This window comes from Lactuca sativa, chromosome 5, assembly GCF_002870075.4.
Source record: "Lactuca sativa cultivar Salinas chromosome 5, Lsat_Salinas_v11, whole genome shotgun sequence".
NCBI lineage: Eukaryota > Viridiplantae > Streptophyta > Magnoliopsida > Asterales > Asteraceae > Lactuca > Lactuca sativa.
This window is the reverse complement of record NC_056627.2, coordinates 282,011,350-282,082,261: the sequence shown is the minus strand read 5'-3', so window position 1 is coordinate 282,082,261 and position 70,912 is coordinate 282,011,350. Positions and strand designations below refer to the sequence as shown.

At 36.3% G+C, this 70,912-nt stretch overlaps 3 protein-coding genes and 1 non-coding gene across 4 annotated transcripts; 3 read left to right on the top strand and 1 right to left on the bottom strand.

Moving 5' to 3' along the window:
• Positions 1–26,876: 26,876 nt before the first annotated feature.
• Positions 26,877–28,129, top strand: LOC111910158 (protein FAR-RED ELONGATED HYPOCOTYL 3-like). Its single transcript, XM_023905934.1, has 2 exons — positions 26,877–27,338; positions 27,575–28,129. The coding sequence occupies exons 1-2, from the start codon at positions 26,877–26,879 to the stop codon at positions 28,127–28,129; spliced, it is 1,017 nt and encodes a 338-aa protein (XP_023761702.1).
• A 16,255-nt stretch (positions 28,130–44,384) lies between these two features.
• LOC111910157 (uncharacterized) lies at positions 44,385–44,954 on the top strand. Its single transcript, XM_023905933.1, has one exon. It carries the CDS (start codon positions 44,385–44,387, stop codon positions 44,952–44,954), a length of 570 nt encoding a protein of 189 aa, XP_023761701.1.
• A 2-nt stretch (positions 44,955–44,956) lies between these two features.
• Positions 44,957–47,110, bottom strand: LOC111910177 (protein RICE SALT SENSITIVE 3). Its single transcript, XM_023905952.3, has 7 exons — positions 46,691–47,110; positions 46,547–46,597; positions 46,310–46,441; positions 46,061–46,166; positions 45,860–45,901; positions 45,716–45,772; positions 44,957–45,629 (listed from the first exon to the last, which is right to left on the bottom strand). Exons 1-7 carry the CDS (start codon positions 46,819–46,821, stop codon positions 45,123–45,125), a joined length of 1,026 nt encoding a protein of 341 aa, XP_023761720.1. The 5' UTR covers positions 46,822–47,110; the 3' UTR covers positions 44,957–45,122.
• Positions 47,111–65,551: 18,441 nt separating this feature from the next.
• LOC111910420 (small nucleolar RNA R71) lies at positions 65,552–65,658 on the top strand. Its single transcript, XR_002856530.1, has one exon. It is a non-coding gene; the product is annotated as a small nucleolar RNA R71 (small nucleolar RNA).
• Positions 65,659–70,912: the final 5,254 nt, after the last annotated feature.

Below are 70,912 nucleotides of genomic sequence, written 5' to 3'. Positions count from 1 at the left end.
TTTTGATGGTTCTATACCTAATATTAGGTACATAACAGCCACATATTCCCTAAGCCCATATATATATATATATATATATATATATATATATATATATATATGGTTGAGATCGGTTGAGAACTCATAGTTTCCCGAGAACCCGAGAACTAAAAGTGGAGCGTTGGATCAAAAGTAATTCATTAAGGACATGATTGTCATCTTATCAATCTCATATAAATGTCTAAAAATTTACATCATAAATCAAATTTATATATATATATATATATATATATATATATATATATATATATATATATATATATATATATTTAAAATAGTATTTTTCATTTTTTTTAAATGCATATTTTTTTTTATTTTTTTATAAAAAACATAAATTTTTGAAAAAATATTTAAAAAATATTTTTTTTAAAAAAATGCAATTTTTTCAAAAAATGCAGTTTTTTTTAAAAGAAAACAGCAGTTTTTTCAAATAAAAAAACTGCAGTTTTTTCAAAAAAAAAACATCAGTTTTTTTTAAAAAAACTGTAATTAAAAAAAAAAACTGCATTCTTAAATAAAAAAGCTGCAATTTTCTTTAAAAAAGTTGTAAGTTTTTTAAAGAAAGTTCTAGTTTTTTAAAAAAAAAAAAACTATATTTAAAAAAAAAAACTGCAATTTTTAAAAAAAAAAGGTAAAATTTTAGGTATATATATGCATATTTTTTCAAATGCACATATGTATATGTTTATATTATAATATGTAACGACCCAATTTTTACCGAGAAATTTTTCATTTTTAATTAATCAAACAAATCGCATAATCCATAGATTTCCAAACCATTTGTTTTCCAATTCGCAATTATTACAATAGCATTGTACTTTTTGAAAACATCAGAGAGTCCCAACACACACACAAGAGAGGTATAGTGCACGCCACGTCATCACGCCTTGCCTTTGCCCTTAGGCTCTGAAGTGCCTGAAACAATCAACAATCTGTAACCGAAATGCTTAGTGAGTTTCCCAGAGTATACCACACACACAATCTACATATCACATATCCTGTTAGCTATAAAAGCTACACACATATCACATAAGCCATGTATACATGAAACCTGAGAGAATGCCATGGGACCACATTGTCTTCACCTAGGACTGCCATGGGCTACTCCACATGGTCTTACATCCAATGTCGTGGGCTTCCCCCGGGGTCTTCATACAAAACATGCAATCACATAACAAAACACAAAATGTCTATAACATATATCATGATCACATAATGGGCCGACCTTGGTGCCTTAGACCCATAGGTATGGTGAAAAGACTCACCTGACACGAATGCTGAACTGACACTTTGCGACCAAATATACCCCACGAGCTGCTCCACTCAACTGCCTAAAAAGTGCCACAAAATATCCAGTCATTTCCCCAAAGTCAATCCTGGACAACTACAGCCAAGATCAAGTCAACAGTCCACGTTGACCGTAACTCGCCGAGTACAACTAATGACTCGCCGAGTTTCCCGGGATAACGTCTACTCGCCGAGTCATCGAGGTGACTCGTCGAGTTCACATGGTCTTGATTGAAAATCTAAGGTCATTCGTCGAGTTTCCTTGCTTGCCACTCGACACGTCTACGAACATCCAATAGCTGGGGGAATCTTACTCGACTCGCCGAGTTGTTCCTTCAACTCGTCGACTTCTAGGTAATCTTCATCCGACTCGCCGAGTTGTTCATCCAACTCGTCGAGTCTATAACAATATTCATCGGGCTCACCGAGTCGTTCATCCAACTCGCCGAGTCCATGCCTGCCTTCATATGACTCACCGAGTCACCCCCTGCGACTCGTGGAGTCCTATCAGATCTTAAGCCATACAGACTCTTTTGAGCCATGCAATGCTTCCAAATTACAGATCTAAGCTTCTGAGGCATGCTTTCCACGTAAAGTTGCAAACTTTACGTGCATGCAAGGCTCTAAGGCCCTAAAATAGCAAATCTAAACTTGGAATGGAGTCCTACACTAGAGGGGAGGCACAAGCTAAGAACAACTGATAACTTTATGCCCCTAAAGGCCAAAAGGAGTCCAGATCTGAAGTTACAACTTCAGATCTTGGCTTAAACACAAAAACCCTTTCTTAGAATCCATGCACAAGAGGGTTTTGGGTGGAAATGAGCCAAGGAACGGCTTAATACCTTCAGAAAGTGCTCCACAAAAGTAGATCTTGAATCCCCACGAGTCCTTTGCTTCCTCTGGCTTGCTTCCTCAAGTATTTCCTTCACCAAATCCTTCCTTCAAGCTTAAAATCACCAAGAACACACTCACACTCGAATCAGGGTTTTTGGGAGGTAAAGAGTTGTAAAGGGGAGGCTAATGACCCTTTAAACAGGGTGCAAGGCACCGAAATCTAGGGTTTCATCTGCCAGCATCTACTCGTCGAGTCCCATATTGGACTCGGCGAGTAGGTCATTAAACTTCGCGGACAAACCCGCTACTACTCGACGAGTAGGGAGGCCAACTTGCCGAGTAGGTTCTTCAAAAAATTCCAAACCAAAATATCGTTATTAATACCTGAGGATCAGGGTGTTACAACTCTCCCCCACTTGAACTAGGCTTCGTCCTCGAAGTCTGCTGGTCCAAACAACTCCGGATAGAAACCTCGCATTTCATCTTTCGATTCCCAGGTCCATTCGGAACCCTTCCAGTGCTGCCATTATACCTTTACCAACTTCACTTCTTTATTACGGAGCTTCTTTGTCTTCCTGTCTAGGATCGCAATTGGTCTCTCGACATAATTCAGGCCCCCATCCAACTGAATGTCGTCCAAGGCTATGACTGAAGACTCGTCGGCAACACACTTCCGGAGTTGAGACACATGGAAGGTGTTGTGAATCCGACTATGCTCCTCTGGGAGCTCTAAACGATATGCCACCTTGCCCACCCGGGCTATGATCCTGAACGAACCTATGAACCGAGGCCCCAATTTTCCCCTCTTGCAGAACTGGATAATCCCTTTCCAGGGTGACACCTTCAGTAAGACAAAGTCTCCTTCCTGATATTCGAGGTCTGATCGCCGTCGGTCCGCATAACTCTTCTGATGACTCTGCGCGACTCGCAATCGGTCGCGCACCTGCTGAATCAGTCTGGTGGTCTCGAGCACCACCTCCGTGCTCCCCAAAACCCGATGCCTAACTTCATCCCATCACACTGGGGTCCTGCACCTCCGTCCATATAACATCTCAAATGGTGCTCAGTCAATACTGGCATGATAACTGTTATTGTACGAAAACTCTGCCAGTGGGAGGTACGTATCCTAACTCCCTCCGAAATCCAGCACACATGCCCGCAGCATATCCTCCAGTGTTTGGATCGTCCTCTCACATTGTACATCATCCTAATTTCGTCTACTTTGATTTCTCGTAAGCCTTAGCGAACGAAGAGAAGAGGAGCACTATGTCCCAATACTATCGTAAGTACCTAAGGCTGTCGGGGATGCGAAAGACACGATGGCCCAACTCGCATTTGATTACTTTGACCTTACTAGCCTTACTAATGGGTCACTAGGGTCCATTAGCACATAAGAGCTATTGAAAGTCCTTTTACACGTAATTGGGTCATAAGAGGCCCAATAACACATAAGCGTTATCCCTTTGGGCCCAAAGATCATTTTGATGGACTTGCAAGATCCATCAAGCATGATTTGAAACTCTCAAGCCCAAAGTTTGAAGATTTACTCATTGTAGTTATCGCGTATCTATTGAAGTGTTTTGATTTAACGATTGTTGTCTTGTATTGATTCGAGACCGAATCAATTCGTTTATAACGATATTTGGTGTTGAAAGTGTATTTGTTTTCCATTTTGTCGGTAGTCGTGGATTTTGTATTTTGACTTAATGAATTAATTTGTTTAAAAGTAGAAGTTTGACCTTTTCACTACCTTTCTTTTTATAAAAATAACAATTTTAGTCCTTTATATAAAAGAATTTCATTTTTAGTCCTTAAAACATTTTCTTGACACTTTTGCATCATAAACTTGTTGAAAAGACAGTTTTAACCCAAAATTTATTTTGTTAATAGATTCAGCCCTTCCAGAATGGTATTTCTCGGTTAAAACCCCATTTTTCGCAACTTTTACAGTTTTGGCCCAAAATCTAAAAACTTTACATTTTTGGTCCTTTTTGATAGTGAAAAGCATTTTTGACCCTTGAAATAGCTTTATTATGCTATTTATCCCCTTTTTTTACAGAAAGTTTCATTTCAGCCCCTTAAATTTGTCATTTTTCGCAATTTGAGGCTTATTGGGCCAAAAAGCCCAAAATTAGTCATTTAAGCTAAAAATTCACATTTTAAGTCCTTTGAAAATTGTATTATTCAGAAAAACAATTATGGAAACTGTTTTGACTATTTTGGCCCTTAAGAAACCGTGACTTGGCCATTTTTAACCCTAGTTTTGTATATTTGACATTTTAAGCCCAAAAATGGGTTTTTATGTTGAAATATGTTTATTATAATCTTATAAATTATTATTCATGACTTGATTAGTGTAGAATAACCTAGATTATGTTTGTTTCTCTTCTCATACCATAGATCTCGAGATTCACCCTTTTTTTGTTACATATTTATCACAAAAACACATAATTATACACATACATGCATAAAATCACACATAACATACATATACACATAGATCTACACATTTTCTTGTATTCTCCCCCATAAAACACATGAAAACCAAAAAGATAGAGGTATGAAGCTCACCTTGAGTTGTGGTTTCGGTTTTGAAGAGAGGAATGAAGAAAATTTCGATCCTAGTAAGCTTTCTTGGATGATCTCGAATTTAGAGGCTTCTAAGATGCAAGATCACAAGATTGAATGGATTTAGAAGAAATTTTTGATGAAATGAAGTAGCTAGATTATGGATCCAAGCAATATCTTATCTTAGATGATGAATTTTGTGGGTTAAATCTCCTTGAAGGCTTCGTTAATCTTGAAAATTTGATGAATGAGTGTAAGTGTTCTTGAAAGGATTTGGAGAGAGTGGAGATGAATATTGTGAGTGTTTGTGTGTGTCTTGTTTTGGCCGAGAGCAAAAGAGAGATCTTTGAGTTGACTTGCATGAAAACATGAGATGGATGTATGGAAAACCTATGGATAAATGTGAGGTGGCATAGGAAAAGTCAACTCTCTTTCTTTTGTAGGTTGGGCCGAAAAGGGAGAGGGGAAAAGAGAAAATTTGGGCCTTATATGCTTAAGCCCATTTTATGGTTAAGTTAGATGATTTTTGGCCCAACAAAAATCAAAGAATGATTTTTATGACCTATTGGAGCTAAATTAATTTGGTTGTGACCCAATAAGGCCCATTAAAGTTAACCTAGTTTATTTTGGGTTTGTAAGGCCCAAAATATTAAGTTTCATGTATATGGGTCCAATTAGGGCCCATTTGAGAGCTCTATGTTCAAGATGGTTAAATTGGAAGCCTATTGGTCCATTAGGTCCAACAAGGAAATCCTAGTCCAAAATGGATTTAAACCGGGATTTCAAGGGTTTCCAATTCTGTGTTGACTATTTGTAGTGCTTGAATGAAGTATTTGATGAAGTTTTGTTGTTATTGAATAAGCATCATACATGCTTTCATATTGTTGATTCATAATTGATATAAGTGTTGTCGTTACAAGGCCTCAAAATTCCTAGTTGTGACATCATCCCCCTGTTAGAGGGAATTTCGTCCCGAAATTCTTTTGAAAGCTAGACTTGAGAATGCGAGAATAGATGAGGGTACTTCTATTTCATTTGATCTTCGCGTTCCCATGTGAATTCTGGTCTGCGTCTCGCGTTCCATCGAACTTTCATGATCAGAATGCGGCTCTGCTCGGATAAGCACTTCTTCAAGTTGGAGACGTGGAACACAGGGTGTACACTGCTGAGCTTGGCGGGTAGTTGCAGTCTATAAGCCACTGGACCGATTTGGGCAAGAATCTCGAAGGGTCCAATGTATTGAGGGTTCAGTTTGCCCCGCTTCCCAAAACGAATCACTCCTTTCCAAGGAGAGACTTTTAGTAGCACCCTATCTCCGACTTGAAACTCCAAGGGCTTTCTTCGTTTATCGGCGTAGCTTTTTTTATCTGTCTCGGGACGATTGCAGTCGGGCCCTGACCTGGATTATCTTCTCAGTCGTCTCATGTATGATTTCCGGTCCCATTAGGGCATTGTTTGGAGTCTGCCCTCCCGCTAGTTGGGTGTCTCCTACCTCAGCCCAACACAACGGTGATCTACATTTACGCCCATATAATGCTTCGAAAGGAGCAACTTTGATACTCGAGTGATAACTGTTGTTGTGTGAGAACTCGATCAAAGGCAAGTGGGTATCCCACGATTTTCCAAAGTCTATTACACACGCGCGAAACATATCTTCTAGTGTTTGGATGGTTCGCTTGCTTTGGCCATCCGTTTGTGGGTAGTAGGCAGTGCTCATGTCAAGTTGTGTTCCCATAGCTTTTTGAAGCGATTGCCAAAAGCGGGATGTAAATCTACTATCTCTATCTGAGATGATAGATACAGGTACTTCGTGGAGTCTCACGATTTCCTTGATGTAGATTCTTGTCAGGAGCTCCATCTTGTATGATTCTTTTATTGGTAGGAAATGGGCGGATTTTGTTAGTCTATCAATTATTACCCAGATCGTGTCCAAACCATCCGTCGACTTGGGTAGTTTGGTCACAAAATCCATGGTAATCCTTTCCCATTTCCACTCTGGAATTACTGGTTGCTGTAGTAATCCGAAGGGCTTCTGATATTCCACCTTTACTTTAGCACAAGTAAGGCATTTGCTAACGTAAGTGGCAATCTATGCCTTCGTATTAGGCCACCAATAATGTTGCTTAACATCCAAGTACATTTTGTCTGAACCTGGATGGATGGAGTATCGCGTCTTGTGGGTTCCGTTCATGACTACCTCTCTGAATCCCCCAAGTTTAGGGACCCATATGCGGTTCATGAAGTAATATGTTCCATCTTCCTTCACCTCCAAGTTCTTATCCATTCCACGCAGTGCTTCACTCGTTTTGTTTTCCGCCTTCATGGCATCTAACTGGGTTGTTCTGACTTGCGAGGTCAGGTGGGATTGGATGGTTATCGAGAGAGTTTTCACACGCCAATTTGAGTATTCTTTTTTACTCAAGGCGTCGGCTACCACGTTAGCCTTTCTTGGGTGGTACTTGATTTCGCACTCGTAGTCGTTTAGCAGTTCGACCCATCTTCGTTGCCTCATGTTTAGCTCTTTTTGATTCAAGATGTGCTGGAGACTCTTGTGGTCGGTGAAGATGGTGCACTTGGTACCGTAAAGGTAGTGCCTCCAAATCTTCAGGGCGAAGACTACTGCTCCCAACTCCAGATCGTGGGTCGTGTAATTCACTTCGTGAGTCTTTAGTTGCCGGGACGCGTAAGCTATCACCTTTCCACGCTGCATGAGTACACAACCTAAACCCTGATTTGACGCATCGCAGTAGACTATAAAGTCTTCCGTTCCTTCGGGTAGCGATAGCACCGACGCATTGTAGAGTGCTTGTTTCAGAGATCAAAATGCGGCTTCCTGCTTGTCCGTCCATACGAAGGGTATGCCCTTTTATGTAAGCATGGTAAGCGGTTTGACCATTTAAGAGAAGTTCTGGATGAATCTCCTGTAATAGCCTGCAAGACCCAGAAATTGGCGAATTTCTGTGGGTGTTGTTGGAATTGCCCATCCTTCGATGGCTTGGATTTTAGAAGGATCCACATGAATTCCTTCCTGACTAACAACATGTCCCAAAAAGTTCACGCTTCGGAGCCAAAACTCGCACTTGGAGAGTTTTGTGTATAACTTTTCAGTTCGCAGGGTTTCCAGGATTTGTCGAAGATGTTGGCCGTGTTCCTCTTCGTTTCGGAAATATACGAGGATATCATCGATGAAAACGATAACGAACTTATCAAGAAAAGGTCGGCAGATTCGATTCATTAGGTCCATGTATGCGGCAGGAGCATTCGTTAGACCGAAGGGCATTGCGATAAATTCATAATGTTTGTAACGAGTTCGGAAGGCGGTTTTTGGAATATCCTCCTCCCGAACCTTGAGTTGGTGGTATCCAGATCGCAGATCTATCTTTGAGAAGTGACTAGCTCTTTGGAGCCGGTCAAATAGGTCGTCGATTCGTGGAAGTGGATATCGGTTCTTGACAGTGAGCTTGTTAAGTTCTCTATAGTCGATACACATCCTGAAGGTACCGTCTTTCTTCTTGAGAATGAGAACTGGAGCTCCCCAAGGTGAGAAACTGGGCCGGATAAATCCTTTATCCAAAAGCTCACTAAGTTGGCTGGACAACTCTTGCATCTCCGCAAGAGCCAATCTGTAGGGCGATTTGGCGATGGGGGTAGCTCCTGGTACAAGGTTAATTCGAAACTCGCCTTGTCTTTCTAGGGGTATCCCCGGAAGATCATCAGGGAAGACATCTGGGAACTCACAAGCTACTGGAATGTCTTGAATGTTGACCTCTTTCTTGGATTTGTCTACTATGTGAGCCAGGAATGTCAAGTCCTTCTTTCGTGGTTACTTTTACGCTTTAATGCATGAGATAAGACGAAGGTTCGTGCTGGGGTTGTCCCCGTAAACAACTAGGGTTTTGTGATTTGGGAGATGAAGGCGAACGACCTTCTCGTGACACATAATTTCAGCATGGTGGGGGCTTAACCAATCCATGCCGATAATCACATCAAAACTCCTAATGGAAACAGGCATTAAGTTTATTTGAAAGACGTGATGATTTAAGGCTAGGGTACATCCGATATAGATTTCCCCAGCGGATTCTGTCTTCCCATTAGCCATTTCCACCGTGAAGGTTTCATTAAGCTTCTGGGGTTGTTGATTTAACAAGCGTTTTAATTTATTGCTCACAAAACTTCGTTCTGCCCCGGTATGAAATAGGATGCATGTATAAGTGTGGTTTAGGAGAAACGTACCAGTAACAACAGCAGGATCCTGAACCGCTTCTCCCTGACCCATAGCTAGCACCCTTCCTGTTCCTACGTTCCCAGGGTTGTTGGTGTTGGGGCAGTTCCGACGGATATGCCCTGTCCTTCCACATCCGTAGCAAGTGGGGCTTGATCCTGTGTTATTGCTGTTGTTGTTGGTTTTGTTGTTATTGTTGTTGCGGTTGCTGTTGCTGTTGTTGTTTCCTTGTGGTTGACTTTGGAGAGGATAGGTCCTGCAATACTTTGTCGTGTGACCCTTCCGATTGCAACTAGTGCATTGCATTTCCTTGCATTCTCCATTATGATGGTAGTTGCACCTGTTGCACTTTGGGAGATTCCCAGAATACTGTTTGGGAGTGCTTGGATTAGTTGAGGCTGGAGCATGTGGTGTGAAGGGTACTTGAGTGGTCGCAACATTGACCGTCACTATTTGTTGCTTCTTCGCTGATTCCGAGCCTTGTCGCCCTTTTCTCTTGTTGTTCTTTCCTTTCTTGTTGTCATCCTCTTTCTTGCCTTCAATTTCCGTTGGCTTCTCGCCCTTTTTGTTGTTGTGGTCGTATAGTTTCTTGGCCAAACTCTTGGCACTGTCGAAAGTCTCAGGTTTTGCAGCGATCACATTTCCTTGAATTGGGGAGGTCAATCTCCAGATGAATCGTTCGATTTTCTTCCCTTCAGACGTAATCATGCCAGGGCACAATAATGACAGCTCGCTAAAATTTGATATGTATGCATCTATATTAGAGTTTCGGATGGTGAGATCCCACAACTCTTGCTCCATCTTCTGGATTTCGCCACGAGGGCATTACTCAGACATCAACATTTCCTTCAGATCCGTCCATGGCATAGAGTTGGCTACAAGGAGAGTCATGGCCTCTATATGTCCATTCCACCAGGTGAGAGCCTGGTCGACAAAGGTGCACACGGCAAACTTCACTTTCACTTCCTCGGTGCATTCACATATTTCGAACACTGATTCCACCTTCTCAATCCACCTTTTCAGGGCTATCACTCCACCCGTGCCATTAAAGGTTCGCGGCTTGGCATTGGTGAAATCTTTGTATGAGCATGTTTTGGTAGGTCCTTGATTGATCCCGTTGTTCGAACTTCCTGTCCCTTGTCCGTTGAATCCTCCATTGTTCCCTTTGGTGAATTTGTGCCATTGCTGCGGTGACCGCAGCAGACACAGCTGCTTGGAATGCAGCTAAGTCAACTTCTGGAGGGGTTTGCCCAGGGTTACCGCGAGTTGGTCGTTGAGGCATCTTTCTGTCATGGAACGGAAAGATGTTGAGTGCCTATGGTTTTGTGAGATTGTGATCCTATAAACTAGGTGTGTGGCATGAACTTAAGCAATTTCACAAATTAGCATATGCTCATGGATATATAACACATAGCATATTACAACATCACAGTAGAACACATAAAACTTTTCGTTAATATTATCCGCGTTTTTGATACATGAAAATTTTGCTCAAAAGAGCATACATAAGTGGTGCAAATTTGGCAGCATAACGGCTCTATGAGTAGTGTAATCACTTAAACATAGATTCGGTGGTACATAGCATATATCCTAGTACTAGTAGGGTAAGTCTACTCCTAACACTCGATGGAGCGTCCTACGACTACTGCGAGGTCATATGCCGAAGTGTTGTGCCAACAACTGGGCCATCTCAGTCATATCTCCAATGACTTCATCCCTCTCATGCTCAGCTCGCACTGCTCGTGCTTCCATGGCGAATAACTGTTGCCGCAGGGTGGCAATCTTAGCTTCTGGGGAGCGGTTCTCCCTTGCGGGATTTACTGGTGGGGCGGGATGGTCCTGCTGCGCCTCGCTGACCGGTGTCGTGGCAGAGTCCTCGCCGGTGTCTTGTTCTTCCTCCATGTCATCCTCAGCCTCATCAAACTCGTAGTCAGTGTCCGTATACTCATAAGGTCCCACGTCGTGTGCTCCCCCCCTGATCTCCATCCGGCTCATCTTCGATCATCCCGTGGGCTACTAGGACCTGGTGAAACAGAAGGCCCTGGTGTTCTCCTTCCATGTCGACTGAGAAAAGGCATGCGAATAATTAACATTACTCCAATGACACCTCAATTATTGTATAGATGGAGTTGCTGTTCTCTTTTTGGTGATAAAGGGGTATGTTTTTAGGTCTTCCTACCATCACGATTTCCTTGGGACACGTGATAGTTGTACCTTGGAGGAAATGTAGTTGATCAGGCTACATCCTCTCCTTGATACAACCATGAACAGTCCCGGCTTAACCGAGATGATAGCATTATCTTGTTTTTGGTATTATATTCAGTTTCCTAATTCACACAAGCAAAGAGGTTTTACCGTTGTGTTTTATTTGTTTTGTTTTGTTCATAGTTGTGTTAGTCCCTCTTTGGTTTATAGTTGCATATCAATGTGTGGTTAGATATGCTAGTTCACTATAAACAGAACTCTGATACCAACTTGTCACACCCCCGAACCAGACGGTGGAAACGTCCGAGGGCTCGCATGAATTTAATTGAATATCATCACAATGAATATACATGAATCATAACATAAACATCACCATGCATCAATATATTACAACTGGAATTGTTCACATCAAGTACATTGTTTTAACATTACACATTCATAACATAAATTGTTTGAGTATTTTCAACAACATAACATTCTAACATTACTTCATATTACCCTTCTACTTACCTGTTACCTAAGAATACAAGTTATTTTGGAAAAATGTCAACATATGAAATGTTGGTGAGTTCATAAGCAATGTTGAGATAAAATGACTTGTATAGTTTGTAAAACCCAGAAAATCCGATATTTTCTGAAAAAAAACTTTTGTTTATCAAAGTGTGAAGATCCATAAGTTGTTGCATGAATGATTTCAAAAACATATATATGAAGGGTATTTTGTATTATAGTTATAAACATTTCGAGCGAGTAGTATTGAATTCCCCGGAAAACCCGATGTTTTCCGATACTGACAGGTATCCGTGATTACTGATTTTTGTATTGTCTTAGCGAAGGAATATTGATTACTCCACATTGTACATCGTCCTAATTTTGTCTACTTTAATTTCTCGTAAGCCTTAGCGAACGAAGAGAAGATGAGCACTATGTCCCACTACTATAATATTACCTAAGGCTGTCGGGGATGCGAAAGACACGATGGCCCAACTCGCATGTGATTACTTTTACCTTACTAGCCTTACTAATGGGTCACTAGGGCCCATTAGCACATAAGAGCTATTGAAAGTCCTTTTACACGTAATTGGGTCATAGGAGGCCCAATAACACATAAGCGTTATCCCTTTGGGCCCAAAAATCATTTTGATGAACTTGCAAGATCCATCAAGCATGATTTGAAACTCTCAAGCCCAAAGTTTGAAGATTTACTCATTGTAGTTATCGCGTATCTATTGAAGTGTTTTGATTTAACGATTGTTGTCTTGTATTGATTCGAGACCGAATCAATTCGTTTATAACGATATTTGGTGTTAAAAGTGTATTCGTTTTCCATTTTGTTGGTAGTCATGGATTTTGTATTTTGATTTAATGAATTAATTTGTTTAAAAGTAGAAGTTTGACCTTTTCACTACCTTTCTTTTTATAAAAATAACAATTTTAGTCCTTTATATAAAAGAATTTCAGTTTTAGTCCTTAAAACATTTTCTTGACACTTTTGCATCATAAACTTGTTGAAAAGACAGTTTTAACCCAAAATTTATTTTGTTAATAGATTCAGCCCTTCCAGAATGGTATCTCTCGGTTAAAACCCCATTTTTCGCAACTTTTACAGTTTTGGCCCAAAATCTAAAAACTTTACATTTTTGGTCCTTTTTGATAGTGAAAAGCATTTTTGACCCTTGAAATAGCTTTATTATGCTATTTATCCCCTTTTTTACAAAAATATTCATTTCAGCCCCTTAAATTTGTCATTTTTCGCAATTTGAGGCTTATTGGGCCAAAAGGCCCAAAATTAGCCCATTAAGCTAAAAATTCACATTTTAAGTCCTTTGAAAATTTATTATTCAGAAAAACAACTATGGAAACTGTTTTGACTATTTTGGCCCTTAAGAAACTGTGACTTGGCCATTTTTAACCCTAGTTTTGTATATTTGACATTTTAAGCCAAAAAATGGGTTTTTATGTTGGAATATGTTTATCATAATCTTATAAATTATTATTCTTGGCTTGATTAGTGTAGAATAACTTAGATTATGTTTGTTTCTATTCTCATACCATAGATCTCGAGATTCACCCTTTTTTTGTTACATATTGATCACAAAAACACATAACTATACACATACATGCATAAAATCACACATAGCATACATTTACACATAGATCTACACATTTTCTTGTATTCTCCCCCATAAAACACATGAAAACTGAAAAGAGAGGGGTATGAAGCTCACCTTGAGTTGTGGTTTCGGTTTTGAAGAGAGGAATGAAGAAAATTTCGATCCTAGTAAGCTTTCTTGGATGATCTCGAATTTAGAGGCTTCTAAGATGCAAGATCACAAGATTGAATGGATTTAGAAGAGATTTTTGATGAAATGAAGTAGCTAGATTATGGATCCAAGCAATATCTTACCTTAGATGATGAATTTTGTGGGTTAAATTGTTGGAAGTGTGTCCAAGATCATTAACTAGTTGGTGATATTTCTAATAATAGCAGGGTCCTCTTGGGTTGCCCTCAAGACTCAAAATTGAGTAGAATATATAATAGGAGTAATTAGTTTTATTAATTATTATGGTTTAATAATTAATTAGAAACTAATTGGAAAACAATTTGGGAATTAATTAACAGTTTAATTAATAGAAGGGTTGAATGTGAATTAATCAATAGTTGATTGATCAGGGAACATTCCAGAACCCTAGAAGGAAGGGGATTGGACAAAAATTCCCTTTAGATAAAGGGAATTTCGTTCATAGCATATCCCATCCTACATGGGTGGAAGGATAAAACCCTAGGAGGTATCCAAGGCTATAAATAGGGCCTTAGGGATTCATTCCTCCGTGCTCATTTTCTGACTTGAGTATTCGCCACCTTCTTTCTCCCTCATTGTGGAAGAACTTTTCGTGAGTTCATCCCTCCTAGTTTATATTTGTTTCTACTCTTTTGAGTTCATCGGGTGTGAACCAAGAGAGGGATTCTAGCTTAGATCCTCATCATCCAAACAAGGTGGCACGCACAAGGAGTCAAGCTCGAAGATCATTGGTTGCTAAAGAGGTTAGTATTCTTCTTATATTTTCGGTTTTTCTAGGGTAGAAGTAATAGTATGAAGCCATAGATCCATAGGGTGCATGTACACTTAGGTAAATAGTTTTGTTGTTTCGATTATTCTGCTGCCTAGTTATAGAGTGTATTTGATGCATATGTTTCCCAACAGTGGTATCAGAGCCATTGGTTCATGGTTACTATCACCCTACATCCATGTATTCTGAAAATATTGCTTTGGAACTGAATGATGAAAGTTTAATTGAAAAATTCGTAATTTGATAAAAACCCTAAGTTCACGACGTGAGAAGAGTAGTTCACGACGTGAACATTGGCAGATCAAAACTATCGGTTTTGATCTTGCTTATTTTTCAAATTAAGACTTTATCTTGCATGGATAATTACCTAATTGGATTAGATCTGAAAAATTCGAAATGTATGAAACCTTAATCGCAGCTCACGACGTGAGAGCTATAAGCTCACGACGTGAGCTCAGCAGATTCGGGATTTTTGTTCCATTTTAAATTTGAAATTTTGTTTAATATGGATAAATGTCAAATTTCAATTGTGTAAATCTGATAATAGATAAATATTATTTAAATAATGATTTTAAATATTTTAATATTGTTTGTAATATAGTTTTATGAATTTGAATATTAATCCCTCATGTTTTATTAATTGTTATATTGCGTCCTTGTAATTAATTTGAATTAATAATAGACAACTAGATTTAAAGAGTTTTAAATTTGCCCCTTTATATATATGTAAGATCCATATATTGTATAAAAGAATTGCAATATGCGTCCTCGCATATTTTAAATATTGACATTGTCGGTCTTACCTCGACTAGGCTCACCCGTTCTAATGTAAGGGTTTAAGGAGGTCTCTATGATTCCTAATGAGGTCAGTTTTTAAAATGCTTCGCGCTTACCACCCTCACCGCCCCATTGCATTTTGTGAATGGAGTTACCGAAAGGGTTTGATAGTGATAATGGTCAATCTAAAAGTATTTTAAGTACAAGTATAAAACAAAATCCCGTTTTATTTAAATAAAGTGAATCTTATGTTGTCCGTAAAAATTGCACATTCTCCTTATAACTTGTTGATGGAGCTCGTGTGGTTAACCGGCACATCAATTAGAGAGTATAAGTAGAGAATGATGTGAAACTCACGAATCTCAAGCGTAACTTGAGCCGGGGACCACGCAAATTTGTATGGGTTATTCACCATATATTCAATGATCCGCGACATCCCCGTCATTGAATTTGAGATGAACATAATCCGAGATGAACATGCCATTGATAGTCAATGAATCTTAAAGATATAGGAATTTCATGGTGATTGAAATTGACAAAGAGCTTTGTCTACCTAAATAACTTTGTGGTGTGTTTACAGCATCCCTTTACGCATCACGAAGCCAAACATGGATCCTAGCCTTAATCCAATAATTCATTTAGGGTAATTATTAATTAAGGACTTATATCAAACTAATTGGGGTCTTATCTTTTGTAGATGTCGAACCAAGCAAATAACAACAACAACAACTTGCCTCCTCCTCCTCCACCTCCTCCTCCAATTCAAAACTCAAGCTTCTCTCTCATGCCGGTTCTTAATAGGGAGAAACTCAAGGAGGATGGATCCAACTATATTGATTGGATAAGAACCTTGGGGATCACGTTAAGATATGAGAACAAGGAGTATGTTCTCGACGAAGATGTCCCAGTGCTTGGAGAAAACCCTACCCCAGAAGAAGTCACTGCCTACAACAAGCATTACGATGAATCGACCAAAGTGGCTCGCCTTATGTTAGCAACCATGGGTTCTGGTCTCCAAAAGAACTTTGGGACATGGGGTGCTTTTGATATCAACCAGCAGCTCGAGGAAATGTTTCAAGAGCAAGCAAGGCAAGAACGATTCGAGATCGTTAAATCCCTCATGGCATGTAAGCTACAAGAGGGAGCTTCTGTGTGTGCGCACGTCCAAAAGATGAAGTCGTACATAGACAGACTTGGGAATCTAGGTGTTGAGCTGCGTAAGGAGTTGTCCATTTACATGGTCTTGAACTCGCTTACTAGTTCATATTCTCAGTTCATCATGAACTTCAATATGAATGGCCTCGACAAGACCTTGATGGAGTTACATTGCATGCTTAAAACTGCTGAAGTAAGCATGAAGAAGCCTAATAACTCTAACCCTACTGCTCCCATGCCGGCTATTGACCGTGGTTCTGCCAAAAGGAAAAGGGCGCCTCAACCCAAAGAGAAGGGTAAGGGTAAGGTCGGACAGTCTGGTCCTCCTCCCAAGAAAAAGGCCCAAGGTGAAATAGCTCTTTCTTCAGATCCAAGTGAGGCCATTTGTTTTTACTGCCAGCAAAAGGGACACTGGAAGTGTAGTTGCCCTAAATACCTCGAGGACCTTAAGAAGGGCAAAGTCAAGGTGGCTAGCACCTCAGGTATGTTCATGATAGAACTCCATAACACATTTACTTCTAACTCTTGGATTCTTGATACAGGATGTGGTACTCACATTTGCTCTGATATGCAGGGACTAAGACAAAGTAGGAAGTTGAAGCATTGTGAGCTCAACCTAATCATGGGAAACAGGCACAAGTCAGCTGTTACAAGGATTGGGAAGTATGAGCTAATGCTTAGTGGTGGTGTTTGTCTTAGTTTATTAAATTGTTGCTACTCGCCTGATATGGCACGAAACATTATTTCTTTTCATGCACTTTATAAGGATGGTTGTTGATTTTCTTTTGATAATGATAATGGTGACATTTTGGTTTATAAGAATGGTTGTTTTATTTTCAAAGCTAGTCCTTGTAAAGGTGTGTATGAAAGTATTGTTTGTGATGGTGATATTGATAAACTAATTATGAATGTTGGTTCATCTAATAGTGAATTATATAAATCGTGTTTGTGGCATTGTCAACTTGGCCATATAAATAGGAAACGCATTGCCAAGCTGCAATCTGATGGGATCTTGGAATCATTTGACCTCAAATCGGATGATGTATGCGAATCTTGTTTACTTGGCAAGATGACAAAGACGCCATTCACAGGCCACTGTGAAAGAGGCAAGGATTTGTTAGATCTCATCCACACAGATGTTTGTGGACCCTTCAAATCTGCCACAAGACATGGAGAAAGATACTTCGTGACTTTACCGACGATTTTAGTAGATATGGATATATCTATCTAATCAAGCATAAGTCGGAAACCTTTGAGGTTTTTAAGGAGTTTCAAAACGAAGTAGAAAACCAATTGGGTAGAAAGATCAAGATGCTCCGATCCGATAAGGGTGGAGAATATTTAAGTCTTGAATTCTACGATCATCTTAAGAATTGTGGTATACTTTCACAATTGTCTCCTCCTAGAACACCGCAGTTGAATGGTGTAGCTGAAAGGAGAAAGCGAACATTGTTAGACATGGTTCGATCTATGATGAGTCGAGCTACACTTCCGATATCTTTTTGGGGGTATGCCTTAGAGACAGCCGCCCATATCCTAAACCTCGTACCTACTAAGAAGGTTACTAAAACACCCTCTGAAATGTGGAGTGGGACACGTCCTTCTCTAGCACATGTAAAAGTTTGGGGATGCGAAGCTTTTGTTCGTCGCGAGGCGAATGGCAAGCTTGAACCCTGATCAGAGAAGTGTTACTTCATTGGCTATCCGCAAAAATCGTTTGGATACTAGTTCTACAAGCCTTCAGAAAACAAGGTGTTTGTTGCTCGAAGGGGATTCTTCCTTGAGAGGGATCTCATTTCCAAAGAGGACAGTGGGAGCCGCATAGATCTTGAAGAGCTTCAAGAATTGAATGAAGAAGAACCTTTAGTAGACACTAGCACTCAACTTGAGGTGCAGCAGACCGTTGAGGAAACTCAAACCGAGGCTGAGCGACTTGTTGAACAAAATGATATATCTCCACCTCCCCTTCGTAGATCCAATAGAGTTCGTCTTCCTCCTGAATTCTATGGTTTCCATGTGAGTACAGAAAGAGACGTACTGATCAGTGATTGTACACTGATTGATATGGATGAGCCATCCAACTATAGTGAAGCGATGGCAGGCACTAAAGCTGCTAAGTGGAAGCAAAGCATGGAGAGCGAGATTCAGTCTATGCATGACAACCAAGTTTGGAATTTGGTTGATCCTGCACCTGGCACTAAAATAGTTGGGTGTAAATGGATCTTCAAGTAGAAGACATGCATGGATGGGAATGTGCACACATTCAAGGCTAGGTTGGTTGCAAAGGGTTACACTCAGACTCAAGGAATAAATTATGAGGAAACCTTTTCACCAGTAGCCAAGATCAAGTCTATTAGGATATTACTTGCCATAGCAGCCTTTCATGATTATGAAGTATGGAAAATGGATGTGAAGACCGCTTTTCTTAATGGAAAACTCACGGAGGAAGTGTATATGGCACAACCTGAAGGTTTCATAGATCCAAAATATCCAAATAGAGTGTGTAAGCTTGAAAGGTCCATATATGGACTAAAGCAAGCGTCTCGCAGCTGGAACCTCTGCTTTCATGAAAAGATCAAGGAGTTTGGATTTTCAAGAAGTGAAGGGGAGTCCTGTGTATATATCAAAGCTAGTGGGAGTAATGTAGTCTTCCTAGTATTGTATGTTGATGATATACTCCTTATAGGAAACGATATCCCGACGTTGCAAGGTGTTAAGACGTGGCTTGCGAGTTGTTTTGCTATGAAGGATCTAGGAGAGGCTGCATACATACTTGGTATAAGGATCTATAGAGATAGATCAAAGCGTCTAATAGGGCTAAGCCAAAGTACATACTTGGATAAGATCTTGAAGAAATTCAAGATGCATGACTCCAAGAAAGGGTATCTACCTATGCAACATGGCACAAAATTGAGTAAAACTCAATGTCCTGAGTCTAGTGATGAACAGGAAAGAATGAGTCGAGTCCCGTATGCTTCTGCTATAGGATCGATCATGTATGCCATGACATGTACTCGTCCCGACATCTCATTTGCTCTGAGTATGGTGAGCCATTTTCAGGACAACCCAGGCGAAAGTCATTGGACGGCAGTAAAGAACATTCTGAGATACCTAAGAAGAACAAAGGATATGTTCTTGGTATATGGGGGTAAGGATGAGTTGAAAGTTACATGTTATACAAATGCAAGTTTCCAAATTGTTAGGGACAACTCATGTTCGCAGTCAGGATGGGTATTCCTGCTTAATGGAGGAGTGGTCACTTGGAAGAGTTCCAAGCAGTCGACAGTGGCAGACTCTACGTGTGAGTCATAGTATATAGCAGCTAGTGAAGTTGCAAAAGAAGCTACATGGTTGAAGAATTTCATTGATGATCTTGGTGTCGTTCCGAGCATCAAGGATCCTTTGGAAATCTTTTGTGACAATGAGGGTGTAGTCGCGTTGACTAAAGAACCTAAATACCATGGTAACTCAAGACATATACTTAGAAAGTTCCATTATGTAAGACATCGAGTCAAGGATGGAGATATTGTTGTGAGCAGAGTATCGTCAGAGGAGAATCCAGCCGATCCGTTCACTAAACCACTATCAAGGATCAAGCATGATAGTCATACGAGATCTATAGGCATAAGATTTGCTGAAGATATGGAATAGTTGTTTAGTTGTTTAGTTTGATAATCCTTGAAACATTGAGCAGTATGAATTTGTGATATAAGTGATGTTTGTTTTGTAGAGACTTAATAAAGTGCTGGATTGCTATCATTTCTGTTTATTTATTACTGTGTTTCACTTTTACATGTTTAGAACCCACTTCCCGAGTACTAAATACTTAAACCTCCACAGTCGGTCATACTCTTGGAAGTAAGTAGTGATTCAATACTGTCATGAGTGTTGGTGGATTACCGTTTTGATTGGCATAACATAGTGATTGTGTCAACACTCGTGAGTGCTTAATGGAGATTTAAGCATTGGAACAACCCACACTTAGAGATTACTTCATAGATTTAGTCACAAGTAATTCTAAGATGGTAATATCTTCTGTTCTTCAAACCGAGATACATGTGGGGCTTTGCTCTATGATTCTGTTATGCGTTGGTGTACTTCAACGCTATTCGTAACTGATGGCTATAACGGGTGCATTCATGTGTGATATGATGAAATAGACAACGACTATGTACTCAAAGTTTATTCGTCCCTTCCGCCTTAATAGGATAAGCGATATCTATGGGCCCCTCGATGATTTGGTGCTGACATCTTAAACCTGGCCAGGTACTGACTAGAATTGATGTGTTCGATTTAGTAGTCAGATGTAGTCATCACAAATCTATATCGGGAAACATGATTTTGAATTCTGGGATTGACCATTATCCATGCCTTGAATTCATACAGATATCATTAGGATGAAGGAATAGTTGATCACTTATCTGAGGGCTGATACTGATTAGTTCAGAGTTCGGCAGATGCATTGGATGGCATTCTCTCTGTTGATTATTTGAGAAATATAGAACCATGCATATCTAGTTGATGACTTGTCCAAATGGGAGACTGTTGGAAGTGTGTCCAAGATCATTAACTAGTTGGTGATATTTCTAATAATAGCGGGGTCCTCTTGAGTTGCCCTCAAGACTCAAAATTGAGTAGAATATATAATAGGAGTAATTAGTTTATTAATTATTATGGTTTAATAATTAATTAGAAACTAATTGGAAAACAATTTGGGAATTAATTAACAGTTTAATTAATAGAAGGGTTGAATGTGAATTAATCAATAGTTGATTGATCAGGGAACATTCCAGAACCCTAGAAGGAAGTGGGTTGGACAAAAATTCCCTTTGGATAAAGGGAATTTCGTTCATAGCATATCCCATCCTACATGGGTGGGAGGATAAAACCCTAGGAGGTATCCAAGGCTATAAATAGGGCCTTAGGGATTCATTCCTCCTTGCTCATTTTCTGACTTGAGTATTTGCCACGTTCTTTCTCCCTCATTGTGGAAGAACTTTTCGTGAGTTCATCCCTCCTAGTTTATATTTGTTTCTACTCTTTTGAGTTCATCGGGTGTGAACCAAGAGAGGGATTCTAGCTTAGATCCTCATCATCCAAACAAGGTGGCACGCACAAGGAGTCAAGCTCGAAGATCATTGGTTGCTAAAGAGGTTAGTATTCTTCTTATATTTTCAGTTTTTCTAGGGTAGAAGTAATAGTATGAAGCCATAGATCCATAGGGTGCATGTACACTTAGGTAAATAGTTTTGTTGTTTCGATTATTCTGCTGCCTAGTTATAGAGTGTATTTGATGCATATGTTTCCCAACATAAATCTCCTTGAAGGCTTCGTTAATCTCGAAAATTTGATGAATGAGTGTAAGTGTTCTTGAGAGGATTTGGAGAGAGTGGAGATGAATATTGTGAGTGTGTGTGTCTTTTTTCAGCTGAGAGCAAAAGAGAGAGGAAAGAAGAGAGATCTTTGAGTTGACTTGCATGAAAACATGAGATGGATGCATGGAAAACTTATGGATAAATGTGAGATGGCATAGGAAAAGTCAACTCTCTTTCTTTTGCGAGTTGGGCCAAAAATGGAGAGGTGAAAAGAGAACATTTGGGCCTTGTATGCTTAAGCCTATTTTATGGTTAAGTTAGATGATTTTTGGCCCAACAAAAATCAAAGAATGATTTTTATGACCTATTAGAGCAAAATTAAAATGGTTGTGACCCAATAAGTCCCATTAAAGTTAACCTAGTTTATTTTGGGTTTATAAGGCCCAAAATATTAAGTTTCATGTATACGGGTCCAATTATGGCCCATTTGAGAGTTCTATGTTCAAGATGGTTAAATTGGAAGCCTATTGGTCAATTAGGTCCAACAAGGAAATCCTAGTCCAAAATGGATTTAAGCCGGGATTTCAAGGGTTTTCAATTCTGTGTTGACTATTTGTAGTGCTTGAATGAAGTATTTGATGAAGTTTTGTTGTTATTGAATAAGCATCATACATGCTTTCATATTATTGATTCATGATTGATATAAGTGTTGTAGTTACAAGGCCTCAAAATTCCTAGTTGTGACAAATTGTCATGACTTTCCATTTCCTTGGATCAATGGGTTCAAATACACCATGGAGCATCCATGGAGCATCCTATGGGTTTTAGCCCAACTTGATAATCCATGGAGCATTAGCCCACTATACAAGTATGGATGATTTACACGATCAACCCATATATTTAATTAGTCTTCTTTTGATCACTTAATTAATTCTAGATTAATTCTTGATCAATACTAATTAAATAATCTTATTAATATATTAGAACTTATAATATATTAATAAACCTTAAGTGCTATTTCTCTCATTTTAGTTTATCCAAATGCATGATGCCATGAAACCCAAATGGACCATGCCGGGTCGGGTCAAATCTTACCAATTATAGTTATGGACGTAGACATTAATCCAACAATAATCACTAACGAGGTGTTTTAGGCTTTTGATGCTTATGTCCGTCGTGATCTCGACTACTTGGTTGCTTAGTTCATGTGTTTTGAACGTCATAACTTTTTCATATTATCTCGGATTTTAACAATCTTTATATCTACGTGTTTGTATTTTAGTCTACTATAACTTTCGTTTAGATTACTCCTGTTAAAAAGTAATATATTTATTTACGATCTTTATATCCATATGTTTTTTATGAATGCATGTATGGATGTTTTTTTTATAAAATCGTAAGTAAAAACATATTATATTTTAACGGGAGTAATCTTAACAAAATTTATAGCAGACTTAAAAAACGAACACGTAGATATAAAAATCATTAAAATCAGATACCGTATGAAGAAGTTACGACGTTCGGAATACAAAACCTAAGCCAAAACACAAGACCTATGCAACCACGCAGTCGAGGCCGCGATGGACATAAGCATCAACAGCCCCAAACACCTCATCAATGATAGTCCTATGTTAGATGTCGTGAGAAAAACCATAAATAAATCATTTATAAGTATTGAATTGGTACAAAAACAAAAAGTGATTTATTTTGAAACAAAAAAATATTAAGGACTAAATGTGTACAAAAATATTAAGGACTAAATGTGCACAAAATGAAAAATATATTATCCTAATAAGTCATTTTTCTTGGCTAACCTGAAGTAACCGGTCATAAGGACTGGATGTGTATAATTTAACAAGTTGAAGGGGTAAATGTGGACGAAAAAAACTCAGTAACCAAATATGTACAAATCGAAAAATATATTACCCTTTAAAGTCATTATCCCTTTTAGTTTATATATGTTCATTTATTTCTTTTAATCACATATGATTATACAAGGAATTTTATTATTAATCACATGTGATTTTATATTGCATTGATTTATGTATATTCAATTGTTTCTTTTATAATAATATATGATTAAAATGATTTCTATATTTGATCATACAGGTGAATGTTCTAGTTCTTGTAATGATGCAAATTTAAACAGTAGGACTAGTTCAAGTTGTGTATCAGAGTTTTATATGTCAGAGGATTTGCATGATATCAAACCAGATGTTCCTAATGAGTTTAAACCCACTAAGGAGACGAGGTTCAAAGATGTGGATGAGGGAGTTAATTTTTATAAAAGATATGCAGAGAAGGATGGTTTTGATGTTCGTTTGAATACATTAAGGAAAGTTGGTGATGTAATAAAGCATAGGTTTTTGGTTTGTAACAGGATGGGTAAACCGAAATTGAATCCAATAGAACATAATACAATCTATAGGGTTACAGATTGTAGAGCAAAAATTATTGTGAAACGTGTGAGTATAGGTTTAATAAGTTTCAAGAAAATCACAACCACGAGCTTGAAGATACATTTTACTTGAAAAGTACAAGGACTCTTTCATACTCTGACAAGGAGTTTATTGTTCAGGCGTCTACTGCAAAATGGGTGCTACAAAAGCTTACAAACTGAAATCAACTTTGAAAGGTGGTTTTCAGTATGTAAGGGGCAAGGCTGTAGATTATAGAAATTTTAAGAGGGATATGGGCTCTATTATTGTCTTCAGAGATGCTTAACTTATTGTGAACAAGATGAATTATCGGAAAAACAACTATCTTAATTATTCATTTTTTTTATAGATGTGATGAGAATAATGTGTTAAATGCAATGTTTTGGGCCGATGAAACAGATAAAGCAGACTACAATGAATTCGAAGATGTTATGTCATTTGATGCAACATTTCGTACAAATAAGTAAGTTTTTCTTTTGTATTTATGTTTATAATCATATATGATTTGTATTTTTTAAATAAGTATACTGATGTGATTATTATTGTAATCATATTTGATTGATGGATGATTAACATATATGGTATTTTGATTATGATTATAAGATTGATGATTGACTAATGCTTAACAAGTATTCTGATGTAGTTATTTTTCAAATCGCATATGATTTATCAATTGTCAACAATTATACTGTTGTGATGATGATTGTAATCATATGTGATTGAATAATTTCTCATCAAGTATTTGTAATATGATTTTGATTATAATCATATGTGATTTATCACTTATTATCAAGTATTTTTATGTTATTTATTTTTATGTTGTAAATATGTTTAATCTTATTTTGATTATTACATGAAATAGGTATTCATTGGTGCTTGTTCCATTCACTGTCATTGATCATCATAAATCATCTGTTACTGTTGGAGTTGGGTTGTTAAGCATGGAGGATGTGGATTCATATAAATGGCTTCTTGAGCAAGTTATGAAGGTTCATTCAAATAAACAACTATTACTTGTTTTAACTGATCAAGATGCAACATTAAAGCAAGCAGTTTAGTCTGTTTTTTCTCAATCCAAGCATAGATTGTGCATGTGGCATATCATGAAGAAACTTCCAAAAAAGGTACATTTTTTTTAAATCACATGTGATTTTACATAACATATATTTTTAAATCACATATGATTTTTCAATTTGAACAGATTTGAATCATATGTGATTTGTTTTCTAATGTGAACATATTTAAATCATATGTGATTTTGTTTCAATATTGTAATCAGATGTGATTATCTAAATCATATGCTTATTCTATCATAAATGATTATGAGTATTGATATGTGCATAATTAGTTAATTACTTAGCATACATTTTTATTCATTTTTAACTAATTATGTGTATAATGTGGAAAAAGGTACTTAATACTGTTTAAATTTTGTTTTCAGTCCAAAAGACATGCTTGGGAGTGAAAGGGAACAAGGGGAAGCAATTAGAGACCAAAGAATGAAGATTGAGGGACAAAAGCTTTCCTACTTGGCGAGTACACGAGCCTACTCGGCGAGTCCATTAAAATATTCCAGAAGATAAGTCACGACTCCTGATTTGAGACAGATAACTAGAACCTACTCGGCGAGTTGGGTCTGCTACTCGCCGAGTACACCCTGTTTTGAGATAGTTATAAAAACCAAGCCTTTATCCGATGGGAATACTTTTCTGGCTTTTTTTGGAGATTCATCTGCGATTGGAGAACCCTTGAAGGTGCTGAGGAACTCTAATCTTCAATCTCTTGAAGAATCAAGGCAACTAGGTTAATCATTCCACTTAGCTTTAGGAATTAAGTATGTTTAGCTTAGTTAAATATGTTTTTGTGTTTGTTTTTACTGCAACTATGAGCTTAATACGTTTTTGTTTTTGTTTCTGTTTGGGGAATACCAAGTAACTCCTATGGTTTAATTCTTAGCTTTTGATTGATTGTTTATTGGTGAGTTATTAAATTAAGTTTGTTAAAGAACCTTATGCATTAATCACAACTATTTTCTGTTAATTGGAAGACAATTAAGCTGCATGAACATCTCTTAGTTGTTAACCTCATATGTCTATGTGAACACTTAATCATATGCTTAGGAATAATGAATATGAAACTAAGATTAACAAGATAATGGGTAGATTAATGTGTGAGCTTGTTTGAGAAACCAACAAACAAGAGGTTAATTGAACCACTAATTTGATTAACCACTACAAATCTTATTTAATCCAAATCATTAATCTAGGGAATTAATTAGTTTAAACACTTGATCACCGCTTGAATTAATTGATTGTCTAAGGGTTAGGAGTAATGAACATGAACCTAACCACTATAGTTGGTAGCCAATAACAATTAATCTATCATAAATTCAAAATGACCATAGGAGTGAATTGGTTGAACCTAAATAGAAACATCTTTATCAAATTTGGTGAATTAGTTGTTTGCTTTAGTTACTTAGTTAATTAAGTGTTTTTGTGGTGTGTTTAAGTTTCTAGTCTTGCAAAACTAGAGAAAAAACCTTTTTACTTTCATTATTTGCTTAGTTAAAATTAGCCATTAGTTTAATTTTCCCGTTCCCTGAGATCGACACCCTACTTATCTAACTATACCACTAAAAGACAGGTTCACTGCCTTTGTGTGCTAAATTTATTAACAAAAAGTAGGAAGAAAACAAATGCATTTTACACACATCAAGTATTAACACACATGATTATTCCAAATCATATGTGATTATATTTATAATGACATATGATTAAAGGATTTTAAGTTATATCATGTGATACCTTTATATTTTAATATTAATTTATAATATTTGAATCACATGTGATTATTACAGCTATCTGTGGAATTTCTTAAAAGCATGAATTTCAAGAAAAGGTTCAATAAACTTGTTTGGGACATGTATATTGAGCGTCATATTTTCGAGAGAGTTGGGAACTTTTGATGAAAGAATTTAATCTTGAAGATGAGAAATGGTTTAAAGATATTTTTGAAAATAAGGAAGCATGGGTACCTGCATATTTCAATGATTTTCCAAGGTGTGGGTTGATGAAGACAACATCAAGGTCTGATAATACAAATTCATTTTTCAATACATATTCAGAAACTAAAAATTTCTTTCAAAATTTCATGATGAATTATGAAGCTACCATTAAAAAACAATGTTATACAGAACGTGAACTTGATCATAAAACCAAGGGAGCAAAGTATTATTGGAGGTCACCACATATGATAGAACAACATGCAACAAAGGTGTATACTAGCAAAGTTTTTTTTGAAATTCAAAAGGAGATTTATAAAGGAGGTTGGTTTTGTGAGGTTAAAGATTTAGGGGAGGGAGATGGATGGGAAATTTTTAAAGTTATTCATAAGAACCAAAAACACGAAGTAAAAGCAACATATAAGGTATTTTATTTTTTTATTTATATTATTTATATTTTTTATATATATGATAATGTTTTGATCAATCACATGTGATTATAAAGATAATGTGCATATGTCGTTGGTGTGTATATTGTTTTCATGTGTGTAATCATATGTGATTGATATATTTTGTGTATTTAAAACATTTTAATCACATATGATTAAACAAGACTGTGATCTTTATTTGTATAATCATATGTGATTTTTCATTGTTACAGGTGGAACTAAAATATGATGAAAAAGGAGTTAGTTGCACCTATGGACATTTTAATCGGTTTGGTATTCTCTGTAGACATGCTTTTAAAGTATTGATGGACAAAAATTTTAATGAAATACCGAAACAATATATTCTTAGCCGATGGACAAATGATGTAATATCTTTGAATTATCAGTTGTCGAGAGATCGTTTTGATGAAGAGGATGAAGAAGTTACCAAACTTGTTAATGAAGTATTTTTGAATGTTGAAACTACTTTAGACATTGTGAGACATGATAAGCAGAAGTTAGCATTTTTGGCGGAAAAAACAGAAATTTTGTTGAATGAGGTGAAGAGTAATTGTTCATGTGAAAAGCCTATTACAAATTCGGATATCCTTGAAAAACTTTACAATGTTACTATTCCAGAAGAAGTCGAGATTTTTGTTCCAGAAGTTCATCATAATAAAATATCACGAAAGAAGAGGCTTATTGGTGAAGTTGAAAAAAGCATTTATGAATGCTCAAACGAAGAACAAAAAATGTTCACTATATGGTACAAGAGAACCACACAATAGGCGTACTTGTCCAAGTAGATTTAATGCTCAGAATTGATGAATAGACTTTTTATTATTTTTCAATTTTTTAAGTAAATAATGTTCATAACCGATGATAATCATTTGTGATTAAATTTATTTTTCCTCATTTGATTTTTTGTTTATCTGTTTATAATTATATGTGACTCTAAAATTTTTACTAGTATAATCACATGTGATTTGTTTCAATAAGTTGTTTATATAATAAGTATAAACTGTTAATAAAAGATCTTAATCACATGTGATTTTATAATATCATATGTTTTTATATACATAATCACATGTGATTTTATAATATCATATTTGCACTTAATAATCTAAATATATTACACATGATAATATAAGTATTATTTTTATAACTGTGATTATAAAAATAATACTTATACTAGTAATACTACGAAACAATCTTATTATATATAAATGTTTGCAAAAAATTATCACTTTAGTTATTATTTCTTTGAAAATTTTCTTTAAAACCTCTCTAATAAAACGAATTTTCCAACAAAAAATTTGAAAAATAAAATCGTCCATAGTTCCTCCACAGAGAGAGTTCTCCAACAAAAGTTTAAAAAATAAAAGAAAAAAATTACGTTTTTATACCCTTGAAAAAGAAGAAATCACAGATGGAAGCAGATTCATAGATAGACTGAGTCCATCTGCGAACGTACAAGTAAATTTGTTTTTTTTTTTTTACTATTTTTCACAAGGTAATTAAAGAATTAGGCTATTTTTTGTAATTTTCTCTTATTATTATTATTATTATTATTATTATTATTATTATTACTAGTTGTGAGACTCATGTATTACATGGGTTAATTTTTAAAAAAAAGTTAAATATAAAGGTCAAAATATTTGAGAACTTTGAATTTATAAGAAAATAAGAAAAATAATGACTTATTATAATGGAAATGTTTTTATCTTTTAAATTTAAACAAATAATTTAAATAATGAAAAGAAACTAATAATCTTTAATTTTAGGAATTTTGAAATTAAAAGGTAAGTTTATTAGTGAAATTAACATCCATTTATTACTATATTTATTGTAATTATTACATTAAAATATTATGTAGAATTTAATAAAATAGAAACACTCATATAATAACATGTGGAAAAAAATAATTCAAAATAACAACAAAATGACATTTGATAAATTGAATGAGAGTGTAACAAATGGCAAAAAAAATCTTCATTTATTAGAAAATATTATTAACCTTCATTGTGTTCCTCGTAATTAGGCATTCACTTTTCACTTTTCTATTAACCTTCCTTGTGTTCCACATGGTAATTAGGCACTCACTTTTCCCTTTTTCACTTTTCACTTTTCACTGCCTCTTGTCACGGGATGACTCTTTTAGACTAGTCAATACCGTGCGCCACTTAGTGATTCTCCGACTAAGTCAGGCTAACTTCGATGATCTAGATGTACTAACGAACTTAGGAAGCAAGAGTTACGACAAGGGACACTTCAAGAAAGCTTCTATTATATAACTCAACTTCTTTACAAGGCAACTTCTCAATGGTTTGGGAAAATGATCCATTCTCCCTTTTTATAGAAACCTTACACCTCCTCAAATGGAAGTTTCTAGGTCCTGATGATTCTTGACTAATCTAGACTCTTCTTTATCATATACATGGCCTTTATAAGACTCTAGAATATGGTATACTTGTCTACGATGCTCTAGAAATCTCTAGGTCGTCCTGACATTATCCAAATCATCCTTGTATGATCTAGCGTGTTCTAGATTGTTCCAAAGTCTTATGGGTCGTTCTAGCTCCGTCTAATGCCTTCGTGGTTATTCTGAATCGTTCTCCTTTGTTCCACTAACATATAATATTCTAGCATCTTCCAGGGTCCCGTAGAGCATTCTTGATCTCTCAGGAGACTTCTTGAGTATACTTGATCGTTTCGGAGTTCTCTAGACGATGGTGGAATTTTCCAAAAACTTGGTCCGTGACACCCTCCCCCACTTAAACCATTGACGTCCTCGTCAAGTCTTCTATACATATGTCTTAATCTTATCATGTATCTACTTTGTGTCTTTTCTTTTTATCCAAAGTATTGCTTCGAGTAAGGTGTGCTTTTATTTATCAATGTGCCTCGAATCTTACTTCTTCTCTCAGCCTCATAACTTCTTGAGTAAATCTTCAAGGGGGATATGGATCCCTGTTACTTCGTGTATGCCTTGTTTACTCAAATTTCCTTTTTTGTCTTAATATTCTTTTTGATCATATTACTTTGGCAATAACACATGTGCATACTTCCTTTTCTCTCGGGGCCTTTATGAAACTTCATAGTTGAAAGGGTTCGAGCTTTTGTCTTGCTTCTTTCCAAGGGAATTATATGGATAATTGATACCTTGGTTATAACCATGGTGTTGTCTCTTTCGAACGACCGTGGACATACCATATCTAGGAAGTCCATTCCTAGTACCATACGATAGTCGTCCATCGAAACCACTATCAAGTCGATGGTCCCTTCCCATTCTGCAATCTTCATGAGAATTCCACGAGAAACTTCGAGGATCGGATTGGATGGAGAGTTGACAACTTTCAACCGACCTAACTACTTTGTATAGTGAATACCCAACTTCTTGGATTCTTCCTCTGTGATGAAACTATGTGTTGCTCCGGAATCTACTAGCGCCTTAGTGTTCCTTGCATTCACTTTGGCTTTGACGAACATGAGACTCCCTCCTTTATTTTCTTCCTTCTTATATGATTTTATCTCATCCTTCGATATTGAGTTCAGAAAACGCATTGAGCTAATTTGTGCTTCGTCTTCTTTTTCTTGCAACACCATCGCGTAGAAGGTCTTTTTCTTCGGACAGTCTCGGATCAAGTGAGGACCATCACACAAGTAGCACTTGATCTCCTTCCGTTCTTCTCTTCGGTATCTTCGTTTGATTGCTTTTCCTTTTGTATTCAAAGGTCGAGTGTGTCTTGTTTTGGTTCCGATTCTGACATAGTTTGTTCTCCCCCACCATTCTTCTTAACTGTGCTTTCTCTTCGAAATTCCATTAGATCTTCAGCCATGGCGATAGCTTTGTCGATGTCTCTAACATTTCTCCTCTTGAGCTCATTATAAGCCCAAGATTGTAGTTCATCCATAAAATAAAATAGTTTGTCTTTCCCTTGTATGTCGGGTAACTTTAGCATCAAGCTCATGAACTCCACTATGTAGTCTCGGATGGATCCACTATGCTTTAGCCCAGGAAGTTTCTTCATCGCTATGTCGTCAGCATTGTGTGGACAGAGTTGTCTCTTAAGTTGCCTCTTGAACTCTTCCTAGGTGTCTATGGTGTATAAGCCCTTTTCAATGTCTCCGTGCTTCCTTCTCCAACATAGAGTTTCACTTTCATATAGGTAAAGGATTGTCGTGTCGACCTTCGTCTTGTCTTCCTTTACTTGGCTAGCATTGAAGTAAAATTCCATCGACCAAAAGAATTATTCAAGTTCTTTAGGGTCATGTTTTCCTCCATACTTCAATGGTTTGGGTACGTCTGTGTGTGCCAACTTACTTGCAACGGCTCCTCCGGCGATTGCTGCCTTGTGCAAGTTTACTTCGGCTTCCAGCGTAGCTACCTTCTCACGGAACTCATTCCGCAAGGTGTTGATAAGTCCAAGGACTTCTTCCTTGATGACATCGATGGTCTGCTTCAATCTATCGCTCATGTCACTTATCTCTGCAACGAACTGATCGACGGTATCCTTCCACTCAAGGATCTCACCGACGCTAATCTCCACCTTTGTAAGATTGTTTACTTAGCTTTCCAAAGGGTCAACGGATTGGTCCCTCCTCCTGTACTTCCTTCCTTTCTCTTCTACGACAGGGGGAATGTTAGATACATCACTTCATCCTTCCATTTCTACGATCTCTTCCTCGTACGAACTCTGGATCTGATACCACTTGTCACGGGATGACTCTTTTAGACTAGTCAATAACGTGTGCCACTTAGTGCTTCTCCGACTAAGTCAGGCTAACCTCGACGATCTAGATGTACTAACAAACTTAGGAAGCAAGATTTACGACAAGGGACACTTCAAGAAAGCTTCTATTATATAACTCAACTTCTTTACAAGGCAACTTCTCAATAGTTTGGGCAAATGAGCCATTCTCCCTATTTATAGGAACCTTACACCTCCTCAAATGGAAGTTTCTAGGTCCTGATGATTCTTGACTAATTTAGACTCTTCTTTATCATATACATGGCCTTTATAAGACTCTAGAATATGGCATACTTGTCTACGATGCTCTAGAAATCTCTAGGTCGTCCTGACATTATCCAAATCATTCTTGTATGATCTAGCGTGTTCTAGATCGTTCTAAAGTCTTCCGAGACGTTCTAGCTCTGTCTAATACCTTCGTGGTTATTTCGGATCGTTCTCCTTTGTTCCACGGACATATAATATTCTAGCATCTTCTAGGGTCCCGTAGAGCATTCTTGATCTCTCCGGAGACTTCTTGAGTATACTTGATCGCTCCGTTGTTCTCTAGATGATGGTGAAATTTTCCAGAAACTTGGTCCAAGACACTCTGATCCAAACCAAACCGTTCTTTCGAGCAATCCATTTCCTAGGGTTTTGTGTTGCTAATCTGTAGAAAACTGAAACAGGAACAAATTCCAAATTTACAATCACTCTTCAGTCATCCACACTTCGCCTCTTTCCCTCAGTCCCTAAGTCCCGAAACCCTAACCCTTTGTGAGCCTGTAAGCCTGTGACGAGTATCTTTGTCCTGAAACCCTAAATAAAGATATTGTTGCTCTATGCCTACGATTATCATTTACTGATTTACTGTATCGTTGGCTTGATTTAATAACTTATTATCCAGGTTAATATGTTCTTAGTTTTTGCTTCTAAATGATAATGATTTGATTGGTTGGTTAGGGAACTTTTATATTGAATCCAAACCTGGGAAAATGATTAGTAGATAGAACCTAATTTTTGTCAAATCGTTTGAGATAATTCAGTTATCAAAACTCGAATAAGATTGTTGCTTTTCTTTCAAACTGGAATCCAATGATTGTTCTTTCTAGGATTATAATTGCTTTTGTTTACCAATCAGGTTATGTGTGTAGTGTGTTTATTCATTATGGGTGTGTTTATTCACTCTAGGATTACCATGTACTCCAGAATAGGTAACTTTATGTATGTATGTACATATGGTCGGTCAATCTTGAATTTCAATGAAACTTGTCTGAATTCCATGCATCCTTTTCACATACTTTGGTATGATTCAGCTTTGAATCATACACTATTCACAAAGTTTGTGTATCCCACCCCACCCAATTTGTTGTGTCTTTTTTGAAACTTTAATGTATAGTTGCTCACTGAACCTTTTTGTATATTGATAGGCACCTATTCCTAAGTCAGTTATTGTTTCTTTGATTTCTGTTCCAAAGTCAGTTCTTAGCATATATGCTGATTGAAGAAGTAAAACTGAAACTTTCTGTATGTATATGGTCCGTTGAGTTTTGATTGTATGATGCATACTTGCATCTTTATGACTGAAATGTTAACCCATAGGTATTAATGTATTATGCATGGTTGTTATTAAAAAAAACTTTTGGATATGTTTCGCTAGATTTTTTAGGTGGTTTAAGGTATTTTGAATTTTAGTTAATTTGGTTTTGGTGTTGTTTCAGATTGAGGAGTTGGAAATATGGATCCCGGTGGATGCGGAGATATATTTTTTGGAGTAGGGGTAGCAAAGATATCCGAAAATTTTGAAATGTAGATATTGATATCCGAATCCGAATCTGAAATTTCAGAGTCGGATTTAGATATCAAATATGATATCCGAAAATGTTGTGAATTCAAAATAGATCTTTTTAATCAATGAATTACAAAAAGACCCATTATTCAATTATGGTATAGTTGTAAAACAAATAATTTTTCTGTTCATTTGTTTAATATATATATAGACCATAAACCAAACTAATGTTTCTTTATATTTGCTAATTAACAAATGAATTTGAATACATTAAGTTACCGTTTGATAAATAGTTGTATGTTCAAGACTTCACGTAAGAATGTAAGTTCAATTGCTCTTAAATTTAACTTTATTGATATCGGATGAATATTGAATGTAACCAAAAGTTCAATTGCTCTCAAATTCATTTACTATTTTTTAACCAATATGTGATCATGTTATCTAAATAACAGTGCGTTCACACTAATTAATTTTGTAACTTCTGAGGCTGAATGGAGTGGGAGGTGCCAAAGCACTCACTAGGCTCGCTAATGGAAGGAAAACACCGCCCCCTAGCGCTCACTAGGGGTTCGCTATGTTGCACTCGTTACCTTTTTGGCATGATGAGAGAGAAGGAAAAGGGAGAAACTGATTGTTGGTCAGGGACGGATTGGTGATCCAACAATTTGTTATTTGTTCGTGGCCTCTAGAACCCAAGTTCAGCTTCGTTTGTAAACCATGATTACAGAAGATGAGAACTGAGAAGAAACACAAATGCCTGCTTTTTTTGGATCTTCAATGGCCGTTGCGTTCCACATATCTCAAAAGAGATTGGATTATGTATTCTTTAAAAGGCTTTATATGGGCTTTAATGGGCTCTTGGGATTAAATTACTTTAGCCGTTCATTGAGTTATTTAATCTAATTATATATGTAAGTTATGTATTTCACTTTAACACGATTTGTGGTAAATTATTTTATTATCAGTTATTGCTAGTTTATTATGTTAATAAATTTGTTATTAAAGAATTTCTTTCGTTTGTGCAAAATAAAGTTTGGCATTCCATTTGTGCATAAAATTTGTTTAATATTTATACATAAAAAATGTTTTTATATTAAAAGAAAGTAATTTAATTAAATTAAAAAAAGAAAATAAAAAATAAAAAATGGAGTGCTAGGAGTGTTACCACTCACTATCAAATGCTAAGATTGGGTGTTAAATGGTCAAAAATGAGGTGACACTCCAAAATCTAACGTGACAAGATGTTAAGAGTGTTACCACTCCCCTTAGCTTTAACCACATGACATTAATAAAATTTCACTACTTACATCACAAGAAAGAACATAAAATAAAACTTAGTAGCCTAATAACACAGTCTGGACTCATTAAGTAAATGAAGAGGACCATTAAAGGTTAATAAAATATACCAAAGTTCCCAAATCTCCCCATCTGCTCCATTTTAAGATAAAAAGATATATATAAAAAAAGTAATAAAAATTTAGTGGATATTTCGGATATCCGAAAATTCAAAATACCACTTTAAGAATCCAAATCTGAAATTTCGATGATTTCATTTTGGATTTTCTAAGACGGATATTTTTGAACACTTTCATTCCATCTGTTTTTTAAAAGATAGCAAAGCGGTAGTTGGAGGAACATATCCCATCTTCCAATCCCAGGAGTTGAGTTTGGCATATTCCAATCAGAACCTGACTTTGCTTTCTTCCCACCTGTTCCTTCTCTTTTGAGAAGGTTGCTGCTGTGTACTAAGTGCTAATAAGTAATACCTTCAAAGTCTCCTCTTTCTCTCTTTTCATGGCAGCTTCCCTCATGATATCAGCATAAGACCTCGTTTCAAGTTTTGGAGTCTTGTCCCCATTTGCAAAAGCATCATGTCTCTCTTCGTCATCATTGGTAGGAATCTCCCTATTATAATCCTGAAATAGATTGTTATTGCCATAGTATCAAAAGTAATAGAGTTGGGCGCTATGGTTGCCTTCATAATCTTCCTTTCTTCCTGTGTCTTTGATATCTCAATATCTCAGCATCCATGTTTCCAACTCTTCCTCAAACTAAAACAACACCAAAACCAAAGTCAACAATCAATGTTACTTCGGGACAAATGAATTAAAATCCAATATACCTCAAAGTTTAAGAATCCACATTAACATATATTAGACTAGCACCACTAAAAAACAAATTAAACATAATTTCAACACACACTATCCTACATCATCTAAAAGGAGGTAAACACCAAGTTCTCGAAGAAACAAACTATTTTTTTTTTCTAAAACAACCCAACAAAACACAATACGTAATTTATAGGTTGTTGAAACCTACATGTAGCCGATTTTGGGCTTTCCTGATGCTAGAATCTCTGTGTGACATAAATGTTAATGAGAATTCAAACAACTACTATTGATGCTTAATGTAATAAGTTCTTGTTTTCAAATTATTCAGAAATCAGTTTTTGATCCTGTCCGGTTCGAAACCAAATCGGTTATATATTAAAATTATTAGTTTTTTTTGTTATAGTTTGAAAGAGAGATTGTTTTAAGTATAAAATCTTCTAAATATGTATTCATTGTGACCGTATATTTAACGGCGGAATATTTAATTGTCATCGTACAATGAGTGAGATGGCAAACAGGCAACAAGCTGCACCGCTAAGCCTTTTCGAATGGTAAAGCTAATTCTTTTAAAGACTACATTCGAAGATCTAGGGGATATAACATTAATATGCATGATTCGTTGTACTCTTTTAAAAAGCTCTACCACATCCGATGCGAGGAAACCAAACGTATCAAATGCAAATGGTATGAACACGTGTTGATTTTCCATGCACAATTTCTCATGTTTGGTGACTTTGCCTGTAGCTGATTTTAAAGCAGCATGTCCCGCCGTGAAACCCCCAGCCCTCAAGCCCATGAGAGGGGATACCCCTGTAAGATCCACACATGCGTGTTTCCCTCCGACCCATCCAAAAATCAAAATGTTAGCCGGTCTGAGGGTTGACCTTCCTTCTGTCGGGTCAGTCAAGAAATTAACAGGTGCCTCTTTCTTAGCGGAAACCCCGACACGCTTAAATACGTCAAACAAAACATCCCTAACCATATTGTGCCTGTATTTGAACCCCGGGAGTTCTTTACAGTGAACTGCATGCTCTCCAAAAGAACCCCGGGAGTTCTTTACAGTGAACTGCATGCTCTCCAAAAGAGTCAAACAAAACATCCCTAACCATATTGTGCTTGTATTTGAACCCCGCGAGAGGGGATACCCCTGTAAGATCCACACATGCGTGTTTCCCTCCGACCCATCCAAAAATCAAAATGTTAGCCGGTCTGAGGGTTGACCTTCCTTCTGTCGGGTCAGTCAAGAAATTAACAGGTGCCTCTTTCTTAGCGGAAACCCTGACACGCTTAAATACGTCAAACAAAACATCACTAACCATATTGTGCCTGTATTTTAACCCCGGGAGTTCTTTACAGTGAACTGCATGCTCTCCAAAAGAGTCCATACATGCCTTGCGACACACTGGACATATCTCGTCAGCTGGGAATGTGGGAATCATGAGTCGATATTTGAGAATAGTACGATACTCCATGAGAGACATGTGTTGGCCAAACCCATCTATAAGGATAGCTAGAAGAAAATCTTGAGCATGTGGTGCACGTAATCACTGGAAAACCACTTTCTGCCGAGTCGTCATATCAAGATGCACTTCTATATCTTGGACAAGTTTACGAAAAAGGGCACTCGTCAGTAGTAAAATTATTAAGGTCAAAATCTGGAAGCTTGTTGCGAAGGGATGCCAAGGCACAATCATAATCAGAATCCATACCATGTATACCGCTATCCCGTAAGATGTGGTATTGCAATACCCAAGATTGGGCCCTTGAGGCAACAAAAGCATAGGAGGTAGCCTCTACTGCCGAGTATAAACCCAAACCCCCAAACCTAATGGGTAAGGAAGCAATTCGCCATTGTATGTCACCAAAGAAAGGGATTAGAACATCTTCTAAATCCTGTTAACACTTGTGTTAACCAAACAAAATAAATTCAAATTAAGGACTTAATTTAGATGAAAAACAATAAACATACCAAAAAACTTAATAGATGTAGAATCACTAATAATAATTAAAGATATAGGTGTGCACAATGCAATGTTCTTAGATTTACATTCCGTCAAATAGATTCTCTAGGAGATACCCCAAAAATTAGACATGGTAACAGTAAATCAAATGTTTGACATTCCTAATTGGCTGAATGTTGATTCCACTTTTCAAGCGGACAAGAGAGAAGAGAGAAACAGAGAGAAGAAGTAAATGGAGGAACCGAGGAACATACCTGATTGCAGCCGCCAATAGTGGTGACTGGTGAGAGGTGGAGCAGGGTGATTGATTGCAGCGATGGTGAAACAATGTCCAAACTCCACTAAACGAAGATGGGGCGGTGATTAATCTAATTTCGACTTTTTGTTTAACTTGTGGTTCGATATCAGAGATCAATAGGGGTCAAAGCCCAAGTTTTAGAATATTAGGCCTATATCTATAAAAATTAATGGTATATTGCTACTTCTAACCTAAAATTCACGAGGGGCCGGTCGCAGCCTCCTGGCCCTATGAAAGCTCCGCCAATGGTAATCACAACGAATAAACTATTTAGGTGGCCAATAGTTTTTGTCAATTTTAGTTTCTATAAAATTCTTAAATTTGTCGTGATTCATCGACTTTTGGTCAATGACATGTTTAATTCCTTCCATGCTGATAAGAAGATTAGAAGCTTAGATGGTAAATCAACCATGCGAAACCCTAGGCCATCCCATTAGTTTTATATTATATGTTAGGCTTGCATGTCTAATAGAGCTCACTTACTTTCATGCTCAAAGTTGTTGAATAACAAGCCTTAATCTAAGATCAAGCTTGTCTTGTATGTTGAGTCGAGTCGTCATCAACCAAACATTGTTACGAGTGTAATAAACGATCTGAGCTATTTGTAAGCTACTTGAGATAGACTCGTAAAAATCTCGACTCGAGCTTGAGTTAAACAAGCTCGATTCGAGCTCAGGTAAGTTTCGGGCTCGTTCAATGGGTATTTACTTATGAGATCATTCCATTTATTATCGTATTCCGGTTCTGAATCCCTTATCCATTTCCAAACTAAGCTTCCCGCATGTATGCACAAATATATGCTCGAACACAGTCGTGAAGTCCGACATCACATGCTTATACTACCCACTAAAGAGAGGCGTTGCCACCATCTAGTACACATAAGTCACAACACCTCCCTTGTTCATCAAAGAACGATAGATCCAAAAACAAAAAACCTCGTAGATGCATAAGATTGATGTGATCGTGCTCGATTAATGTTCGTTTTTCCTTGTCTACCTATGATTGGTGGAAACCCAAAAGAAAAGATCAAGGGTAATCATTCTAAAAATACCAGTTGCATTGATCAAAATCATATTATTTATAAACTTCTTCACCATAAACATACCATAAACATAAACATGAAAATAAACTAAAAAAGGTGGAGGTGTATGTGCAAGTTTGGATTTGTGTGGATTTAATGTTTTCAAAACCTAGATCACAACAAACTTTTTTTTCTTTTAACTTTTTGTTTGGTTTTAAAACCCACAAACCCTTAAACATTTGTCCTTTGAAGTTAGATTTCTTTTATTTGGTTTTAGAACCCCCGATTATGCATGTTTTTTATTTTGATTTATCTGGGTTATCTAAATAAGCACCAACTAAGTCATGAGTTGATTCAGAGGTACGACCCTTGGGGCAAGGATTTTGATGTGCTCTCGGAGGTTTACACCGACGACTCGTATAAAACTTTGGGGAGAGAAATCCCAGCGACACCTTTGACGTCTTCCTCATGGAAAACAACATGATAAGCGGAGTCGTCGGCATCGTGGTGGGTTCTGAGAGAGTGGGTAAATTCCATTTTTGCCAATGAACGGCGAGATAGGTCATTGGTAATTATCATTGTCGCACAACCAATATGAAAGATGTGGTTGGTTACCAACATCGATCTTTCTTCACCTTCGTACTGATTAAGCGTAATATTCTCGATAATGACAATGAGAACATTCTTGATTTTCCAGTCACCCCACGTAATATTTGAGCAGCTAAACAGTACAAATAACGTCGGAACTTCACCCCATTGCGCTAAGATTATACGTTTTCACATAGGGTTTGAGTTTTTAGTTATTCATAATAAGAGAAGAAAGACAAGGCGTTGGAGGGAGATGTGAACAAAATGCGAACAAAGAAAGAGGTAAGGTAGATTTAATTTAATTTTTTTTAATTAACTAAAAGCCATTTGTTCGGTCATATGGACCAAATAAGGAAAGGTACATTTAATTTTTTTTTTAATTAACTAAAATGTTAGGTCATATGGACAAAATAAACAGGTGAAAACCGACTTTATACCCATAAAGCAACACAAAAAATTAAGGGGCTAATTCAACAAATTCAAAATATGTAGTTGGATTAATATGTCATTTTCCTTTTATATTTCTATAGTATTAAGTTCTTTTATATGCACATAGTATTATTTGATATTTGATATTTAGTTTTGATTATTATATTTTAATGATCAAAATTTTCTATATAATATATTCATTTTTATTTTTTATATTTAATTAATTATAAATTAATAAATATTTAATATCTAAATAATAATTAGCTTTTAAATATATCAGCCAAAATACATATTCTAATAAATAAAAATCTTTTTTTATCACATGTCACATTCTCATTAATTTAACCATATGTTATTTTGTGATTATTTTCAATTATTTTTTTTCCATATGACATTTTGTGTTTTTCTATTTTATTAATTCCAAATAGTATTTATAGGTCAAATGAACTTTCTTTTCTTGATGTAATAAATAGATCTCAATTTTAAAAATGTAATAACTAACTCACTTTCATTCAAAAGTCAAAATTTTCATATTCAATTTCCAACTTAATATAATTAATCTATTAATTTAAAATATATTATTACATGTAAAACACTATCTTATTATTGGTAGATTTTCAAAATGATTATTACAATACACTTATTTGTTATTTTAAATATTATGTTAAATCCAAAACATAAATCATATTATCAAATTAACTTATGAAACATATATTCGGATACTATTTTTCAAAATAGTTAAAAATGTTTAAATGTTGTAAATGTAGAAAGACAAGTCAAATTAAATAAAAATTATCAAAAAACTATTTTTTATTATAATTTAGTTTTTTTCCAAAGAAGTGATTTTTAATTAATTAACACAAAAAAAATACATTGTGTTAATTTACAAACGATGGTTTATAGCAATTAACCGTCATGATCGAAATTAAAAAGAAAAATAAATAGATAACCAGTTTGTAAACAAACACTTACAACATTAAATTGTAATACTAAATCGTAAACTATGTTTAGTTTTATTTAAATGCAAATCACGAGTAGATGCTATTGAATTATGCGAATATACTATCTACATATAATTGTATGTTATATGACAACAATTTTCTCTTATTACTTAATTGAAGTACATACTTATTTATCATTACAGTTGTATTTATTTTAATTTTTTAATTTAAAAATGTATAATGTTTAGACATTCATATATAACCTTTTATTTTAGTTAATCCCTATAATATACGAGTCTTACAATTAATACAAAATATATAAAATGGATAAATAGGTAGAGGTTAGTAACCTAACTTCCAATGGTTAAAAGCTATATAAGGATTTATTTTCAAATAGTAAAATGATATTTTAGCAACCAAACTAGCAAAATTCTACCATTACACATAAAAAATAACAATAACTATATTATGAACTCAATCAACTTAAATAATTTCCAGTATATCTAGTCAAACGGTATCAAGTGTTGTTTTCCCTCTTTAAAATCGATGGTTCAAATTCCGTTAGGGACATAGATGAATTTAGAAACAGAATAAATTTGTTGTTCCAAAAAAACTAAGAATAAAAAAAGACTAAAGAACTATGTAATCAAACAAATCATTTTCTTTGGTTTACCGTTACAAAAATTGACTCGTTTCGAAACTCCTATATATATCCCAAAAAGTCGCGAGAAACATTTCATCAAGACACTTCTTTTGATTGTAGTAAACTTGAGGCGAGTCTTGTATAACTACGATAAATTAGAGATATACGCCGTATCAATGTTCCACTGATTGATATTTTGGAACCAAATAGAAACGTAAAAAGACAAAAAAAAAAAAAAAAAAAAAAAAAAAAAAAAAAAAAAAAAAAAAGAATGTGATCCAAGCTCTCAATTTGAGAGTCGCACATCACACATATAAGAGTATCCATCAATCTCACATGTGTTCATATTGACTTCGGTGGGCAGTTTGTTCAAATTTATTCTCCAAACAAGAATATTCACTTTAATAGGAACCTAATTGCTCCAACTAATCAACCAAATTTCCACCATTAAAGTCGAGTAGTCGATCAAACACATTACGCATTGTTGAAGAAACGAGTAATTTCTCATACCATCTAAATCCAACGCTCACCTATCACATTGATTAGACAAAATCATCTCACTCCAGTTATCCCACCCCTCCCCCTATACAGGCAACTTAGTCACACGAAGATACGAAAATGGTCGAGTTATCCTGATCAAGTAGCTTGGTACACTCTTGGAAAATAATTTTGTGATAAGTGTAGCCCACACACATCACATCAAATAGTAAAAAATTTGTAGAAAGTTACAAATAAAGATTCTTTTAGAAGGCAAAATACTTAAACACAAACCAATGATATTGATGCAACAAGGAACGGCTTGTTGGATAACAACCGAAAACTATGGTTTGCACTAACATTTTTTTTTTTAAATTTATGTTCATATATCTATATATCGTGATGTCGATTACTTGTTTTGTCTTTGACACTAATAGATAACAATAGGAATGTTATTAAAGGTGTTTTTGTCGAACCCTATTATCCTTTTATCACGTTCTGTAAGACCCTCAGAAACAATCCATTTCGAACAATGGGTCCCAAATGTTCTTCCACAAGAAACTCTTAAAACGAAGGGTGTTTGAGTTGTCCCTTTCTTTTAGTGTTTTGGCACTTGTCCATCAAACCCAAACTCTTTAGGTTAACATTAGATATATTTACCTCGTTGATCTAATCATTGATTGAAAAGCAAGCTTTGCATGTGATCGATTTTTTTAATAAAATTTTCTATTTTTTTTTTATTTATAAAGTTTACCATCTAGTGATCGATCATTTCTAAAAGCTATGGTATATGAAAAGGAAAAAGGATGGAATCAATGCGTCAAAGCTGAGGGATATATATATTTTTTGTTATTTTACTTGTATTTTCCTAATGAAAGATTTTGATACTGTGTTTGATTAAATAAATCAAAAGAAAACTTTAAACAACATGACGCCGATATCTGTCGATATCCTTGATAGGTTATAACTTATATATAGTCCTAATGAAAGATTTTGATACTGTTTGAGTAAATAAATCAAAAGAAAACTTTAAACAACTTGACATCGATATCTTTGATATGTTATATATAGTCAGTAAGAATGTTATGGAATTATAGCTTTTTCTTGGTGACAACTTGGAAAAGTTAAGTTGCACTCATCATTACTTGGTCTTGTGGGAGCCCAACAGAGGCCATTAAAATGTGGCCATCCATCCAACTTGCATTATCCTTTTGAACTATGCTTTTGTCCTTTTTTTTTCTTTATGTAATTATGTGGAATTTGATATAAACGTATTTTAAAACTATAATGGTTCTTTTTCTTTTTCATTACTCTCATATGGACTTTGTGGCATTCATCATTTACTTGACATTTCATAATCAATCAACTAATGATCCCAAATCCTACTAGTTTTTCAAGGAAGTGATTCGTATACAACATTTTTTTGCCATACACAACAATTCATGCATTATATAGTTGTATAATACAACATTTTAAAACATAAATTATTGTGATGGAGAAAAATTGTTATATACGAATCAGCTAAAATTTTCTTTCTCCAATTCTCTTAATGGAAATTTGTTGTTCAAGGTTTTAACTGTGTTCGCATGGATAACTACAACTTGTTTAAGAACATGGATATTGTTTTGACATGCATAACTAGAAACTTCATAACGATATTCAGGATGACATCCCATCCTTAGGTTTGAAGTTGGGTGTTTGTCAATTATCATAACCTTTTCTTATAATAATGTTACGCAACAAAGTTTCAAGATCTGAATCCATCATTATTAATTATAACTATCAATTCATCTATGAAGAAAGGGTAAAAAAATTGTTAATTCCCAATTATGATCTTTTGTATCTTTTAGAAAGAAGTCACATTTTGATCACAAAATCTAAGGAGTTGGCCACGTTGAAGCTTTATGAATGTGGCAAAACATACGACCCCAGATGACCTTCCCTTTAGGGGAAAACAACAGACCTAATTGGTCCCATTCCCTCAATTCAAGAACTTTCCGATCATATATATGTTTTGTGAATCTGTTCATCCCAATGCATAAACATTAAACCACCATGGAGAATCATCCCCGGCATAAAAGCAATTCCTCCGGCGACAACTTCACTTTTCCGGCGATATCACCAGACATGGAATTAGATTCCGAATTAGCAGACCATTTGTTCTCCAATGGCAAATTCCTCCTCCACACTTTTCCCATTCAGCCAAGAAGCTTCATCCTTTCAAGAACCAGCAGCGTTAGTAGTAGTAAAGATTCGCTCGTGTCATCCCGGAGCAACAGTACTAACAGCCGAACCAGCAGCAGCAGTAGCAGTTGCAGCAGCGCCAGAACAAGCACCAGTGACGCTTCCGCCGGAGTTGCTGTGAAAAGCAAGATCTTCCTTGAAAAAGGAAGTCGGAGCCCTGTTCGCTACTGTAACAATTATCATCATCTTCCCGCTCAAAGGTGGCAGTTCATGGCGCCGGTTCCGATGCTAAACCGCCGGCCTTCCCAGAGAAGAAAAGGTGAAGAGAACAGAATTGGGTCGCCGGAGAAGAAGAAATGCACTCCGAAAAAAGGGTATTGCCGGAAGTTTTTCCGGTGGGTTGTATCAACATGCAAACGTTGTCATGCTATGGAGCCTTAGACTGCTCAATTTTCAATGTTTTTTCCTTCTAATTTTGCTAATTTCATGGTGGATTCAGTGTTTATATCAAAAAGTTTGACTAAGTTAATCCAAACGAGATACATAAACATCTAAAAACGATTAAAAACGACTACTAAACATTACGAAAAACAACGATTACTAAACACATCACTCCAAGAAATTCTCCATAACATCGGTGTACATAGCAGCCTCGGGATTATGTTTATCATGATTCAAATTCTGGCCACCGTCTGGCTGCTTTCCACCACCGAGTCCTTCTTCTGCATTGAATAAAAGCTTCGCGTCATCACTTCTTCCGGTGAGTGCATTAAAGAACGACAGCCCATTAGGCCATTTGATGTCGCTTTCAACATGATCAGAACCCATCATATTTCCCATTTGTGGTTCAGATGAATGAGGAAGAAGGAACATGTGAGTCTCGTCTTTAGGCGCAAACCCTAGTCTTGTAGGATTCTGGAAATTTGGCGATTGCATTGGCTTCTGCGCCGCCCAGTTAAAGGCGGCGGTTGGTGGTGAGTGGATCGGGACTGTTGATTGCTTTAATGGATTTGAAGATGTCGATGCAAATAACTGGGAGAGATAGAAACCAGATTGGTAGCCAAGTGATTCAAAGGTATGTCTCATTCGAAGCACAAAATGAAGGTCTTCAGGTACCTGATCACACATAAACACATACAGATTGGTTTTCATTGGTTAAAGATGATCAAAAATGGTGGATCACAGGAGAAGAAGATACTCACAATCTTGCAAGAACCAAGTTGCAGAAGCCCATGGCCAGCTTGTATTACAGCTATAGTCTACAAAACAGAAATCAAAAGGATATGATCGAAAATCGAAATGATTAAAAAGAAACAAATTGCGAAATCATGATAAAAGATTTTCACCTGGATTCCAGATTCAAACTGTTCATTCCATTCAGTTGGAAGCTGAAAATCAGGAATTTATGAGGTCCAATTATTGATAATGATTACAAGAACATGAAAGTAGGAAACTAAAAGAAATCTATAATTTAATATCTAATTATTAAGCAACAGTACAGTGTGTGTGTTTGAAGGTGTAAAAGTGTGTGTTCTTGAGAAACATACAGCGTCAAAAGAGCTTTGCCAATAGTTAGAGATGCTCTGATCACATTCTGAAGGTTCTTTGAATACCCATTTGTGACACTTATCAGAAGCAACTTTCCCCATTAATCTGCACATCGATCAAGAAATCAACCAGGATCAGGAAAATAACCTAATGATAAATCATTATTTTGACACTCTGTTGTTCATCTTTGAGCTTAATTAGAGATTATAAATCTAGTAATTAAAAATAAACACCTACCAAGTACCCACCCTTCTCCATAATTATACAACTGAATTGACATTTTGCTGAAAGCTTTTCTAACAGGATCGTCCCCTGCATCCATGTCTTCTAAGCAGTCCGCCATTCTTCCTCTGCAAAACCCGTCTTCCCACATCAACATCCTGCAAGAAACCATGGCGAACTGATAAACAAAAACCAGAAAATAATCGCACCATATCTCATGAGCGAATATACTCTGCTTTAGAAGACAGTTTACAGTGACTTACAGGCTACCGATGTCGTCTCCAACTTTACAGCCATTACCACCTCTAACTCGCCTGAAAAAATGGCGGAAAAAACACCCATTTCAGCAAAGATGAAGAATACAAGTGGGTTGATTTGATTTACGACATATATAAACAGAAATTTACGGGCGAGGACGAATGGTCCAGAAAACAGAGTAAGTCCAGTCAGAATTAAAACAAACACTTCGTAAAGCTTCATGAAGAGCCATCATTCCAACTGCTTCTTTGTTTCTATCTGTAGTTCCTGAGCCCACCATCTTTCTCTCTCTCCTCTCTCCTCTCTCTTTAGTTACTTTTAGGGTTTTTGTAGCAGCTTTGATCAACTATTCAAGGTTCGCGAAGGGGGAGAACAATGGTGCATCATGACTTCATACCCATATGTTAAACACTACCAATCCAAACAAAAAAAAGGAACTAAAAAGAGGCCAAAAATGGAAGGTGTTTGAGTTCGTTACTTATGTAGAGCTTTTTATGCCATGGTTGTGAGCTTGGTTTTACCAGGGGAAGAAGAAAGGCGGTGAGTGTTTAGGGTTTGGTTTACCTTTTAACTTTAACTACTCCTCTCTAATCCACTTATTTATTTTGTGGGTTAGAACCATTGATTAACCCACCAAAATCTTGAAAATCTTTAAATGATTGACACTTTAACTTCATGTAATAAATAAATTTCATCTGAAAAACAAGTTCATTTAATCTTTACCACATAGACTTTATTTTTACATGAGTAAAGGTCATTTGTCTGTATTAGGTTTATTTCATATATCACTTTTCTTTTCTTTTTTTTGCTTTTCCGTTTTATATACCATGAAAATTCCAACTTTTGCAACAACAAAAAGGGAGGCAAGTGAGGTCTTAAAATGGTAGTGATTTGGGGTTTGTTTGGACAGGGGAAAATGAGGTTAGCAAGGTCACAATCCATGACCAAACACACCCCTCAATGGTATGGTGGAAGGTTTGTTAAGGACATTGAGGGTTTGGCAAAATAGAATCTTTACTGGTCAAAGGCATGATAGGATTTTGAGGGTTAGATTTGGATTGTTATTTTATTAGATATGGTCTTAAATCATAATCATATATAATAATCATAATCAATGTGTTATATATATATATATATATATATATATATATATATATATATATATATATATATATATATATATATATATATATATATATATATATATATATATATATATATATATATGGGTAAAGTGAATATACCTAACAACCTTATATAAACTTAGGTACCTAACCTCATCAAACTACGTCATTTTGCATTAAATTTTCATTGCAATCATCCAAGGTTCTTAAACTTCATCCCTAAACTTGATTTAGTTCAAAAAAGTTTGGAAATTCATCATTATATATCTCCTACATTCTTCCATTTGTAGCGGTATGATATGAAGCCCATCAGGTGATATTCGATAGAAAGACGTGATGTAAAAGAAAGATATTGGTGAAAGTCCAAAGATTTTTGAAGTAATCAAGTTATGGGGTTGAAGTTTAAGAACCTTAGACAATTACAATGTAAACATGATATAAACCGATGTAGTATTATGGAGTTAGGTACCTAAACTTATATAAGGTTGTTAGGTATATTCACTTTACCATATATATATATATATATATATATATATATATATATATATATATATATATATATATATATATATATATATATATATATATATATATATATAGAGAGAGAGAGAGAGAGAGAGAGAGAGTGTTATGTTCAAATGTTTTCACTATCTATTGTGTGCCTGTATGATTGATTCTGGACCAATCATTTTAGTTATTTTAAGAAAGTAATTAATGCTTATTAAATGCTGAAGATGTAATTAATACCTATTATATCTTCAACATGTAATATGCATTAATTACTTTCTTAAAATAATTAAAATGATTGGTCCAGAATCAGTCATATATGCACACAATAGATAGTAAAAACAAAATAACCTAACCCTATATATATATATATATATATATATATATATATATATATATATATATATATATATATATATATATATATATATATATATATATATATATATATCACACGTAATCAATTACTTTTTTATTAATTGGATGTTCAAGATCTTATGCATTTGACTTTTGTTTGGTTTGATATTTTAGAAATAAAAGATAATGATAATCCGAAAATCACTTCATTATCCATAAATTTATTGAATGTTAATAACAGTTGAAAACGTATAAAATGTTAGTATTTTAATAAAAAAAATCCTTGTAGGAACATTTTTATTTTAATTAATTATAGCATTATAAAAGTTAACAGGAGATTATAAGATGGTCACGTGCACACGTGCCATGTGTGCGTCGGTGGATAAAGAAAAGAAGTCTGTTGCACTTGCATAAATTGCGGGGACACATTGCGTCTCTTGTCTTTGCATACCTTCAAGGGAGAGTGGTGTATTCACGCGCTAGTAACTGGAATACTTAATAATCGCGAGTCACGTGGACGACCGTCGTATACGCGTGGGTCAAACTACCATCCACTCCGGTTTGACCGCCCAAGGCCACGGCTACGAAACCCCACTAACGTATCTTTGCGGGTCCCATTTTCATTTTTCTAATTTTCCTCCAACAATAATAATGTCAGCTGGTTATGGTAAATTAAATAAAACGATGCAAATTCTCCTTGCAGTTTATTTTTATTTTATTGCAGATATTGTAAAAAGTTTTTTATTATTAGATTTCTTTTTAAAAAGTCTAATTATTATTAGAGAATTTGACAAAGGTTAATCCAACAAATTATTTGTCAAAAAATAATCAAAAACTAACAAAAATGTCAAAAAATAATCAAAAACTAACAAAAATGTCAAAAAATAATCATGAATTTCATAATCATCTTCGAAAATCTTGTTGTTGCTCAATTTGAACTTTGATAATTTTTTTTATACAAACTTCGTATCATCATTCATTTTAATCAAGATTTTGTTTATTTGGTTCGATTTAATGCATTTTTAAGTAATTTTGATATAACTATGACCATCTAAATCAATTTAATCGGTTTTTGATAATTTCATTCGGTCTAATGGTTAAACAAAATAAAATTTCTTCTATAACTAATATTGTATTTTACTATTTGTCTAAGATCATATCCATCATCGACCTCACATATAGGTTTTTTTTTTTTTTTTTTTTTTTTTTTTGTTTAACAAAATTATGGTTGTTAAAATCTTGATCCTAGTTGTAGGATCGTACAATCCTACCATTCCACATAGGTAAAGCGATCTCGATCTTAATTGGATCGTTTTTCGGTAGAATCAAATCGTAGGATCGTTAAAATATATATATATTAAAAAATTTCAAATATTTTTTTGGACTACCTTACCTACATAGAATACTGTAACGTCACAATAAAAAATTTTCATTCTATTTAAGTAGAGTTTCCCATTTATAAATCAATTTTAAAGAAAACCATTTAATTCAAATACATTTATTGAAATCAGAGTTATATTAAAGCGTTAAATTTTCATTGTTGTTGATGAATGTGTACGGCCACGCCTTCATATTCTCATGATGACCGATAATACCTAAAACAATAAACAATTGAGTAATGGAATACCCATACGATAAACATACAAGCATGCATCAGGTCCACACAACCTTCGTTATGGAATACCGAGGATTTGTTGGTCTGCCGTCAACTCAACCGCTCATCCCGAGCCTCCATGCCTACGGCTTACAGCCGGATCGCACAGAGTATCTCCGTCTACAAACTGCCTCAACCCACTACTACCATATGTCGACATATAAACAATCAGGATCAAGTAGGCACATAATACATGCAAACAGTAATCATACAACTCGCTACCACATGAAAATAATGAGATTCCAGGGGTCAATTTGCGAAATCCTTATGAAACTGGAAAGATGGCTAAGTCAAATGTTGCAAAATTCGTTCTCGAAAAACACACTTTGAAAAAAAAAAGTTGAAGAATCTCAAAGAAGTAAAAACTGGTTGGAAGGGTAATGTATCTTATGGATCAAAGAAACGAAAGGTGAACACAATTTCGGATCAGGGTAACGATTTGAATCCCAATTTATTAGAAAAGAATTGAAAGAAAGAGAAATATGTGACAAAGATCTTGATGATTTGAATGCCTTAAAAGTAAAAATTGAAGCTGAAGAGAATAATGTTAAGGAAATTCTTGCTGAAAAGAAAGCTATGTTTCCAGATTGAACTGTAGATTGGATTCAGAAATAAGCAATTGATAATCCAAATTTGTTTTGGTTGGAACCTCAAACTTCGTTATCAGTTAAGAACGAAATGGATTGTCAGTTGGATTTTTTCAATTACTGCTAAAGCCTTTTTGTTTCGATGCTTTGAATCAATTATGAAAGATCCTCTAGAAATTAAAGTGATAAACAAGAAGTTGTTCAACTTTTACGTGAAGAATTCAAAACCATAATATGAATCAAGGAGCTTAGAGAGGATTGTTGCATTGAAAGTTGGAAAACCTATGGGTGGTGATGGTTTTGCAAATGTCAGTTTGAAGGTTTTTACGGGGTTCTTTGGCTGGTATTCCATTCATGATTCCTTATGATTGGATTTATCTGTTCAACATTATTGCAAAGGACATTGTGAAGTATGAGCCTATCTTTTAATTTTTTAGTAGAACGATACGGGCTTATATTCTTGAAATTACAAAGATGGATGTTGAAATAGCAACGGTTCTTAGTCGGAATCCCATTTTGAAGCTATTTCCTCATCCTAAGGATATTGATAAATTTTGGTCTGGATTTATTGAAAAAGAACTTTAGGGGATGGCTTACAAGATGAAAGAGAATGAAGTAGTGAAGCACTACGTTATATTCCTAAGAGATAAACATTTATTCTCAACTGCTACGTTGAATCATTTCCTTGCAAAAGCTGAAGCGAACAAGTCTAGTAATGAAGGAGATTTGAAGTGTGTTTCGAATATGATAAAATTGTGGATAGTTATTCAGACGAATTTATTGAATACTATTTCGAAGGTGTTTGAAGCGATGAAGAAAAGACCACAATAATAACTTGACACTAAGGGGGAGATTGTTAGGTTTCAGAAATTGGTTGTCTAGTTGTATGCATTGTTCGTTTCTGATTGTAATGTTTAGTGTCTTTTCTTAATTTCGAATTGAGTTGTTTTCTGATTTGGAATGTATTTAATCTTAGTTTTGCAATTTTCAACTGTCAACTTAGGATTCCTTTCAAATGCTTCTCTGACGCCCATATACAGGAGCATTAGTTAATAGAGTGGGTGGAGTTTTTGACACCGTATAGTTCAACACAATCTTTTGTAATGAATTGTTCTCTTTATCCTCTAATGCAAACAAATCTTATTTATAACTTTGTGTTCATCCAAATCATTTACATATTCATATGGAATTTTCATTTTAGAGTCTATCATTCCTATAAATCGCATCACTTAGTCTCAACTCGGCCAAACATTTGATTGTTAACACCCATCATCGAGGGGTCTATAATTATCTGTAACGACCCAATTTTTCAAAAGAAATTTTTTCATTTTTGATTAACCAAACACATTTCCATAAATCACGAAATCCAAATATAATTGTTTTCAAAACTCATATCAATTACAACTTTTATTTCAAAACATCAGAGTATCCCATAAAACGCCTGAGAGAGTGTACACCGTGCCATCAAGCATTGCCCTTGGGCTCGGATGTACCTGAATCAAATCCACAAACTGTAAGCTAATGCTTAGTGAGTCCCCCAGAGCATACCCCACACATATCATGTTAGCTATAAAAGCTATATATACCACATAAGCCATGCATACAACATATATGGATGCCCCGAAAATCCTCTGGGGTCTTACTTTGGGTACCTCGGGAACCTCCCGAGGTCTTAGCCCAAGGATGCCTTGGAAACCCTCCAGGGTCTTACTCTGGGTGCCTCAGGAACCCCCGAGGTCTTAGCCCAAGGATGCCCTGGAAACCCTCCAAGGTCTTACTCTAGGTGCCTAAGGAACCCCCCGAGGTCTTAGCCCAAATGCCTCGGGAACCCCCTGAGGTCTTTACCAAGGATGCCTTAGAAACCCTCCAAGGTCTTAAACCTAGGTGCCTCAGGAACCCCCGAGGTCTTTCATGCAAGTGTCACAAATAACTGGCATATCACATATTACATAAATAATTAACACATCACATAACAACTAAAGGGTCGGCCTTGGTGCCTTTAACCCATTGGTATGGTGAGGAGACTTACCTCTGTCTGAAGAATACGAAGGCTACTCTCCCACCAGTCCATAAACACCCGTGTTGAACAATAATAACATTACTCAACGTTAGGATCAAACACCATCTATGTGGAGAACCCAAATCCCCAAGTCCTTTCACAATGGCCCAAAAAGTCTTCCTTAGTTAATGGGCCCAAAGTCCATATCCATAATCATTAATGGGCCTCATGGCCCAATAAAGCCCAACCATAACATCCATGGCCCAAAACAAATAAACTGGCCCACTAACTCCAAAACGTGACCAGGCCCAATGACTAATTGAGGCCCAAAAGCTTAAAGGCCCAAAACAAGTCCAGGTCCAACTATTGTATGTACGGCTGGCGTACCAACCTGGTACGTGCAGCGTACTGAGTCCCTAAGCAGTACGCGCGGAGTACACTAATTTACGCCCAGCGTACAAACAGATTAAGCACTTCCTTCCATTAAGTGCTTAATACTTGATGTTCTATCGTCTAAAACCAGATATGAGCTCATCAAGACATCCTAGGGCATAAAGTTGGCAAATTTATGCCCTTGCATGCTCTATGGGACTTAAAAATTTCATTCTTCGCATTAGGACTTCATTTAAGGCTCCAAACTCTTACATGGAGTCTATATACTCTCCAAGATAACACCTTTATGCATCTAGCATGCTCACAAGGCTCAGATCTAACCATTTCAGCCTCTAAAGTTGCTAAACTCTCAAGAGAAGGTCCAAAACCAACAAAAGGGACCATAAAGAAAACCCTAACTAGATCTAAAGAATAAGAAGGCAAGATTAAAGCTTTATACCTCCAGAAGCTCCTCAAGTTGAACTAGATACAGATTCTTGAAGCCCAATGCCACTCCAAGCTTGCTTGACAACTCCTTCTTCTTGAATGGACAATAAAATGGACATAAATGCACTCCTTATTCTCAAAGCACACTCTCTAATGATATTAGGGTTTTCAGAGACGTTTGAAGGTGAAAGAGGTTGATTAGGGTGAGGCTTAAATGAGATAAGGATACTTATATAGGCCTCAAGTCCGGAAATTAGGGTTTGTACATCCGTCACGTACGCTTAACGTACTATGTGACAACCCGAAAGCTTCTACCCGGTACATCTAGTCAGTTAATCTAAGTTAAACTCATTTTTGTTAACTCCTAGCACTGATTAAGGGCTCATTTAAGCATTTAAAGCCTTGAGTACAACCAAAGTTTGAATTAGGGATGGGTTGGTTTAAGATTTAGGGTTGCAAATAGGCCAAACACTCCATCAAAAGGAGTCTGTGGCCACAAACATGAGTGTGTGGCTGATGTGCACGAAAGTACCCACTAATTTTAATATTTATAACCTAACAAACTTAGACTAACTATGCACTTATAGGCAGTGTACCTAGTCAGATTATAGTATAGCTTGGGTAAGTTGGGTGTCGATCATAGGGAACAATGTTGTTAATTTATTTATTCACTACTAAATTAATCTAATTATTAATAGGCTAAAAGGGTTTGTATCTAATTTTGCAAGTTTAGATAAACTTAATTCTTTAGCAAAACTCAATCAATAAACAAAATACTTCTATTAGTTCGAATCCACTTTCACTCAATGGCTATACATTAGTCAAGACTATTACCGTTGGTTACCAATTTAAGAAGTATTAGCAGTTTAGTTCTAAACCTACTAACTATTAATCAATTCATGTAAATCTATATATAGTCACATAATAGTTAACACAGAATCTATTATTAAGTAAGATTGGAGCTATGAAGATTGATTAATCAAAACACAATTACAGTCATAATATGAGTTCTCTAACACAACTTAATTCAATGATTCAATTACTTATCTAAGATTGGTTTGATCTTAGCTCTAATAAACTAGTGTTCACTTTGTTATTGGGTATTCATATTCATGCAGATTTGTGTTCACTAACTACACAGAACAAGAATTTAAAGCAATTAAATCATTAACTAAACATGCTATGTAAAATCAATCAACACAAGCATATAACCAACAAATAAAGTCTAATCTAATGCATTCAAACCATGAGTTCTAACTTCATCTAGCTAATAGAAGTAGCTAGATTTAGTTGGACATATTAACAGCTAAACAGTCAAAAGCTATAATCAAACACATGATAAGTGTACCAAATTTATAAAGCAAATTATGAACTTCCTCTTCTTTGGTGTTGAAAACCACTTCCAGATCTCTTTTTCCTCTGAAATTCGCCTTCTGGAATCTCTTTCTTCTGCCAAAAGTCCCCTCAATTCATAATGGTCAAAGATATATATAGTTTCCTGATTTTAATAATTCACGTCGTGAACAATAAAATATTCACGTCGTGAATACAAGATAACCGTGCTCGGCAAGGATTCCTTCACCCGCGTACATATCTTCTAGAACTTAAGCTCACGTCGTGAATCTTCCAGTTCTCACGTCGTGAAAACACTTTTTCTTGATTTTCTTGTCCTTTAATCTTTTAACTCCCAAAGTTTCTTCCTTTAACGTTTTTAGTCCCTTTTCTTCAAAATGTCTTCTTTTTGGCTGCAAATAACATTTAAACCCATAAGTACCATTATTCTAAACAAATTACCAACTTATATACAAAAATATACTTAAATATTGCCTAAAAATAGGTATAAATACGCCAATATCAAAATACCCCACACTTGGGCTTTGCTTGCCCTCAAGCAAATTTAAACTTAACCTTTTATTACTAACATCACATAGAACAATCCAATTCCAGCTCAGCCATTATGCCAAGACCTCAACGCTTGCATTAGTGTCTAAAATTTCCTAAAGTACCCCCATACTTTAAATACTCACAATCTTCATAAACACTCGCCCACTTCTTTCGAACAATGCTCATTTTATGCAACCCTCCGAATCCATCCGCAGAAATCTTACTTAACCTCAAAGTATTTTTGTAAAGCTACCCAAGCATACATAAACTAGAGAATTACAACTTTAAGATACCAATACTTGGAGCTCTTGAATTCTTCACTTCTTTGACAGTTTAATATTGATTTCTTTGAATTCACTTCTTTCATGATTTCTGGCATCTTCAACTTTTGATTCCTTTGAACTTTGATCTTTGATCTTCATACTTTGATAGCTCCAAAATTCTTCAAGAATTTTTACGTTTCAGTAATTTCTCTCTCTTTTTTTTTTCTTTCTCTTTTTTTTTTACATGTATAACTCACTTTTTTCACTCAAAACCTACATGCTTAAGCAGGGGCGCTTAACTTCAACCTTTATTGGTTAAGACATAGCTTTCCTGGATACATTTCAGGTTTAGACTGCTAAACATATTGCATCCCTCAAACCAAGCGGGGTTATGTTTTTGTTCCATGATTTCACTAAAATAAGGGATGCCACAAATGCACTATAACGTGTATTGGCTCAACTAAACATTTGAACTCTTATCGGATCATCCCATATGACACTAACAATTCCAGTTCAAATTATTATTACTAGATTTGATTATTAAAAATTTCAAATTTTCAAATTTTAAATTTTACCATTATCTAGCAATTTAATTTTTCTACCCCCTACCCCACACTTATTTCATACAATGCCCTCATTGTATGCCTAGGATAAATCAAAATTAAGAAAAGGGAGAAAAAGGAACAGACTCCCCTGGGATAGCGACGTAAACATCTCCAAAAGTGTGGAAAACGTGCATCTTGAATATGGACACTGAGAAATAGAAACTTGGATCTTGAACACGCGAGATAAGGAATGTACCGGCAAAACATGAAATCGAGCCTTCAATCTTCTACAAATGTGGTGGAAATCTCCAAAATAGAACGAACAATGTGGGAAAGCATACGCCACATTGTATGGTAGTGAAAATGAGCCAAAATAATCTTCATAATAATGACAAGAAGAATGGTATCAACCCATGGAATAATAATATGTCAAGGGCCTTGAACTTGTGAAGAACACTGATTCACGACGTGAGATAAGACTCTTCTAAATTCACCCAATGTCTTAATGTATTAAGACTCTTCTAAATTCACCAGTTTTTGACTCTTTCGCTAACTATCTACTCTCTTGACTCACCCACACTTATTTTAAAATATGGGTCTCGACTCTTGACTTTAAACACTCCCGGCTAAACACGTACGCACTTATATCTCGATATCCTTTTTAGGCGCTCCTAGCAATTTCTGAGAAATAACAACCAAAGAAGAATAAAGTAACATAATATCTTGAAAATCTTTACAGTCCCAACAAAATAAAACAAAAGAAAACAAAATAAAAAAAACCAAAACAAACCAAACAAAATAAAAATAAACAAACACTCAATCATCCTCCTCATCCTGGTTCGCTCCGCTAGTCCCGTCTCCATCGCCTCCACGTTCGCCATACTCCGTCCATCTCAGGCAAATCGGGTAATGATACCCCAAATGAGGTGGCTGCTCCACCCCAAGGTGTCGGACAACATTCTCCATAGTACCTCCAATCCAATTGACACTCAAAGATAACTGGTCAAAATAACCAGCCATGTCACTCCCAAAAGGTGCTCCCACCATGGATGCGGGTGGATGCATTGGCTGTCCTCTTTCTCCTCTTCCTCTCACGTTCCTGCGCCTCGGCCTTGGTTGTGGTTCAGGTTGGTCAGCCGGCTAGTCATCACCCTCATCACCCTCACCATCTGAAGGTACTATGCCCCAATGCGACCCGGAGTTTCTGACAACCCACATAGTCTCCAAATACCCCATGCCAAACTCATGCTCATCCACACAAGTCATGGAACGAATAATACTTGGAACAACCAAATGATACGAGCGAACCAAACGCGTAATAAATTGTCCTCCACAAATGGGGCTCCCAGGGCGCGAACTAGCTGCAGACCCAGCCAGAAAACATGCCAGAAAATAAGGAATATTGCAACACACGTCGGCCTGTAAGATACACAATAAGAAGAATAAATTTTGTTTTGTCACTTTATCTCCATGCCTCCTATGATTGATGGAGAATGTGATGAAACGGTGGAGTAAGCGATGGATCGGGGACCGAATACTTCTCTCGGGAGACACTCCAGAATTAAACATTCCGGACGCAATATTATGCCAGAAAGTATACCCAGTGACACCCTCCGTATATCCTCTAGCAGCCGTGCTAAAAAACATACCAGATTCGGGAGTCATTGCCTCTTGTTGATCATATAGTCCAACTCTCCAAGCAAATTCAACGAGGTTGCACTCCCGGTACTCACCCCCCAAACGGAATACCAAAGCTTGTGGCCAATGTGGGTCTTGGACAGTTTCCTGAAATGTCACTGTTGAGAAAAACTCAACACAAAATTCCTTATATACCCGCTCTTGGACCCGGAACAGGTTACGCCATCCAGAACAAGTGAACGAATACCCATTTCCAATAAATATTTTTGTCAAAAATGGGCACATCCGGTCTACGAGCCCGACTTCCCTCAACCGTGTCCAATTAATTGTTGGAGCAACTTCAATTTCTCTGTTGTAAAGCCACCCTAACTTGTTGTTCCATCGGGTTAAGATGTCGAGGGACATTGTTGCGGGAAAATTGTAAAACGGGTGTAAACTTGCCACCCCAATGGGAGTCTCTCTTCAGGGAGCCATTACTGCAAAAACAGCAACAAACATATCCAAAAGAAATAATCCAACAAATTAGAAATTAAGGAAACTGAAAACTGCTCAGCCCAGGATTTACGTCGTGAATCCTGTAAGATTCACGTCGTGAATTCGTACCCAACAACTATAATCGGGAAAAATCAGGGTACAAATCAAACCACAAGAATAATGGGGTTTACTTCCATAGCATTTACAAGCATAAAGCATCAACATTTCAAGGCTATTACAGGACTTTTAAGAAGTAAATTCGATTTTTCATCTAATGAACAAACCCTAACCCTAAGTTCAACCATTGAAGAAAAATTAAACTTAAGAATTAAGAATCATTACTGATATGTGCATATTTAGTTCATATCAAGTGTAGATTTTTATTCATTTATTAGCTAAATTATTGCATTTCATGGACAAAAGGTACTTAAAAGTGTTTGAATTATGTTTTTAGTCCAAAAATGAAGCTCGGAAGCAAAAGGAAGCAGGAGAAGCGGTTGAGAGCTCGAGAATGGACCAAAGAAGAAAAACACTAAAAATAACACCTACTCGGCGAGTCCACACGAAGATTCGAGAAGATAAAGACTCGGAAACCCAGAGACTTATCACAATACGGGGACTGAGAGATGGACTCGACGAGTCGGCACCTGACTCGACGAGTCGATTCGTATATATAAAGATAACTTCTCAGAACGATGGAGAAGAATTCTGGAATGATTCAGAGGAGTTCAGCTGCGATTAAAGAGTCAGAAACACCCTAGAAGACGAAGTTAGAAGCTAGAATTCAATTCCGAAGGAGATTTGAGGCAAATTTCATCATTCTACTTAATCTTTTGTTTTGTCATTATGGTTAAACAATTAGAATCTGTTTGTTTGCTGTTATTTACTTCAATTATGAGCTAAAACTCTTAGACTTCTGTTTGGAGATACGAAATTGATACTATGGTTTGATTCTTGGTAGGATTAATTTAAAGTTGGTGATTTTTGTTATTTTAGCTTGCTAAAGAACCTTATGTGTGAATGATAATTAATTTTCTGTTAATAGGAAGGTAATTAAATAGCATGAACATCTTTTAATGATTAACCTCATATGCTATGTGATCACTTTGGCATATGTCTAGGATTAATGAACATGAAACTAGAGTTAATAAGAAAATTGAGTAAATTCATGTGTGAGCTTGTGTGATGACCATCAACAAGAAGTTAACCAAAAGACTAAATTAGTTAACTATTGCAAGTCTAAATTAACCCGAATAATTAATCTAGTGAATTTAATTAAATTAGACAACTGGCCACTGTTTAAGTTAGTTTATTTACTAAGGATTGGTGTAAAGAAAATATTTAATGCAATGGATAGATGGGCATCGAATTTATTAGAAGTTTATTAAGTTGGGAGTCCAGCTAAAGACTCGCACAAAAAGAAGCTCTTGCGGGAGGCAACCCGTCATTAGAGTTTTTTTTTTCTTTAAACTTCTAGTTTATTAGGGTAATTTAGGATTTTAATTTTGATGTTTGTTTTCGTTTTTCTATTACTTGTGTGTTGTTTTGATCTTTTCAGTTTGAAGCTTAGGATTGCATGTGAGGGTCTAGAGTCAAGGCTGACGAAGCGAGAAATCGAGTCTAGGCGAGAGAGGAAACGAAGTTTTAGTCAAGCTATGAGTCCAATTGATAGAACGGTTATAGAGTGTTTATTCCTTGAAGAAAAATGAGGGAAATTATTGGTTTATATAACCCCCATACATTAGCAACAGACTTGGGCAGAATAAAATTTTTGTCACACAGCGGTCTACTCGCCGAGTGCATTTTATGGACTCGCCGAGTCCATGTGAAAATTCATGATTCTTCTGCCATTTACGCTTCAACTCGGCGAGCCTACATACTTACTCGACGAGTCGCTCATTCTTCTTACTTTTGAGCTGAAGATTTGATGACATTTGATATGGGCATTGGTTCTATTCATTGAAGATCATTTTCCGAGCATTTCCAAGAGTTTTTCCCTTATATTTGGAGCTTTTATGAAGACTGTACCACACGAGATGTTTGACACCCAAGGCATGGATGAGTTGTTCCTATGTCTAAACTCAGTTGAATCTGGAGCTTTAAATAAAGAAGATCAACCTCGCAACTACTATCCCAGGGGAGTTTGTTCTAATTCCCTCTTTGCTTTTGTGTTTTTCTTTTTCATGCATAACATGCAATGGGGACATTGCTTGATTAAAGTGTGGGGTAGGGGGTTGGTTACATTACATTAGTCAATTTAGAATCCTAATTTAGGCTTAATTTAAAAAAATGCATAAAATTACTAGGATCTAATTTAGGAAACTTTGGTAAAAGCAAATTAGGATTCCATGTTAGAATTGTGTTGATAATTACATGAAAACCCAAATGTTTAGTTGAGCCTATACACGTTCTAGTGCATTTGTGGCTTCCTTATTCCAGTGAAATCATGGGACAAAAACACGACCCTGCTCAGCCTGAGGGATGCAATATGTTTAGCAGCCTAAACCTGAAATGTATCCAGGAAAATTATTATCGTTAGCCAATAAAGGTTAAGGTTGAGCGCCCCTGCTTAAGCATGTAGGTTTTGAGTGAAAAAAGAGAGGTACATGTAAAAAAAATAGAGAGAGAATTGCAAGAAAAGTTGAAGAATTTTGGAGAAAATAAAGTGAAGATCAAAAGATCAAAATTCCAAGAAATTCAAAAAGTTGAAGATACCAAAAATCAAACAACAAGGTGGTAAATTCAAAGAAATTAAAGATCAAATTATCAAGAAAGTGAAGAATTCAAAAGAGCTCCATATTGGTAACATAAATTGTAATTCTAGATTATGTATACTTGGGTTGCTCAACTAAAAATACCTTGAGGGTAAGAGGTTTTCTGCGGATGGATTCGGAGGGTTGCATAAAATGAGCATAATTCAGGGTGAATGGGCGAATGTTTATGAGGATTGTGAGTATTTGGAGTACGGGGGGTTATTAGGAAAAATTTAGACACAAATGTATGCGTTGCGGTCTTGGCATAATGGCTGGGTTAGATTGGAGTTGTCATATGTGATTCTAATGGTTTAAAATTCAGTTTTGCTTGGGGGCAAGCAAAGTCAAGTGTGGGGTATTTTGATATGTGCATATTTAGTTCATATTAAGTGTAGATTTTTATTCATTTATTAGCTAAATTATTGCATTTCATGGACAAAAGGTACTTAATAGTGTTTGAATTATGTTTTCAGTCCAAAAATGAAGCTCGGAAGCAAAAGGAAGCAGGAGAAGCGGTTGAGAGCTCGAGAATAGAACAAAGAAGAAAAACACTAAAAATAACACATACTCGGCGAGTAGGGTCGACTACTCGGCGAGTCCACACGAAGATTCGAGAAGATAAAGACTCGGAAACCCAGAGACTTATCACAATACGGGGACTGAGAGATGGACTCGACGGGTCGACACCTGACTCGACGAGTCGATTCGTATATATAAAGATAACTTCTCAGAACGATGGAGAAGAATTCTGGAACGATTCAGAGGAGTTCAGCTGCGATTAAAGAGTCAGAAACACCCTAGAAGACGAAGTTAGAAGCTAGAATTCAATTCCGAAGGAGATTTGAGGCAAATTTCATCATTCTACTTAATCTTTTGTTTTGTCATTATGGTTAAACAATTAGAATCTGTTTGTTTGCTATTATTTACTTCAATTATGAGCTAAAACTCTTAGACTTCTGTTTGGGGATACGAAACTGATACTATGGTTTGATTCTTGGTAGGATTAATTTAAAGTTGGTGATTTTTGTTATTTTAGCTTGCTAAAGAACCTTATGTGTGAATGATAATTAATTTTATGTTAATAGGAAGGTAATTAAATAGCATGAACATCTTTTAATTACTAACCTCATATGCTATGTGATCACTTTGTCATATGTCTAGGATTAATGAACACGAAACTAGAGTTAATAAGAAAATTGAGTAAATTCATGTGTGAGCTTGTGTGATGACCATCAACAAGAAGTTAACTAAAAGACTAAATTAGTTAACTATTGCAAGTCTAAATTAACCCGAATAATTAATCTAGTGAATTTAATTAAATTAGACAACTTGCCACTGTTTAAGTTAGTTTATTTACTAAGGATTAGTGTTGTGAATGCGAATCTAATCACTTGAATCGGTAACCAACAAAAGAATTAATCCATTGCACCATTACCTTGAAATCAACCATAAGATCAATTGAGTTGAACTAAACAGAAGTTCCTTCCCATTATTGAAACTAGTTAATTCTTTGTTTTTCTAAGTTTTAGATTAAATAATAGTTAGTAAGTTTTCTAGTCTTGTAAAACTAGAGAAAATCCCCTACTTATTAATTAATTTAGATAGAATTAGTTTTTAGTTTTAATTTGCCGTTCCATGTGTTCGATACCCTACTTATTTAACTATACCACAATTGATAGGTCCACTGCCTTTGTGTGTTATTTTATAATTAAAGTTGGTTTAAAACTAAGTGAGTTTGTACACATCAATTACCTTAGATCGTAGTATTACGTAAGCACAAAGGAAAATAGAGGAATTGTCGGCCAAATTTGGAACAAGGGGGACCAGATCGTGTGTTTCACTTCGTGGGGAATAAAGAAATGAGGTTAAACTGATTCTTATCCCTTTAATCAGTGGTCCCGAATAAGTGACAACTCACGTCGTGAGTTCTTAAAAATTCATGTCGTGAGTCATGTTTCGGGCTTAAAATTGGGCCAATTCAATTAAAAAAAATGGGCTAAGTCTTGGCCTATTTATTTAATAGAAAATGGGCTGATATGCATCATTTTTATATTATCCCGCTTAATCAGAATTCACGTCGTGAATTAGTAACTATTCACGTCGTGAATCCTGCACGAAATGTAGTTACTATCAAATAAAGTATGACTAACATCTATCTTCCTAATTATCACCACTTCGTTTTTAGGGACCCCACATTCAGTGTTTAATTATGTTATAAGCGAGTTGGATGATATGATCTATGTTTTTAAGACTAAAACGCAAAAAGAAAAGAAAAAAATTGCAAACCAAACTCGGGTTGCCTCCCGAGAAGCGCTTCTTTTTCTTGGATTCTTGAGCTGGACTCCGTGCATCCTACGTTGAATCGTATGAAGAGTCTACCACTAGGATCTTCTGTTCCTTGAAACGCCACTTGTAAGCTTGAACTCGTCTTTTGTACGCTTTTTTTCGATTTTTCCTTTTTAGCTTTGACCTGATCTTCATCAAGCTTGCGTTTGGTCCCTTTAGTTTCCCCCTTGCACTCCATAGCATCCTTCTCCTCTTTCACTACTGGCTTTGTCACCCTTGAAGTAACCTCCTGTTCATCACTTGTCATCTCATCATCTTCCTTGCTTACCCAAGAAGGTAGACTCTTGTAAGCTATGACTTCAACCAAATATGGAACAGATGCTCTTGGTTTTGTTCTTTTGACTTGATGAACTGTCTTGATCTCTTCTTCCATAAGCTTTTCTAATTCTTCTAATTCATTGTCTTTATTAATTGTGAACACCTCTTCTTGAACATGATTCCTTTGAAAGCCATCTTCTATCCCAAAAATTTCTTTTTCATTACCAACCCTCAAGGTGAGCTTAGACTCGCGAATATCAAGAAGAGCTCCAGCAGTGTTAAGCAATGGACGACCAAGGATAATTGGAACATCGGGGTCTTCCTTCATATCCAACACTACAAAATCTATTGGAAAAACAAATTTTCCAATTTTTACTAAAATATCCTCCACAATGCCCCGGGGCTGTGTCACTGAACGGTTCGCCATGTGAATAGTCATTCTTGTACCCTTCAACTTCTGAATATCTAACTTCTGATAAAACAAATAAGGCATCAAGTTAATGCTTTCCCCAGAATCAGCTAAAGCATCCACTTTCATGTTGTTACCAAACTCACACGGAAGAGTGAGGCGTCCAGGATCTCCCATCTTCTAGGTGTCTCTCCCAACACTGCTTTTGAGCTTTGCTCACTTAGAATCACCTTAGAATGCTTCTTTAATTGCTTTCGAGTGTCTATCAAGTCTTGCAGTAATTTTTGATACTCAGGAATTTTGGATAAGGACTCGACAAAGGGAGTATTAATCGGGATACCCTTCACGTGCTTAACAAACTCTAGATGCTCTCTTTCCAGTGGACTAAGGGTAGCTCGGGAAGGAAAAGGAAAAGGAGGCTGATAAACCGAACCAGCTACAGAATTTTTCTATTCATGACGGGCCCACGTCGTGAGCTTATATGGCTCACGTCGTGAGTTCGTCAAATTCAGCAGCATCTTGATTCTCGAGCTTGGGCTTGTTTAACTTTGGATCGGGCTACTGTTGTTCAACTTCTAAGGCTTTTAGGAACTCAGAGATAGCCTCTTCTTCAGTATCTATGGCCATTACATGAGATTGGGCCTTCGTTTCGGGATTTTTCAGGGACAGCTTCTCATGAACCAGAGTGGCTAGTTGACCAAGTTGTACTTCAAGGTTATTGATGGAAGCTTGCTGATTCTTTATTAAAGTTTGTTGTTCTACCATCAATGCATGATGATTCTTAACCAAGGTTCTTTGTTCATTAACAGCAGAATCAGTAGTCTCATGTCTCTTTTCCGAAGCTTCCATAAACTTCATCAACATGGTCTCTAGATCGGGTTTCTTCTCAGCTGGTGGTTGCTCCTTTTGATAGAAGCCTCGACCTGTCTGCCTATACTTCTCTTCTTTTTGCTTCTTATACTCTTCATATGGCAGCCACTCCTTCTTTGGTTTCCTCCAGTCTTCATCATACTTGTCCCCACTCGAGTAGCACTCTTGAGCTTTTCTATTCCCAAACCCATCTAAATTGCAGTCCTTGGTCAAGTGTGGACTACTACACCTCTCGCAACCCACTCTTATGGCATGAAATGAGTGGTCCATTTGTGTCAACCTCTGGTCCATATTATTTAGCATAGCCATCATGGCTACTATTTCTTCAGTTTGGGTCCCTCCACCGCCTTTGATTCCATCTTGCTTAGGGTTGTGGTATTCACGAGAGTGCTTCGCGAATTCTTCAATCAACTCCTTGACATCCTTTGGATTTTTCTTTGTCAAAGGTCCTTGAGAGTCAAGGAGTTGTCTTGTCATAACGTTGACCCCATCATAGAAAATCAACATCTCTTGTTGCACATTAAGATCATGCTGAGGGTAATTTCTGAGCAAGCCCTTGTACCGCTCCCATGCTTCGTACAATGACTCCCTCGGCTGTTGCTCAAAGTTGGCTATTGCCTTCTTGAGTTTAGCTATCTTGGATGGCGGGAAAAACTAGTCCAGAAATTGCTCACGCATTTGAGCCCAAGTGGTGATCGTACCTAGTGGAAGTGATTTTAACCACTCTTTAGCAACTCCCTTGAAAGTAATGGGAAGCATCCTGAGCAGGACAATGTTTCTGTTGACATTTGGGGCATTGAAGTAATCCGCAATGTCATTTACTTCATCTAGATGCTTGAAAGCATGCTCATGATCTTTCCCATAAAATGGGATATCCTTCAGTGCAGTCAAGATGTGCCCCTTCAGCTCGAATGTGGCAGTGGCAGGTATTGCTGGTTGGACTAAACCGGGACCCACATCTTCTCGGATCCGCTTCTTGTAAGTTCCCATGGATATCTCCTCAATGTTTGCCATCTCGTTCCTTGGCTCGTTCTCGGGTTCGCTCGTATGTTCTTCAAATTCAGGCAAGGTATCGTATTCGGATTTGGTTTGGACGGGTATTTGATCCAAGTGTTCAAGCTTACTCTTGTTCTTTGAGGATGAACTTGACTCTCCTGTCTTCTTTCCCGACTTCCTTGAACATGATGACTTTAGTTCTTGCAATGGCGTCTTCTTATCAGTCTTTTGGTGAAGTGCAGCTTCTGGATCTTCAATCGGTGGCACCAAAGGTGTGGTAGAACCTCTGGTCATGAACTCCTGGAATTCGACAAAATAAAAACGTAAAACTGAACTAAAAAAAAACTAAAAAAAAAAAAAAAACTAAAACTCACAGCTCTCACGTCATGAGTATTTGTAACTCACGTCGTGAGTTCTATGACGGAAAATGAAATAAAAATATTTGCTGGATAATTAAAATGCTAACAAACTAAGCTAATTAACTCAAAACTAATTAACTTTTTGCAAGTTTTATCCCACAAAAAGGATCGATTAATCTAATGCAAATAAATAAACTAATAAACTGGTCGTTCCTCAGCAACGCCGCCAAAAACTTGATGTGCACGAAAGTACCCACTACTTTTAATATTTATAACCTAACAAACTTATACTAACTATGCACTTATAGGCAGTGTACCTAGTCAGATTACAGTATAGCTTGGGTAAGTTGGATGTCGATCACAGGTAACGGTGTTGTTAATTTATTTATTCACTACTAAATTAATCTAATTATTAATAGGCTAAAAGGGTTTGTATCTAATTTTGCAAGTATAGATAAACTTAATTCTTTAGCAAAACTCAATCAATAAACAAAATACTTATGTTAGTTCGAATCCACTTTCACTCAATGGCTATACATTAGTCAAGACTATTACCGTTGGTTACCAATTTAAGAAGTATTAGCAGTTTAGTTCTAAACCTACTAATTATTAATCAATTCATGTAAATCTATGTATAGTCACACAATAGTTAACACATAATCTGTTATTAAGTAAGATTGGAGCTATGAATATTGATTAATCAAAACACAATTACAATCATAATATGAGTTCTCTAACACAGCTTAATTCAATGATTCGATTACTTATCTAAGATTGGTTTGATCTTAGCTCTAATTAACTAGTGTTCACTTTGTTATTAGGTATTCATATTCATGCAGATTTGTGTTCACTAACTACACAGAACAAGAATTTAAAGCAATTAAATCATTAACTAAACATGCTAGGTAAAATCAATCAACACAAGCATATAACCAACAAATAATGTCTAATCTAATGCATTCAAACCATGAGTTTCAGCTTCATCTAGCTAACAGAAGCAGCTAGATTTAGCTGGACATATTAACAGCTAAACAGTCAAAAGCTATAATCAAACACATGATAAGTGTACCAAATTTATAAAGCAAATTATGAACTTCCTCTTCTTTGGTGTTGAAAACCACTTCCAAATCTCTTTTTCCTCTGAAATCCGCCTTCTGGAATCTCTTTCTTTTGTCAAAAGTCCCCTCAATTCGTAATGGTCAAGGATATATATAGTTTCCTGATTTTAATAATTCATGTCGTGAACAATAAAATATTCACGTCGTGAATACAAGATAACCGTGCTCGGCAAGGATTCCTTCACCCGCGTACGTATCTTCTAGAACTTAAGCTCACGTTGTGAATCTACCAGTTCTCACGTCGTGAGAACGCTTTTTCCTGATTTTCTTGTCCTTTAATCTTTTAACTCCCAAAGTTTCTTCCTTTAACGTTTTTAGTCCCTTTTCTTCAAAATGTCTTCTTTTTGGTTGCAAATAACATTTAAACCCATAAGTACCATTATTCTAAACAAATTACCAACTTATATACAAAAATGTACTTAAATATTGCCTAAAAATAGGTATAAATACGACAATATCAGTGATCACACACCCGAGTGTATGGCTGCACACACGAGTGTGTGGCCGCACACCCGAGTGTATGTCTGCACACATGAGTGTGTGGCCACACACCCGAGTGTATGGCCACACACCCATCCTCCAGCTGCACATTCATCCCTATTTATATAGGGTGACCCCTTCACTCGTTCCTTTCATTTGGCTGCACTCTACTTTCTCTCTCTACTTTCTTCCTCAAAGAACTTCATCCAAGAACACTCTAAGGGCCTAAAAAACGTGAAGAATTCCATCATTTAGCTTGTTATACAGCTAAAACGCTTAAATCTAAGCATGAAACTCTTCATGTTCTTTGTGTTCTTCACCACTTGAAGGTGTACGGCCGCACACCTTCATAAGGTGGTCGTACACACCTCAAAAACCCTCCAAAGTGAGAGTTTTGGCCCTCTATCTCTTAGTTTGACTTGGTTTGAGCCTTGAAACACTTGAAAATCGACATTTGGAGCATAAACAAAAAGTGTACGGCTGCACACTTCCGTGTGCAGCTGCACATACACCCTGGCCGCACACTCTGGCCGCACACCCTGGCCGCACACACACCCTAATGACCATACACCTCTTTTGTTGATCACATAAGGTCCCGACAAGCATTTCCAAGTGTTTAGGGTGGTTTCCCATCATGTTTTGTCATGGAATACCTAAATCTAATACATATATGTGCTATTATATGTAACTAGGATCCACTTGAGTGCGAAACCTCAATTGACACTCAACACTCGTAACCAATCATCTGCTCGAATCATCCGTCAAACTGTGAGTCCATACCCTAAATTTTCCGTGTTTTTAATGTTTTCAAGGGGGGGATACAAGCCAAACTCAAAGTATTTTGTTAAGTTTTAAACTTATTAATACAATTATTGATTTCCATGTTTAATAACATATTCAGATATTTTATCTCTTTTTAATATGTTGAACATAAGGGAAACTTCTATTTGGGAAATACAACTTCATAGCTTTCAGAAGGGTTTTTACAAAGTATTTTCCATATCAACTCTAATAAACTATAATGGGTATAGTTTGGGATAACCCTCTAGGCAATCTCTACTTAATCAAATTTCATAAATGGATATATATAAACTATGGCAGATTTAGTTTATGTTATATGTTTTCTCAAAAGTATAAAGTACATTTATTCAAGGATAATTATTGTTTTATACTGATTTCTCGCTAGTAAACTAGATTATACAGAATTGTGATGCGCTACTTCAATATTGTACCCTTAGGTGTATAGTGATAAATCCTTTTAGTATAACCAGAGTCTCCTGGAGGGAGAGCGTGAGATTTGTGAATAGATCTATTCGGGACTGACAATCCCACACCAGAACTGCTAGCTACAGTTAGGCGGGCACGCCTGTGGTGAACAAATGCCATTTAGCTTAACGCCTGAAGAACGTTATAAAGGTCTCTCGGTCATATCAAGTATGGTTATACGACTCGCAAATAAGTATAAACTAACTTTGTTTACAGACTCTCTTCTTCATTTGTTTTATTTTAAGTAATAAAACTACTTTTATATATGCTTTTAGAAATCAAGGACTTATAAATTGGCATCTCTATTTCTAGGACGGATAACATGTTTTTCTAAAACAGATGGTTTATTTTCTACTAATAGACACTCTTTCAAGACCGATTTTCATAAGAAAATACAGGATTTTCTTGAAGAACACTTTTCAAATGGATTTAAAGAACATTTTCTCACTAAAACTAAAATGATTATGAACTCACCAGCTTTATGCTGATATTCTTTCAAAACTGCTTGAATTCTCAGGGAATTAGTAGACAGGTACTTCCAGGAGTTCGGAGAAGACGAAGAGTTAGAATCGCGTTTGTCTATTTACTTTTACCACGAATAAAAACTATGTATTAAACAGTGTAAACCTTTTCACATATGTATTCAATGTCTGGTTGTGTTTACTATGCTTGCTATGATACAATTGTTGTGATACTACGCATGACGTCCTCCACCCCGGAACGATTCCGCCATCACGGTTTTGGGGTGTGACAGATTGGTATCAGAGCCCTTTTTTATAGTGAACTAAGTATACCGAACCTTACATGGTATACAAATATAAATATGAAGGGGCCTAAGTGCTCTAAACTAAAAGTATACTTTCAAATATATAAGTATTTTTATGAAAAGTATACAAGTATACCTAAGTACCCGAACCAGTGTCATAAGTAGAACAAAACAAAATTATTTGGATGTTGGACATCGCGGTTAAACCTGGGCAGTTATGTAATCATGTCTAGGGTCAATATAGATTGATCAACTATATTCATTCGAGACATGACCAACATGTGCTTAGGAGTGACTGTGGTGTCACAGCAAGTCTAAAACTTACCTAGGTACCAGAAAAGTTCTAGAGTCAAACATAAGGGTTAAAATACTATAGGAGTATTTTAGGATGTTATAACGACCGAACCAGAAACTTACCTAGGAATCCATCCCTCGAGAATCAATCGTGAAACTATAATACATTGGAAGTATTATTAGATTCGATGCCTAATAACTATCCCTTTACCCCTTATCTCACGTAGATAGCCTAGTCGGATTCCATCTCCCTGGCGCCCCGTATTTTCCCAACCAAGGAAATGTTGGATGGCTCGAGGCAGAGCCAGAAGAAAATCACGAAATTCCCTTGGACGATGACTTCGCAGAACAATTCTCCGAAGAGGCTGACCCAGAACCTAAAGTCGAGAACCTACCTCCAGTAGCCCCGATACCAAATCCTAACCCCCGACTTGAGTTTGAAGGCCCAACGCCTATGTGGGTCGGAAGCCTGGATAGGTGGAGTCACAAACAAGGCCAACCCCGCCCATATTATGGGGATCGCCGCTTCTACAATGTAGATGGAGGAGGCTCCACATATAGAGCGCTTCCAATCATAGTCCCCTGAGTGGACCGCAATGTCGAAT

Coding starts and splice junctions, on each gene's coding strand:
- LOC111910177 (XM_023905952.3), bottom strand. CDS start 46,821: ATGGTGGGCTCAGGAACTACAGATAGAAACAAAGAAGCAGTTGGAATG. Junction 46,442..46,546: donor GGAGACGACATCGGTAGCCT/GTAAGTCACTGT, acceptor GGTTTCTTGCAG/GATGTTGATGTGGGAAGACG. Junction 45,630..45,715: donor AACTTGGTTCTTGCAAGATT/GTGAGTATCTTC, acceptor ATGTGTGATCAG/GTACCTGAAGACCTTCATTT.
- LOC111910158 (XM_023905934.1), top strand. CDS start 26,877: ATGAAAGAATTTAATCTTGAAGATGAGAAATGGTTTAAAGATATTTTT. Junction 27,339..27,574: donor AAGTAAAAGCAACATATAAG/GTATTTTATTTT, acceptor TCATTGTTACAG/GTGGAACTAAAATATGATGA.
- LOC111910157 (XM_023905933.1), top strand. CDS start 44,385: ATGGAGAATCATCCCCGGCATAAAAGCAATTCCTCCGGCGACAACTTC.